General features: G+C 45.6%; 3 protein-coding genes across 6 annotated transcripts in view; 2 read left to right on the top strand and 1 right to left on the bottom strand.

The window, feature by feature from the left end:
• The first annotated feature begins 2517 nt into the window (after window positions 1-2517).
• Window positions 2518-29142, top strand: CSNK2A2 (casein kinase 2 alpha 2). Of its 2 annotated transcripts, XM_035117317.2 has the most exons (12): window positions 2731-2946; window positions 11532-11643; window positions 16213-16314; window positions 16664-16714; window positions 18132-18191; window positions 19782-19865; window positions 21444-21554; window positions 22738-22839; window positions 25018-25118; window positions 25437-25585; window positions 25905-25999; window positions 28718-29142. In XM_035117317.2, exons 1-11 carry the CDS (start codon window positions 2843-2845, stop codon window positions 25979-25981), a joined length of 1053 nt encoding a protein of 350 aa, XP_034973208.1. In that variant the 5' UTR covers window positions 2731-2842; the 3' UTR covers window positions 25982-25999; window positions 28718-29142. The 2 variants fall into 2 exon arrangements, with proteins under 2 accessions (XP_034973209.1, XP_034973208.1); XM_035117318.2 differs by lacking the exon at window positions 11532-11643 and having other exon boundaries at window positions 2518-2946.
• Window positions 29143-33652: 4510 nt separating this feature from the next.
• On the top strand, window positions 33653-38512 carry CFAP20 (cilia and flagella associated protein 20). Its single transcript, XM_035120878.2, has 6 exons — window positions 33653-33827; window positions 34839-34918; window positions 35791-35902; window positions 36268-36456; window positions 36950-37060; window positions 38083-38512. Exons 1-6 carry the CDS (start codon window positions 33744-33746, stop codon window positions 38086-38088), a joined length of 582 nt encoding a protein of 193 aa, XP_034976769.1. The 5' UTR covers window positions 33653-33743; the 3' UTR covers window positions 38089-38512.
• An 11682-nt stretch (window positions 38513-50194) lies between these two features.
• Window positions 50195-63056, bottom strand: part of MMP15 (matrix metallopeptidase 15) — a 20720-nt gene continuing 7858 nt past the window's right edge. For all 3 annotated transcript variants that reach the window (XM_060275912.1, XM_060275911.1, XM_035119184.2), the window contains exons 2-10: window positions 61027-61175; window positions 60476-60598; window positions 59055-59362; window positions 58635-58796; window positions 57850-58055; window positions 57183-57321; window positions 56334-56484; window positions 55809-55924; window positions 50195-53867 (exon numbers count right to left, since the gene is read on the bottom strand). In XM_060275912.1, the coding sequence (XP_060131895.1) occupies window positions 53347-53867; window positions 55809-55924; window positions 56334-56484; window positions 57183-57321; window positions 57850-58055; window positions 58635-58796; window positions 59055-59362; window positions 60476-60598; window positions 61027-61130 (1830 nt within the window). In that variant the 5' untranslated portion in view covers window positions 61131-61175 and the 3' untranslated portion in view covers window positions 50195-53346. The remainder of the gene's footprint in view (window positions 53868-55808; window positions 55925-56333; window positions 56485-57182; window positions 57322-57849; window positions 58056-58634; window positions 58797-59054; window positions 59363-60475; window positions 60599-61026; window positions 61176-63056) is intronic.

The raw sequence follows: 63056 nt of genomic DNA, 5'->3' as shown, positions 1-63056 counted from the left end.
CAAGACGGTCGGGAAAAGATTCCGACTCCCCCGACTCGCCTGCTCTGAGAATCATGGCAGTGGGCAACACTGGAAGGCTAGTCTGTGGCAAGCACACGTGTTTATTAAAAAAAACACACACATTAGCATGTTCTTTATATACTGCCTTTCATCAAAATATGTTCCAAGGCGATTTACAACGCTGGAACAGGGGAAAAAGCGAAAAAAGAAAAACAGTACACAGTATGCCTTCCCAACTTACTGCTCCTCCAGATGTTTTGGACCGCAACTTGCATCACGGCCGGACGCTAGCCTACGATTGAGAGCTGTAGTTCAAAACATCTGGAAGGGCGCCTGTTCGAGCAAGCCATAAGACCTCCTTCAGCATCAATATCAGCATTATGAATAGTAATAATAATACAATTTATATCTCACCGTTCCTCCCCGAGCAGCACAGGGCAGCAAAGATAACCAGGCTGATTAAACATTCTTTGGCCTTTTAAATGCGTTGTGGGGGCGTTGTTATCGGTTTGCTTTTATTTTATTATGTATTTTGTGTTCTCATTTTGTAGTTTTATGTTGTGAACCGCCCTGTGATCTTTGGATGAAGGGCACTATACAAATTTCATAAATAAGAAAATAAGAAAAGAGATATTGAAAATTAAAAACAAAAACATTCTAAAAGAAATTACGGTTAAAAGCATACTACTGTTATGAAAAATGTACCCCAAAATGCGTTGCCTTTTAAGAAGGACAGACGCGGGTCGGAAGCTCCAAAATTTGCACTAAGTTCAGCTCCGCCGGGAAAATGACAGAGACCACACGATGCTGTCAGGAAAAACAAACTGATCCTTTTATTACAGAAAAGAAAGAACTACAGCTGTAGGGTCCCTGCCTCTGGAAAGAAGGAAGGACCCCGGAAAATGGTGAAGTCCCTTTTTATACCCCCCTGTCCCTGCATGAAAATCCCTGGACTGGGAGGGAGGGGAAGGAGAAGGAGGATGGGTGGCAGTGAGTATTCTTTTCACATGGCGAGATGTCAATCGCTCTCCTCCTGTTGTTGATGGTGTTTTCCTTTGTTTGGCCGGAGGGGCAATCAGGCGAGATGGGTGCAGAGGTGGGGCCGCCCGGCAGGTGTTTTCCTCCAGGCCATGGAAGGGTGGACTACGTTGAAGATGGCATTCTTATTTTAATAAAGTTGTTCCAGCTAATCCCTCTATTGTCCGTGTGTCCTTGAGTGGGTATGGGGTGGCAGTAGGGGAAGGTTCAGGTAGGCTGGGGTCATACAGGGTTCATACAGAAAATATACCTGGAAAACATACCTAATACAGGGATTTCTAATTAAAAGGTAGCAGTCCTGACATATACAGTTCTAAGATATAAAACAGCAATTCTAATACAGAGAGATACTAGCAATTCTAATACAGAGGCAGCGGATAGAGATTTCATGGTAAGAGAACATATTATTAACTTGAGTAGAAAAGTGTCGCTTTGGATTTGGGCGGTTCCCCCCCCCCTTCTTCTGGAAACATTGTTTTGTTCTGGGCGGAGGGGAGGTGGAGAGGGGAAATGTGTGAGTTTATGGTAACTGTTGTGCATATGCAGATCCTTAAGCCTTCCTTCAGGCAGGGTCGTGTCCTAGCAGGAGGGGTGAGGAGACAGGGAAGATGGCATTGAACAGGATTCTGGGTATTGCAGCTGTCAAATTCTGTCACCCCTCTCTGTTCATTAATAATGGTGTCCTGCAAACCCCCTCCCCCAATATGATTTTATAACACTACCATCCAATGCGTTTGCCAGGAGGAATGGGTGAACAGCGCCATTTTCAAAGTTCTCGCTAACTTTCAGGAGAAGTCGAAACAAAATAAAAGATTCCTTCCAGTATCTGAAGAAGGTATCTGAAGAAGTGTGCATGCACCGAAAGCTCATACCAATGACAAACTTAGTTAGTCTCTAAGGTGCTACTGGAAGGAATCTTTTATTTTGTTTCGACTACACCAGACCAACACGGCTACCTACCTGTTTCAGGAGATCACCTCGCTAATCCCAATCAGCTCTCCCAAAAAGGGTTAGTAACAACTTCGTCTTAGAGCATTTTGTATTAAGTTACTTGGCTACCGGTATTTCAAAATGAGGGGGATGAAAGAAAAATCTTCACAGTATTAAAGGGGGAAAAGCCTCTGTTTTCAAAAGAGTACTCGCGCTCCTTTCCTGCCACAACTTCTTTAAAAACAAAAAGCCACGTGCTCCGCTCCTCTTTTCTACGAGCAGCTGCTCTTCTCAACGGAAACCAATTGTCAAAGGAACCCGGAAGTCTTGCGCAATGGTTTGTCTACTCGCGTAAATCTGCGGACCAGAGGAACGCACGTGCTCGCGGCGCCTTACGTCACAGCCCGTACCTCTCACAGCGAGCAGGAGGCGGAGTCACAGCCGACGCGCCGGCGTCTCCGCTTCCCTTTGGCAGCGTCACCTCCTCCTCCTCCTCGCCGCAGGGGGCCGCTGTTGCGCCGGACGCGAGCCGGCCCGTGCGAAGGACTCTCTCCGCGCGCGGAGCCGGGCTGGTGGGCGCGTCGCCGGCGCCGCCGAGGAGGCCAAGGCCGCCGCCGCCGCCGCCGCCCTTTCCGGGTCCGCTGCGGCGGCGCTCCGAAGGAAGCCAGGGAGTGCCGCCCGCGTACCGGCCGGCCTGGCGCCGCTTTTCCCCGTGACTGCCCCGCTGCTGCTGCTGCTGCTGGGCCGCCGCCAGCACCGTCGGTGTTGGGGCTACCGCTACTACTCCGCCCCGCCACAGCCGCCGCCTTGCCTCGTCTCCCGGCCCCTCCTCGCCGCCGCCGCCGCCCGCTGCCGGTCGACGCCCGCCCCCGCCATGCCCGGCCCGGCCGCCGGGAGCCGGTCCCGCGTCTACGCCGAAGTCAACAGCTTGAGGAGTCGCGAGTACTGGGACTACGAGGCGCACGTCCCCACCTGGGGGTAAGGACGGAGGCGGGAAAGAGACCGGCGGGCGGGCGGGCTCGGGGTCTCTCGCTCGCTATGGAGCTATTCGGCGCCGAGGCCTCTTCCTCCCGGCTTCCTGCCTGCTTGAGGCGCAGCTAGGCAGTCTGTGGCCCTGCGCAAGGGCCGCCCTTTTCCCACATGGTCTTCGGGGCGCCTCGACGTCCGCCTGGTGGGCAGAGCGGGAGGGGCCCGTCTCGAAGGCGAGTCTGTGTGCCCAGGGCGCCTTGGGAGGAAGAGGAAAGCGCAGCTGAAAGTGGGCTCGGCCGCCTGGCGTCCCTTTAAAGGCCCCGCTTTGCTTCTTCCCGGGCCTGCTTTCCGCGTATTGCGCTCTGTCGCTCCCCATGTGCAGGGTTTAGCGCACCCGCCCGACAGCCCATCATTTACAGCCTTGCTTTGCGTGCTGTCCCTCGTGCCGAAGAAGGGGTTGGGAAAGATGGGATCAGAAAGTGGCTGGGATCTAGACGGTGTTGATTAAGAGGGATTAAAGAATGATAAAATAGGAAATCAGGAATGGAGATCCTGCAGTGTAGAGTCCAGGTTGTTCTTGGACTCCAGATCTCAGCAGCCTGCATGAACAGTAGTCAGTAATGACAGACGGGAATTGGGGCCACAGGTTTCCCGCCCCTGGGTTCAAGTAGCCTTCTGCAACCTACTGTCCTCCAGATATTTTGGATTACAGCTCCCACCAGCCCTAGTTAGTAGTACTGTATGACTAGTAGCGATTCTAGAAGTTGCTGGTTGGGTCTAGGACTAGGTTGTTGCTGTTGGGATTCACTCTTAATACTGCAAACTTGGATTGTGCAATGAAAGTGGGCTAGTGCTCATGTGCTCTTCTCCCCCCCCTCCCTACAGAAGCCCCACATTTTGTGGTAACGTAGGGGAAGTGATGGGAAATGCCCTGGAAAGTGTAAGATAACAGTTGCTTACTGTGGCATCATATATAAGTGTCCCACAAACAGATCAGAATGAGTGCTCAATAAATAACAGACATCATATAACCACCCCACAGACTTTTTGCAAGGAATCAGGATGCGAAAGCTCAGTAAGCAGGTTGCCTTGAAGTGACTATTCCAAAATGTCTAGAAAACTACATATTGGTAGTTGGGAAAGACTAGTCTGGGCGCTCACAGGTTTGAGATCCACACACAAGTTCCAAGTCAGTTACTCTGAACACCATTCTGTACTAGGAGTAAGGTGATCGTTTCCCATCTTCATTGCATTTTTATGGGTGAAAATGACTAACAAGTGTAATCATGATTCAGAAGTAGGTCTTAGGAGTTGCTAGTTATTCCTGATTAACAGGCACAAAGCTGTGCTCTTACGTAGTGGTGTTAGGCGTGTGTGCATGTGCACATGTGTTGTGCTGGTTCCTCTGTCCTTTAAAAAATGAAAAAGCAAAAGTTTCCAGTAGGGTTGGGCATTTGGTTAATCAGTTACTTTGTAAAGTTTTATGAGCATAATATAATTAACAGCTTTGATACTTAATACTAATCACAAAAACCAATTTGGATTACATTTACTGTATTGTGAAACAATAATAAATTTTAAATGAATTATTTATTTTATTACATATTAATTCCACTTTTCATCCTAATGAGATCAGGAACAGCATACATGGTTTTCCCCTGCCCCTGAACCTCTCAACAATTGTAAGAATATAGGAAGAGCTCAAAGACCCATCTAGTCAAGCATTCTCTTCTCACAGTGGTCAATCTGATGCTTGTGGAAACCCTAGCGCAACAGCACTTTACCCACTTGATATTTCCAGCAAGTGGTATTCAGATGCATTGAAAGCCTTATCCTCCATGAATTTGTCTAATACCCTTTTAAAGCCATCCAAGTTGGCAGCCATTGCTATATCTTTGGGAGCAAATTTATTAGTTCTATGTGTTGTATGAAGAAGTACGGTACTGTACCACCTTTTGGCTATCTTGAGTCTACCAATATTTAGCTTCATTGCATGACCTCTTTTTTTTAGTATGATGAGAGAAGGGAAAAAGCCTTCACTCTATCCACTTTCTCTAGACCATGTATGATTTATTACACCTCTTTTTGCCTTTTTTCTAAGACACCTCATAGGGGAGTAATACTTGCTTGATTTCCTTTTTCTGAAGTTTTTCTAGTTCTACAATATCCTTTTTTTGGGTGAGGTGTCCAGAACTGTAATGTTCTAAAGATGGTGGCACCAAAGATTTGTATAATGACATTATGATATTATTGGCTGTTCTGCTTTAAATCACATTCATAATTATCTCTCACATGAAGTTCACTTTTTTCACAGCTTCTGTGGGCTAGGAACACACTGAGGTATCCAGTGCTATACCATGATCTCACTCCTGGTCATCCAGTACCAGTTCAGACCCCATTAGTATTTGTTATGGGATCAGGTTTTTGTTTTTTACTATGTTATTTATTTTTGTGTTTTTTATATTGTAAACCATCCTTTGATCCTCAGATGAAGGGTAGTACAGTGGTACCTCTGGTTGCGAATGGGATCCGTTCTGGAGGCCCGTTTGCAACATGAAAAGACGGCATCCTGAAGCGCCACGTCTGCACACTCACATGACGCAATTCGGCGCTTATGCGCAAAGTGTGATTTAGCATTTCTGCACATGCATGGGTGCCGAACCAGGAAGTAACCCGTTCCGGGACTTCCAGGTTCGGTGTGTCCGTAACCTGAAAAGACGTAACCCGCAGCAGATGTAACATTAGGTATGACTTTATAGACATGATGATTATAATTATAATGATAATAATGATGATAATAATAATAATGATAATGATAAAGATGTAAACTTTCCAGAATTTTGAATCCATAGAAAAAACAAGGTTGGGATATGGGGAAAAATTTGGGGTGAAATATGCGATACATTTTGAAAGCATCCTTTACAGTTCAAAAGTCATTTTGTTACTTTAGTAACATAAACTATATTATATATAACTTTGCTTACTATAAAATTACCATGTTTTTGTATATTAAAATGCAGTTTATTCAGACAATAATTATAGGTTCACTTTACAGTGGTACCTCTACTTACAAATAACTCTACTTACGAATTTTTCTACTTACAAATGGAGCTCCGTCCGCCATCTTGGATGCGGTTTAGATAGGATTTTTTCTACTTACGAATTTTTAGATAGGGTTGCTTCGACTTACGAATTTTTTCTCCCAATGCATTCCTATGGGATTCGACTTACAATTTTTTTCAACTTACAAATGTGTGTTTGGAACGCATTAAATTCGTAAGTAGAGGTACCACTGTACTTTTTAAAATCTTAGTTACAAATGGAGCTACAAGGTGCTGAACTGTAAGGAATTTTTTGGCATCTCTTTGGCTTTACCAGTTTATGAGGAGCCAGCAAAAAATAATAAAAACAGAAGAAACAGCCAACATTATAGTAAAGCAAAAAAGAAATTAGGTATTCTGAAAATTATTGTGTCTCTTCTAGTCCTCCACAGTATGAAATTGTCCAAAAAGCACTCATTTTCATAAGAAGAGCAGAGAAAATGAGAGACCCAAAAGTCTGTGAACTGTTGCCATCCTTCTGTCTAGAGAGACAATGGAGTGCACCTCCAGGAGTGAAGTCAAACCCCAGTGTTAGCAGCACTGAAGTGACCTCCCCAGGACACAAGCCTGGGCAATGTGTATGGGGGTCCCGGGCTGCCCAGATGACAAGACACATGTCCCTGCCCCTTGGCCTCACTGAAGTGGTCCAAAGGAAAGCTGAGCAATACATTTGGCACCAGTTTGACTGCAGAAGTTCCCAGAAGGAAGCTTGGAAGGTGCCATCCAGCTGTCTTAGGGACTCCACTCCTGATTTGTGTATGAGGGTTTACTAAAAAATTTTCTCCCGAAGATATCAGGCAAGGCAGCAGAGGTTTAGGATCAGCGTTTTCCTTCTCCTAGAAGAGCTACCTTCTCAGGTTGATAAGCCTCATCTGCCGTTTACTTCCCTCTACAGCATGTGCAGGAATTAGGGTTGCCAGACTCAATAGAGGACAGGACTTCTGTGCCTTTAATTGCCCTGCTCTCTTTTGAGTCTGGAAACCTTAAAGAGAAACCAGCAGACCCTTTGTTTAATTTCCAAGCAAGGGGTCTGCTGGTTTCTCTTTACCATTGGTCTCATTTGTTCAATCAACTGGAGCCTGTCTTTACAGACAGGGAAGTCCTTAACTCACCAAGGGTTTGTGATCCATCGGCTACCCTCACCTGGTTTAGCTGGCCAGTCAATGTGAATTATACATGATATTTAATCAGTCTTTATTTCTGAGCTATCACTACCAAGTTCTGAGTCTTCATATTTGTTACTTTCTTTCGCCAAACTTTTGTTAGGCATTATAGACATATTTGTTAACATTTTTCATGGACTGCTCAAGTTTTGCCCAGATTGAAACAAGCTGACCTACCCTTTGATATATCAGTTTATTTCTTGATTTGGTGTGAGTATTTCCAAACATAGATCACTTTCTTTCATACACTGTAGAGGTTGAAGGAATCTGAAGTAGGTAAGAAGCATGAGGGGTCAGAGGTTTGCCACCATGTTGCAAGAGGGATTAGTTTGGCAGAATCACAGACTGCATTTGAGGACTGAACACCTGGATATGTTCTGTATTCTGCAACATTTGAAGGTGCATTTCCAACATCAAGCCCCAAGTTTGTTGCTTGTTTGTAATCCATTCAAATGCAGAAGCAGTGCTATCATCACTTACATTTCTGACTTTAAATCATGAATCCAACAGATTTCCATTAGAATTAATTGGGTGGCAACAAAATTCCCAAAAGCTTTACAAAAGAGGAACAAGGGCTCTGACAGTGTCCTAGAGCCCTTCCGCCTTAACTGGGCTTTGGGAAGGACACAGGAGGACTCTGGGACCCTATCAGAGCCCTCCCGCCCCCTTCCCAAAGCTGGGCATGTGCTTACTAGGCTTTGGAGAAGGAGAAGGGCGGGCTCTAAGACCCTGCCAGAACTCTTGCACCTCCTTCCCAAAGCTGGGCAAACACTCACTGGGCTTTGGGAAGGGAGCACTCTGAGATGCTGCCAGAGCCCTCACACACCCTTCCCAAAGCTGGGTGGCTCCCGGCTTTAAATGATGCATGGATAGACTATCTCTCACATGTGAGTTACCTGTACATACAAATTACAATAATCTGATACTGTACATGGTATTACGTAAAGGTCTTCCTGTTACAAAGTTTTTCGAAACCATTTTGAGGGAGTAGATATATGAAGATTTTGTCTTAAACATTTTATTCAGCATTGTAAAGGAAAATATTTCATAATCCTTTTTTATTTTTTTATTTTTGGGGGAGCGGGGGGAAAGAAAAAGAAAAAGGTGTTGGAAAACCCTGTGCTTTTTCTGAATTTTCTCGTTCCCTCCACCAGGCCTTCACATCTCTACTGTTCAGCAAACATGGCTGCTGCACAGTTCACCCCTAGCTCCACGTCATTTATAAACAGGTTAAAAAGTTTGGCCTAGGTCCTAGTACCAATCCTTGGAGGACTCTACTTTCTACCTCTCCATTGCGAGAACTATCCCTTTACTCCTTCTCTTGGCTTGCTGTCCCTTAACCAGTTACCTGTTCTTTTATCGCATAACTTGGTGAGGAACACAGTTTTGACTGGCTCACTCATATCTATATGGCAGTTGACACTTTCGAATAACTCTAAAATGTTTATGAGATAGGATCAAACCTTGCAGAAACCATGCTGATTCAACTTTAGCAATACAGTACTTAATTCTTCTAGATGCTTGGCAATGCTTCTCCAGTTTTCCTGGAACAGACACCAAGCAAGTCAGCCTATAATTTCCCTGATGTCACCTGGATCCTTTTCTTTTTCTTTTTCTTAAAAAAGTGGTGTTACATTGGCTACTTTCCAGTCCTCTGGTATGAAGGCTGATGTTAGAGACAAGTTAAATATTTTTGTTGGAAGGTCCGTGCTTTTGCGCCACCTTGGGCAGCTGTTATCTGGAATGATTGATTTGTCCATTTTTTGTTAATATTTATTCATATAACATGTACAGTGCATATTAAAAGGACATTAAGACAAAAGAAAACACCCTGAAAAAGAACTATACAAAAAATAGAACAGAAAAAGCTACTTTAAATATATCAACAACTAATACTAGTGGGACAGCAAAAAAGAAAAAAGTTTAAAGGGCACCAGGAAGAGACAAAAAAGCCAAGAAAGTTCAGTGATTATTCTAAATAAAATCATATTTGGCTGAACAAGGTGACCTACCTAAAACATATCAACAAAGCCAAGAGCTCTTGTCATCACTATTTGTCTCAGTTTCTCAAACTCCTTAAGTAAGTTTCTCCAGGCACAGGATTTGCCCCATGTATTCCACTGCAGAGACAGATGCAAAGAACCCATACAGCTTGTCTGCCATCTCCTTTTCCTCCTTTACCAGACCTTTGCATCCCTTGTTATCCAAAGGTCCAAATGCCTCTAGCCAGTTTTCTGTTTGTAATATATTTAAATATTTCTGTAGTTATTGGGTGTTTGTTTTATGTTGTATCCTCAAATTCTTTCTTCGTATCTCTTAACATTGTTGGCATTTCTTCTGCTAAGGGTTGAGTTCTTTCCCCCCCTTTTGTTTGGACAAGACTTCCATTTATTGAAAGAAGTCTTCCCTAGAAAACTTTCTTGACCCAACTCATTAATCATGCTGACATCCTCTTGGCTGTGGTGGTACCTTCACTGCTTAGCTTCTGTTATTGTGGTTGCAGGGTGGGCGTTTTCCCTACAGTTTGACCCTCCTGACTTTCTCTTTAAACTTCCTTTTTTATTAGAGGTTTCCTCTTCTGAAGTCAAATGGACTATGTTGGACTTCCTTGGTAATGGCCAATTTATATTGAATTTGATATCTCTGTGGCCACTGTTCCCAGTTGGTTCAAGAACACTTAGGTATATCTCCCTCCAGGTCCTCCTGGGCAGCACTTAAGATTAAGTTCAACATTGCTGCCCCTCTATCAGTTCCTGTGAGGTAGATTAGGCTGAGTGACTGTTTTAACATGATCTAATGAACCTAGGACTTGAATCTTGGTCTTCCTGGTCTTCATCCAGTACTCTGCTTGCTAGGTAGTACCATAGTGTTTGCCACTGATGGCTACTTTTGTTTCTGTTCAGAGAAACCTGTAGCTGCAGCATGGGGCCTGTGAGAAAAGCTTTTCCCACCCTGCAGCAAGGTTTGCCTCTCACTTTCATGGGGCTAGTGGTCACTCCTTGCTAACAAATATCACCATCATGAAATAAGTGGCATTCATTCTTGGAATAATTGACCACAGTCAAAGGGGTAGCCAATAGATGAATGTGTGCTCTAGTCTTGATTGGCAGACCTGACCAATTAATACGTTACAGATTTTAGTTTGCCCTTGGAAAGCCTTCCCTCCCACCCTTCCAACCCAAGGCTATAATTTTAAGTGTGGATGAGTATAAGGACAGATCTAATTGGTTTGGTAATAAGTTTGGGTTCTTTGGATTAAGGTGATAAATATGAAATGAATTAACTTTCAAAAGTGTTATGTAGTGGGTTGGCATGCCAGGCTAACTGGAGTGGGAGAGAAGGAATTAGATGACAACTGGGTTGTGTCATCCAGAAACCAGCAGGGTGGGTTTGGGCTGCCTTTCAATAACCTTTCAGTAATGTGTGTTAACTTCATAATCTGGTAAATATCTAGAAAGAATGCTAAGAATTTTGGATTTCCCCTTTTAATGCATGCTTATGTGCGAAGTGGCAATGCTAATATACATTCAAGGTCACTTTGTTAGAATTGGAAAGAGGGGGTGAGGCGTTCATTCCTAGCTAATTAGAGTAAAATTGTCAACATGATATTGGGTATGTGGGAGTTCGTAAATATGCGACTGATCTGGCACACGTAGCTTAATGTGTCCTCAGGATAACTCAGCACACTAGTCAACTCATTTAAGCATTCTCTGGTATACAGGCAAGATGATGACACAACACTAAAAGGCCCAAGCTGGAAAATCTTGGGTGTATGCTCTCTTGGGATGTCTAAAAACTAATAGTATAATGTCTGCCTGTGTGAGGGTTTCTTCCCCCACTGCTGATACTAGCCTCATTGTTAGGATGTTCAGGGAAGTTGTCTGTCATAGAGGATTGTGGGAACTGTCTTTCTCACTCTGGACTTGGAAGTTGTTAGTTCTGAACAGTTCCATCAATTCTGTAACAAAAATTAGGATTATCATTCCAGAGAAAGAGGTCTCTTGCTGTGGGTGGCATATCTTGTTCTGCTGATGGCAGGTGAATAATGAGTGTTGAGGACTTTTAGAGGTTGCAGGCACGATTCCTCCTTCCCTTGGATCTGTGGAATTCTGAAATGCTGACGTTTAAGCATCCTCATAACCATTAGCAATCCATGGAGAGCAAGCGTGTGCAAGAAGTGGGATAGTTCCTATTCCGTAGTTTGAAAGGTCTGCACGTTAATAGGTGCCCTGCTCCTCATTCTTCAGTTTCAGGGTATTCGGAGCAGAGGGGCCAGGAGAGCATTTCAGCCTAGTCACTTTTCAGTTGTTTTCCTCTTCACTGTCTGCAGTAATCAAGACGATTATCAACTGGTTCGGAAACTCGGCCGGGGGAAATATAGTGAAGTCTTTGAGGCTATAAACATCACCAACAACGAACGAGTGGTTGTGAAAATTCTTAAGGTGAGTTTTTGTTGGATGAATATGAATGGTTTTCTGAGGTGGGAGCAATGCTGCGGCAACAAATCTTCCCTAACACTGTAATGGGCTGTTCTTGATCTAAGCCCCTTGCATCCTTCATATCATATTGCATATTCATATCTGGAATGGATGTTGAGGTGCTGGATTCTTAACTTTGTGTCTGGTAGTGGTATTCGGTTATCACTCTCCTCATTGTTTTTAAAAGGTAGCATTGCCATTGGGACCATTTTGTAAAGGAACAGCATATTTCCATGTGTTGCAATAGCACTGGACACGGTGAACACAGTAATTAACATCTGACAAGTTTTACTTGGCATGACAGTTGTTAAGACCTGTTCACTGTAATGCAAAGGCTACTGGAGCATCCTTTGATTAACGTCTCAATGATGAGCATTTGACCTTGCTGGAACTGTGGTGGAGGTGATCAGGCAGGTGGATTTTGGAAAGACTCACTTGATGTTGCGGTTAGTAGCAATACACCAAAGCACGCTTGGCCTTGCTTAAAATAAGGATGTGGGATTTTCATGTTTAGCATTGCTCATCATTTGCCTTCTGCTGTAAAAGCATTTTATCAAAGGTGACCCAGTAAATATATTGCCAAGGTTGACATTACCTTTTTTTTGGGGGGGGGGGCAACTGAATTCTCATGACTGACATGTTTAAAACTCATGTCCACATTATCAAGGCTTAGCTAGTTAGGGGTGTGTATGGCATGGGGTGGGGTTTTCCTATGAAGAGGACAGCTTAGACTTTTCTTTATTTAGATTTCCTCTGATTTATATAGACTTGTGGTCATAACTGGCATCTGTTGACCCAGCATACTCTCTAAACTTCTCCCAGTTGTCCTTTCAACAGTTGAAATGGTGAGCTTCAGTGTAAGGCTTTCCAGGAGTATTCATCCGTGGTGGCTTATTGTGCCTTCGATGGTTTGCATTAGGTGAATCTGGGTTGGCATTGGCACAGTGCTACCATGCTGAAAATTGTGTCAGTTTAAAGAGATGAGTGGAGAGAAGTCCCAAGATGTGATTTTTTTCAACATGGTCTTAGCAGATTGCTCCTTTGAGTGGTCAATTTTTCTCTCTGTGCGTTCCAATATTGTTTGTTCTAGTGCAGCATTTGTGAGAATTGTTTAAAGGATAGATGTGGTGGGTGGACACATATTAAGTTTCTGCTCCTGCACCTCAAGACTGCCTTCGCTAACCTGGTGTCCTTCATATCTTTTGGACTACAATTCCCATTTGCCCCAGCCAGCATAGCTGACAGTATGTGTACCACTTGATGGACTGTGACGTACTACTGGTTGAAAAGCATTGCTTTAGTAATGGAAACAGGCAGTGCAAGGAACTGCTTGCTAAGTAGGTAATTCCTGTGAAACCCATGACAAACTTCCTGTGGGCACATCACCTCTTTCTTGTTGTCCTGTTCACCAGAGCCCAGAATGTCCCCTAGAGACTGAAAGTGGGAGGGACTGTCAAAGTGTGCCCTGAAAGAATCCTCCAAACTAAGATTGCCCTGTGTGAATCTGGAACCATCTAGTCTTGACGTCATCCCTTTCTCTTCTGCATGATCCTGTGTCCTGCATCAAAAGCTTGTTGCTTCTCTCCCACTTGATTTGACCTGATAATGGTAGGGAAATGTTGGCTTCCCTAGAAATGGCAAGATTGGAATGGATTGGCACTACTGTCCAGCTTTAAGGCTGGGTAAGGCTTCATTTTAGTTATTGTGGAAGACTTTGCAGTTATCAGGTGAGTGGCCATATGTTTAACAAGTGAGGTACAGCTTATGCTAAATAGTACATTAGGAGAATGAACTGAGCAAGGAAGTTCCTGGTTGCAAATGTTACCTTGCTCTCAGCCCCTCTCTCTGTTTTGTAAGTAGTCCAGTGTTACTCTGATCTTAGGTAATTGCAAGGATTTTGGGTACCGACATGAAGCATTTTGAGCAATTAAGAAAAATACAATGTAAAGGCAACTCGAGGATCTTAACATTTCCTAACTTTTTAAAGTTTTGAGATGCTGTTAATTGTTACACGAGGCAGTACTGTAGTATTGAAGAGGTGGTCTCAGCAGAAGACTGCTTCAAAAGAGACCCTAGATGCAAATATACTTGCTTATCTTCAGGTTGTGCCTCCACCCTTCACTTGAAAATTGGTGGTTGATGGTGATAGAATACCAATGAGTGTCTTTACCTGTTTTTGTCTTTTTTGTATGAAACCTCCGGATTTGAATTTGAAGGAGAGGGAAACACAGCATGATAGCCCTGGTGCTATCACCTTCTAGAGCCCTAAATTCCTGTTTGCAGGGCATACTTGTTAATCCTGAGCCTCCGCATTGCCTTTCTTCTTGGGCACAGCAAATGCATACTGTTGTGCACCTAACTGGCCTCTATTTTCATTCTTCTCAGGAGGCTTATAGGGTTTCCTGGATCCCCAGGATTTGCTGGTATGCTTCCTTCAGGGAAGAGTTGCATGCTTTGATTACATGATGATGATAAGGTTTATTAGTTAACTTTACAGGCATTGATCATAAGTGTACAATGTAACTGATGTCTACAAACAGGAATGGTATTTCAAGTTCCCTCAGCCCTTTTAAGCCACTCCTGCCACCAGCTCAAAACTGCTTCCACCTGCTTGACCCCAGCTTTCTTGCAGAAACCTCCTCTATCTGACATGATTGCTAAATGTTCAGAGGCAATATGCCTGTGAATAGCCACTGCTGTCAGCAGACGGGTGGTTCCCTACAGTGTCGGATGCAAGGCAGGAAAACTGATATTAAAAAAGAACATGTACGTAGCACACTGTTGCTTTTAAGCACTGGGCTTGTAAGCCATAGGCTGCATGGAATTGAGTCCAGGCAAGTGAGCAGGCTTCTGGAGGAGGAAGACCCCTTCTCCAGTCCTAGGAAAGGTTTGCAGATCTTTCTGTCCCTTCTCTGCCAGCCCCCAGCAGGCAAGAAAATTGGTTGGTTTATTTACCAGGCTGATAATAGTAAGCATATCAAAAAGTGGTGACTTCAAGAATTTCAGTTACTTGCAGAATAAGAAATCATACTAAATGTATACACTTCAATAAAGGTAAAGGTAAAGGGACCCCTGACCGTTAGGTCTAGTCACGGACGACTGGGGTTGTGGCACTCATCTCGCTTTATTGACCGAGGGAGCCGATGTACAGCTTCTGGGTCATGTGGGCAGCATGACTAAGCCACTTCTGGTGAACCAGAGCAGCGTAGGGAAATGCCGTTTATCTTCCCGCCGGAGTGGTATTTATCTACTTTCACTTTGACGTGCTTTCGAACTGCTAGGTTGGCAGGAGCAGGGACCGAGCAACGGGGCTCACCCCGTTGTGGGGATTCGAACCAATGATCTTCGGATCGGCAAGCCCTAGGCTCTGGTTTAGACCACAGCGCCACCCGCATCCCTTATATATTTGCTTAATTTTCCAGGTTCATAATATTCACCTTTTATTTGCTGAGAATTTTGATTTTACATAATTAATATTATAAGTACAGAATATATAGCTTTGACTGTCAGCAGACTCCAAAGGAGCTGATATTCAACCCTCTTTTCTCTTACCTGCAGCACAAAAAGTTCTCTAGACATAAGCAGGAAGTAATTTCACACTGATATGGGAATATTGACCAGATAGGTCAGGTTTTGGGGGTGGGTGCTTTCTAATCTAAACTGGCCACTTAGTGTTCCTCCCTGCTGCAACTGCTGCCTCACTTTTTTAACCTTTGAGGAGGGGTGTTTACCCCACCCTATGTCCTGTGGTGCGGCTGTCTGCCAGTACACATTAGGAAGGATAAAGCTGTGTTAGCAGTTGAGGTTCTGAAGAGCTTCCCACCATTTTAATTTAAATTCTTTTCCCCAGGGTGACAGTTGACAGCAAGGTGAGTAATAAGACAGCACACTTTGAGGTTCCTGGGCCAATGAGGACAGAGGAGCAATGACCTACTTCGGTGCTTTAACTGGTCTAGCAACCCACCCAAGTGGTGTCTCATTGGCTCACTGCGCTGCCATTCTTGTCCTATGAGAAATCCACTAAATCAAATGGTAGGCAGCTCATAGGAGCCTCAACTGCTACTGCAGCACTGTATTCCTAGCATGCACTGCTGCTCACCACCACTTGCTCCTGCCTTACCACTTGGGGCCATTTTGGGCTATACTTTGAGCTCTGGGCTTTTCCCAATCTGAAGCTGATATTTCTGTACTGACCACTTCCCCATGAGGTGTGTTCAGCATGGGCTGAAACTGTGCCCCATCCACCTCATCTTCCCCACATTCGGCAGGGAAGACTTTTGCTCATACGGTCAAAGACTCCCCAGCCACATGGAGGGTTCTGCTTTCATTTAAGCAGACATGAACAAAAGCCCCCTTCAGACCTTCTATACTCGGGGTGGAGGTGTAGCAGTTTTGGTGATATGCACCAGGGCATGAGGGGAGGTGCTTGCAGGCACACCCCTGCCTCCCATCCAAGGATGTACATTTGTGTTTTCAGGTAAAAGGTTAACGCTGAAAGAAATCTCACTTCTAATCTCTCTTTATGTATTTAAGCCAGTGAAGAAAAAGAAGATAAAACGAGAAGTTAAGATTCTGGAGAATCTGCGAGGTGGAACAAACATCATTAAACTGATTGACACTGTCAAGGATCCAGTGGTAGGTCCTAGTATGTGTCAGGGGCACTGGAATAATTGGGGTTATCTTCAGAAGTGTGTCATACAGGAAGCTTAGCTCCTCACACAGGTTTTACAGTTCAAGTGTGTGTTTACTGCAGGTGGAACAGGTCTCATGTTGGGATTTTTATTGTTTAGGCATTTGCATAGTTTAGTTTCTGTTTTTAACATTAAGCTCTTTAAATGACCCTTTGAGCTCTTTGGGTAGATAAGGGAGGGTTTGTTTCTGTGTCTTGGGGTCAGAGAGAGCATTATCCAGAAGAATCTTGGAATAATCAAGAAAGCAGGTTACAGAAAAGGTGTGGTTATATCATACATATTCTCTCTTGCAGTCAAAGACTCCAGCTCTAGTGTTTGAATACATCAATAATACAGATTTCAAGGTGAGTCTTTCTTCCTTTCTATACATAATAGATTTTCCAGAAAGCCTTGGGAGAGGAAATGTTGAGTCTATTGAAACACACAAAATTTATTCTTGTGGAAGAATGAATTGTGCAGTCTTATGGGCACTTTGTAAGAAACTAACTGCAAGCAGCAAGCAGCCTCTCTCTGTGTGGTTTTTGTGGTCCATGTTCAAAGGGAGTGGTGAAATAGAAGTTTACTGCATTTCCCTGATACACTGTCTCAATATAGCAACTGTTGCCCTGCAGCATGTAATTCCATGCTAATCTCCCTGCCATGATACTCTGTTTACTGTAGTCTTGTTGATGAGGAAAGTGGCGCCTGATTTTTACAGTGGAAAAAAGCTGGATATGAGAGTAGAGTTGGGAGGAAATGTCCAGATTTGTTGAGCATCAGGGGGAAATTTGAGACTAGGTTCTACAAAAGTGACAGTCTCTAATTGAATCACAGTGGAACCAGGTTACTGGCATTTTAAATCACAAAGATTATGCAATTCTAAAGCTATGTTTTTTGGTCTTGGTTTTTTTGTTTTAAGGAAAGCAGTCAGTAAATTGGAAGCATTTGGTTTGCCTCATGTATGGGTGATAGCCTAAATATCTATGTCTCAAAATGTGATGATAGAATTTGACAGCAAACTTGTAGAAACATGGCAGGAGTTTAAAAGGACCAAAGAATCAAAGGAAAAGTTACACACAAACACCAATTAAACAGAAATTCACTATCAACAATAAATCATCACTAAAATATAATAAAAATAACAGCAAGTTACACTATGCATAAAATATAACACAAAAAAACAATGTAAAAGTGTCAAATTGAGCAACAAAGCCACGTAACTTACACAAAAAATAAAATTTAACCTCACCACCAAACCCCCACCACCACCTCTTCTCCCTTCCCAGCCATGGCCTGGGAGAGGCTGTTGCTCGGTTGGACTTGATTGAAGGTGGGCGAGGCAAGGCTCTTTTGCCCTTCTTCATACTTTCTCCGCAAAGAAGCTGGTAGCATGCTGAGTTGATCCATGGGGTGGGGCATTTGCCTGCAGACTGAACCCTGCCCATCAGCTGGCATCACCCAGTGACATCAGCTTGTTGGGACAAGTGGGTGTGGTTTGGGGAAAATGGAGAGGTGGGACGAAGTAGGCCCAGGGGGGCAGAGATTCCCTTTCCTTGCTCTAATGCTTGCCAAGATCCTTTAATGTTTCTCTGAGGTTTGTCTGTCTTCCGCTTCAGAGATCTTGAAGCTCTGTCTATTGACTTGCCCTTGAGTATAAAAGAGGTTCTACAGAGTGTGGAACACAGTGAAGGGGGCACTGCAAGGTGGGGGCGGGAGGTGTGAGAATGACAGGAAAAGCACAACACTAATTTTTGCAATTTTCTTTTTTCAAATTGATTTCAGCAACTGTACCAGATCCTGACAGACTTTGATATTCGGTTTTATATGTATGAATTGCTCAAGGTGAGTATTCATGGGAAATTTGAAAGGTCACCCTTGGTTTGAATTTTGTCAAGTGGTGTTGTGTACAATGAATACCTGCAGGATTTTTTCATTATTTGGGAAGGGGAAGAACAGCACTGCTCCCAGACTTGAACACTTTTTTGTGGGCAACATTATGTCTTGGTCACAGCTCCAGAATACCTCCAAAGCCCCCTGGGACTTCTTGGGCCCTGATTACCTCTTGGAATAGTTTAAAGGTGTGATGTGTCTCTGTGGATATGCAGAAAATACATTCCCACCCCTAAGCCCCCTTCTTTCTCTGTAGAGAAGGAAAGGCAAGTCAGAGGAAGTTAAGAAATCAGTCAGTCACACAGCAAGAGACAACCTTGCAAAACAGAGCATACATTTGGCTCTTACTTATTCTTCAGAGGTCCTCAGGAGTGGATTTTGCTTTCTGACTTTTTGGTCCCTGTGCACTGAAAATGACTCCCAAGTTCATCTCTGTTAGTTTCTGTTGCCGCCTTTACCTTCTACCATCGTATCATTTCTTTTATGGCTCTCAAATATTAAGCAGTGTCTAAATAAATTTTGCTGTTTCAAAGTGTTAGAACAACTTGTAGCTTGGTTGAATTAGATTGAACTCGCCACTTATAATTTGAGTTCAAAGGTTTTATTCATGCAGGAGCAGATTTATCTTTGTAGGATTTATTTACAGAAGAGATTAAAGAGAGAAAATAGAAGATATTGTATCAATAAGTTGGGAGAGAAAGAAACAAAATGGTAGAGTTGAATTGGCAGAAAGGCAACAAGCAAGTGCTGGCTAGATTGCTAGACAAACAGTGCCCTCATGTGGTTTAAAATAACAGATGCATCAACTAGAAGCTCAGAAGAAGGAAATGTCTTTGCTTGTTTCCAACATGAAGGACAGACAAATTTTTCTTGTAAAGCCACAGGTGCTGGTGACATGCTGGAAACAGGCACCACCTTTGCCCTGGCCTTGACATATTTTTGAACCCAACTGGGATGAGCAGCAGAGGGCAAAGCAGCTGCCACCAAAAGTGCAGTAGCCTGGAGAGAAAGAGTGAGTCCTGGGCCATCTTGTTCTTGCTGTGCAACTAGGCAGTACTGCAGCTTTTAACCTCGAAAGGGGTTTTCAACTAGAGACCCACATCATGGCCCCATGTAAAAACATGAATATCCTTTTTTCAAAGCCTTGGCAGACTTGGCTATCTCGTTGTTAAGATTCCAGGAGGAAAGGTTGCTTCCCCTATTTGATGGGCTTGGTTCTTTCCAAGATCTGTGCTTTTGGGAGGACTAACAAAACTCTTGGATAACTTCTACACAGCAGTGTGGCATCCTTGCCGGGGAGAGAAATTGGCACATAGCACAGATATATTCAGCTGCTACAATTTGATCAGTGGAAAGGTTTAATTTTCCTTGTGTGTCTTTTTTTTAATGTTTTAATTTAGATTTTGCATAAGTAACAGTACATTCGGTATCTCTATTTTCAAATTGTAAAGTCTTTCATACAGGTCAATTACAATCAATTTGAGACATTTTTGTTGTTAATTTTCCTTGTATTGGGTGTTAACATCTACATGTCTCTGGCAGGCCTTGGATTACTGTCACAGCATGGGAATCATGCATAGAGATGTCAAACCTCATAACGTCATGATAGACCACCAACAGAAAAAGGTAAAGGCACAGAAAGGCATCAGAAGAAGGACCCTTGTGCTTTGCTATGGCTGAGTTCTTGATGCTGAGTTGGGTCTCTGCCCTGTTCCCCAGTCTGGTGTCTTGCAGGGAGGCCTCCATCACCAGATGCTTCAAAGATCTATCAGAATTCATGGTTTAAGCTGCTGCTGGGGGTTACCCAAATTCTTTACTGATTACCTCCCCAGTTTTGCCTGTGTCTTGATTCTTATCCATCCCCTCTTTTGAAAATGTGGGTGTAAATAATATATTTTACTATATATTCTAAAGGAATATTATCACTGGCTTTGGCTTCTGTTTAGCTTTTTTTGTTCATTTCCTGTTTTTCTTAGTCAAAGCGGCTTACATAATAAAAGGTTGCTTACAAAATCACAAAAAAGTAATTACAGCAACAGTATAACAGCTGTTTTTATTTAAGAGCAACAAACAAAAGCAAATTTGTAAAAGCAGTACATCCGATGTGAAAAGATAGCTGGAATGTAAAAATTCATGAGCCATTTAAAAATAGACAGCAGGAGCATGGCACTTCTCCAATGGGAGGCTGTTACATAATGTAGGTGCAACTACAGGGGAAACCCTGTCTCTTGTACCCACCTGCCTAGCTACACAGAGCTGTGTAGGGATGGAACACAGAGAAGGGTTTCTGATGCGATTCTTAAAGGCCAGGTGAATGCATATGAAAGTAGGTGGTTTCTGAGATAATCTCCTAAGCCTTTTGGGAGCTCAGTTTGACTAGGTGGCTGAAGGGGAATAGGGAGAAGCCCTTCTGTATGTAAGATGGCAGCTACAGCTAGAGTGCTGTTAGTAATGCACCACATCAGAAGGCTATAAAAATGATTGTTCCAAGATAGCAAAGCAGCCCCTTTTTCTCTTCAGCCTCCATAACCAACCCCTGATTTTCACATACACTCAGTGAACAGCCAGGCTTTCTTTGGGCCCCTGCATTTCCTCTCCAGGCCTTCCTGACTATTTCCTCCTGCACTCTCATGGTCATCTCTGATGCTGCATGAAAACTAGGCAGCCTTGGATTCCTCCAACCCTCCTGCTGCACAAATATCTAACAGAGTTGACTTTTGCACTCCTCATTTTGCTCTCTGAGTGTGGGGAATGGATGGAGAAAACACCTTTGTTTGGCACTTTCTGTGCATCAGATAATCTTGACAGCAATGCCCCTGCACCTTTGCAGGGTTCATGAGCATGAGGCAGGAACCGCGGCTTGTGATTGGGAGCACCAATTGTATCCTCTGCAAGAGATTCTTGCCTTTGCAAGAATGTTGACTGGGGCCTCCTTCCGGCTTAGCTGTGCTCTCCCACAGGTGCATGCAGCTGGTCCCTGTTTTCTGGCAGTCAGTTCACTTTCCTTTTAGGAGTCTGGTGACTTATGATTAGTAAATGAGTCATCCAGCAATACACAATCTGACCAGTACAGCAGAGCTAATTTTACAGAGTCCATCAGATGATAGGAGCTGAGCACCATCCTGGCTAGCAGCTGTGCAAGCACCATTTGACCAAAGTGTTGAGCAGGCTCCCTGGCTGACTGACTGCCTTGTATGTTCATAGTTGCGGCTCATAGACTGGGGCTTGGCAGAATTCTACCATCCAGCTCAGGAATACAACGTCCGTGTGGCCTCGAGGTACTTCAAAGGGCCAGAGCTCCTCGTGGACTACCAAGTAAGATTTTGTTCCCTAGTCTGAAGTGCTGGTGACTGCCAGTGCTACTACCCTCACCTCCCCAAGGAGGGGTCAACAAAGATCAGCGTCTTCCAACAAACCAGTTAAGGGTGACTTCTGGTAAGAAATGAAGGGCAACGTGGAGAGGAATTCTCAGTGGTTGCATCCATGCTAGAACTCAATGGGCTCTTCGAATTTGAGCCTGGGAATGTGAAAAAGACCCATTGTCCCTTCCTCTTTCTTGTTAATATGCCTCAGCATAAACAATAAGATGGGATTCAGGCTTGGAGGCCTAATTCCTGCTTTTGACTTCACCCATTACTTCCTGATATGATTTCTTGTTCTCAGTTAGTTTTCACCTAGTTCATTGCTAAGTGACACAGGAGGCCAGCGTGCTTGAAAGGAGGTGACAGAATCATGGCAGAGGCTCTCCCCTTCTCACAACTAGGCATTGGGGATGAATGACTGCCAAAGGTGCCTGCAGGGCTGATGCTGTAGGACTCTGTGGGCAGGAAGCAAAAAGAGTCATTGCAATCAGGCTTAATAGTCAGTGGGAGAAAATGTTATAGGGCAGAGAGATTCATTTCAGCAGATTCTTACTTAGAACAGAAGTGCTTTGTGTCTCTTCAGCCTCATTAATGGGCAGCCCATGCACATGGAGGGAGGATTGCTCTGCAGATAGGGCTTCCTTCCTGAACTTCAAAACAGGAGGACAGAATTAATTACAGGATAGAAGTAAGAAAGAGAAAACCACAAGGTTAAACAATTATAGTTGGAGGTATGTGGCACTGGAACAGAACCAGTAATAGGAAATGACCAGACTGGGCCTTTCTTGAGTGCTGACAATATACTTTTGATCAAGTGAATCTGAACATTTCTTGGCAACAGATGGTGTTAACTACTTTAGACAGGACCAGTTCTCTGCAGTATGGAAATAAAAGTAAGGGTACTCAGCATTTTGGCTTGCACTAAATATTAAAGCAGTTCCCTTTCAAATATTGGAACCATACTCTTGTATAATGTTCAAGGCTAATATATAGCTTTTAAGTAAATCTGTTTTCAAAATCCAGGTTGCAGTTGCACTTCTAGAGGTAGACATGTCTGCAGAAACCTGAATACCCTGCCCCTCTTTCATTTCTTTTTCTGCTTTTTTCCTCCTTTTCTCCTCCTTCCCCCACCCCAGATGTACGACTATAGCTTAGACATGTGGAGCTTAGGCTGTATGCTGGCCAGCATGATCTTCCGAAAAGAACCTTTCTTCCATGGTCAAGACAACTATGACCAGGTGAGAAATTATGGCATAGAACAACTTGCAAAAGGAAGCTAGTTGTTGAACATGCCCCTCTCTCTTTCTACAGCTATCATGGCATGGATCAGGATATCTAGTCTTTGGTGGCAAAAGGATGTCCCTGTTTGTAAGATGTTCTTAAGGTTTCTCAAATTAGAAGTGCTTATTTTGAAAGCTTTTGCTAAACCTTGCATTTCTACCTTGAGGCTGGCTGCACCATTGGGAGGCCAAAGCACTAAGTTTTTAGGGTGGCTGGGGGGCGGGTGCTTCTTCACTTGTGGATGCCTGGTTGCAGTGTTTACCTTTTCCCACTGCACAGGTGGCCAGGGAGACACCTGCAGCCAGTCTTCACTGCCATGTAGGACCAGACTATTGGCAGCTGTCCCAGAGTGGATGCAACAAAATGTGTGCAGAAGCCCTATGTTAGGGTCACTCTTGTTTGGGCAATTAAAAGAATCCCAAGAGTTGCATCTTCAAGCTTCATGGCTGTAAACTACCCTTGTGGTTATTCAAATAGGAAAGGGTCAGAGGAGACCTTTCTTGCTTGTTTCTTCTTCATTTGGTAAAACTCCATCGTGGTCCCTTTTTTGCTGGCACTAAAGTATGATAAGACTAGGAGGAAAGTCATTAGCATTGGGATATGATTCTGTAGCTAACCTGCGCCCATGTGGAGGATTCTTATTAGCACAGCCAGAGCTGTGCTAGTTTTGCTTCCACTCCAGTACAAGGGACAGGCACAATTCTGAAGCAGAGGGCAAGGGGTTCCCTTGAGCTGACATTGGGCCTCTGCTAGCTTCCTGTGCTGTAGGTTTGGAGTTTGCACCCAGCCCTGTTCTCTAGTGTTTCAGTGTGTGTTACCAATTGTAAATTCACTAATATTTTGAGAATGCCAATAACCATGACAGAATAAACTTTAAAATATAAAAATAGTTTACATCAACAAGGCTGAGTTCAAGAGGAGAAAAACGCAAATACAATGGGGAAATACATGAGTGCAATAACTAGAAATACGAAACATCTTAACCAGAACTACTCTACGTTGATCAGCATTCAGCAAATAAGAATTCAAATTTACCCTTTGAGCTGTCAAAAATAAAATACCTCTATCCAGCCACATATGTATGGCACAAACTCATATAATTTTATTCAAATCATTCAAGTAAAAGGTGTTCATGGCCCATTGAGTGTATTTTAACCTGGGGAATCTGACTCTTGCCTGAATTATTCTTATAGGGCCTATATGTTATCATGGTTTGGCCTTTTAACATGCAAAATTTATGGAAATAAACTTCACAGATTTTGCGTATAAAATGTAAACCCACAGTAATTGCTCAAAATAAGCTGGAACTTGTTTGAGAACCATCTCACTGCAATCTTCAGTACCCTCAAGTAACTTGTCTGAAAGGTTTTATAAAGTTCCAGCTTTTACATCTAATTTCCTCTTGTGCTTAAACAACATTGTGCCCTTGATGTTGCAGGACTCAAGTGGACATAGACTTGGTCCTCCTCCTCGCATAGCTCAAACACCCCTTCCATCCACAGCTGTTAAAGCAGTCTTGTTGCTAGCCAAGGCTGAAAGGAGTTGTAGCCCAAAATGTCTGGAGGGCACCAGGTTACCAGAAGTATTGTCATACAAGTGGGTGGCTTTGAAAGGACGGCAGCTGACATGGGACATAGAAAGCTGCCTTTTCTTGGTCTGTCTAGCCCAAGTTTTGTCTACTCTGACTAGCATTAGCTCTCCAGGACAATTCTATGAGTCTTAAGTCTTTGCCTGGCCTGTTGCCTGAGATCCTTTTCAGTGCTCATGGCAGGGATAGAAGCTGGGGCCTTGTCCATTCCAAGCATGTGCTGAGCTGCAGACCGTTCACATTCCCCCTTTGGGTGGAAATAGCTTATTTTAACTAGCAAGACGACTTTGGTGATATGCCTGAGACAGAGAGAGAAGATACAAAATGGAGACACTCCTCCTGCATGCCAAAGTCATTTACCGTCTCAAGCCTGCTTGCACAGCTGGTTCATTTAGCCACGAGGTGCTCCTTGCCTCTACCCGGCTCCTGCCCATCACCCTTGCATTGGCAGCTCTTGAGCTAGCTTTGTCCCAGTGGAGCTGCAGAGCGGGTTTAGTTTTGTTTGCTCTCCTCTTTCCGGTTCAACATATCCATTCTTTCATTTCAGTTGGTTCGCATTGCAAAGGTTCTGGGTACAGATGAATTATATGGTTATCTGAAGAAGTACCACATAGAACTGGACCCCCACTTCAATGATATCTTGGGACAGTAAGTTTACTGTGGCGTGTTTGTCTCCTGGTGGTGCTCAGGGTGGGGACACTAAGCATGACATATAAGCCCTGGGTTTTTTTGTATTTTGGTAGCTTGCTTAAAAAGAAAAAAGGGGGGAACCCTCACAAAACAGATTTTAAACGCACCCTGCAGATACATTTACTTGATTGGGTTGCTGATAATGGGAAGTGAAAGCCACCGAGGAGCCAAAATGCCCCTGTGTCAAATATATGAAATGCAATGCAGCTTCTTTCTGAGTTCCTCCATTGGATCTCTTTATTTGGAAATCTTCAGGCTTCTCTACTTTGCTTACAGGCATTCACGGAAACGTTGGGAGAACTTTATCCATAGTGAAAACAGACACCTGGTCAGTCCTGAAGTCTTGGATCTTCTGGACAAACTCCTACGATATGACCATCAACAGAGGTTGACAGCCAAAGAAGCTATGGAGCACCCCTATTTCTGTGAGTATTTTGGTGGAGCAGGAGAACTGTTCAGTTAGACACTTGTTTATATAAAAGCTGTTTGTCACTGGAAAAATGTTTGATTACATGAGCAAGTGGGAATAATTCTAGAAAACCTTGCATATATATAATACTCTGCAGAAGTAGGAGAATTTTCTTGGAATTTAAGAAAGTAACCTCAATTTTGGTAAATAGAGAATATTTTAAAAGGACTCAGTGTAACAACATTCTGAAATGTTTGCATCTCTCAAAATGAAAAAAGTTCTGGGATTTCAAGTCAGGCTGGGCCCCTGTAACTGCTCCCCTTTTTCTCCTGCAGATCCAGTTGTGAAGGAGCAGGCCCAGCCCAGCTCCGACAGCCCCGTGCTCTCCAGTGGCCTCACAGCAGCACGATGAAGTTTGGGGGAATGACGGGTAATTCCAGAGGTTTACAAATACAAACACACCCTTCAGTCACCTAGGGAAGGGATGAACCAAACCCCTGTATGCTCTGCAGCAAGCCTCGTCTTGAAGGGGGTTAGGGCTTAACCTCCAGTCCTCTCCAGCACTTACGGCTACCCAAACTTTCTCTCTGTGTTACTGATCCAAACAGTTGTGCGAGATTTACTTGGATAAGCGGCTGTACCCCCATGGTCTGCACGACTGGCTCTGGGTTGATTCTGCAGTTTCGTACTCTACCTTTCCCAGCCTACCATTTTCTCTGTTCTTCCGTTGGGCAATTTCTCCCCTCCCACACACACTGGAATGTAGCATATGCATCCCACAGAGGCAAGCTCCTGTGGGGTCAGATTCTACTTAAGTCATAAGCAAATTAAAGCCTGTAAGTGGTGGGTTTCACCTCTGCTCTCTCCAGGTCTCACCCTGACCCTCATTTTCCTGTTTTTAAACCAGCAAGTCTTGGGTTTGGTTTTGAGTCGGTCAAAAGAACATTCAAAGCAGGTAGCCATTGGGGAGAATCCTACTTCCTCCCCCTTCCATTCCCTCTGGGGAAGTGCTTGCCTTAGTTGGAGGAAAGGTCATTCTTTGAGACAGAAGGAGAGCTTCCTCTGGCGAGGCATGTTATTATCGCTAGAAAAGCCAACATGGTCATTCCCATCACTGTGCAAAATTCAGAATTGTGTTGATTACAGCTGCTTTGACTATGTGAAAGAGGCAAAGAGGAAGTGTTTGGGCAAGGAGGCCAGTGTGGAATTTTGGAAGCCAGACATGGAGGGGCTGTTCAGAATTGGTGTGCAACAATCTGCCAAGGGTTCAGATCCCTATAAGCATTTTTACATGCCCAGCCCAGTGTTGGAATTGTTGGGGTAGAATCCTCTGCTTTGGGGGAATGGTGTGTAAGATGCTCCTTTTGTTTTTCCATTGGGTCTCGTCATGAGCCCTATAGTTCAACCCCACCTTGTGGGGGGATTATATTGTGTGATTCTGGTGACTTCATATACCTAAATCCACCCCCAAAAAATTGTCACCATGCCAAAATGCAGATTTTTTCCCCTTTCTGTTACATTGTCAAATATTTAATTTTAAGTAAGAAGGTTAGATTGTTTCTATTTGAAGCATCTGTTTACATTCCACATCCCCATAACGACATGTTAGCATTGATATCAGGTCAGATCCATTTGTACAATTCACTGGAACCAATAAATCTCTCTGTGTACAAACTTGTGTTGTCCTCCGTCTAGTCTCTGGGAATTCCTTGGAAGGAAGGATCTGATTTGGGGGCTGAAGTACAATTTTGGGGGCATAGGAGGAAAGCCCTCTTGTTAATCTCTATCCTTAAAACTCAGTAGCTTGAGTAGAGCCTTGGCTGTGGAAGACCTGTGTTCATGTCCCAACTCACTGGCTGGCTTTGAGTGCAGGGTTTGCTCTCTGCTTTGCATCCCAGTTTTGATGTCCCTCTTGGACCTTTTATTTCTGATCACTTTGTTGACCACCTTCAGACGACGTTTATGCCTAGCAGAATCTTAAGATGATGGACTCTTCCTTGTGACCTCTAATCACTCTTCCCCTAACCATTGCTCACTTCTATTTCACCCATACATATTTTCTCACCTCGCTGTCCTTTCAGGAAAAAATAAAGTTTTGTTGCAATTCTGCAGTTAGTTGTTGTTGTTTTTTAGAACATTGATTAGTGAGCTCAGGCTAAATATCAAGAAGTAAGTGCATGGATTAATTTTTTAAAAAATATATTCAGAACAGAGCACTCTTTACTTCGATGCAAAATATTTAAGAAAGCAGCTCAGCATCTCCGCCTTCTATTATCTTAATTTGAATTTGTCTACTTGGTTTTCATGGCCCCCAATTTACTCTTGTTTTACTTTTAAGAAAAGCCATTGTTCAAAATGCACACAAGATGTAATACATTCTTGCATAATTAAATGTTAGATTGAATGTAGAATTTGGGGGTGGGGAGGCATACTGCCGGTCCTTGCAGCTATGTGTAGCTGAGTTCTGTCAAAGTACCATCAAAACTTACTGAAAGAATCATTTTTATTGAAGTACCTGATGCATCTTCTCAGTTCTTTGATCCAAAGGCTTCCAACATGAATACAAAATTTCCTCTGCCTTTGACAAATGGGGTAAGGATCCACCCCACTGCTCCTTGGAGACTGTGATGGAGTCTTTTTGCACAATGTGGTACTACAGTATAGCTAATCTGAACATTTATTTTCCTCTGACATTTTCCTTTCTTTTGCTTGCTGTTCCTCAAGGGCATGGGGTGGGGTTGTTAGTGGTTTATTTTGTTCTTGTTTTATTATGTGTTTTGTATGTTTATCTTGTATTTTCATGCTGTGAACTGCCCAGAGATCTACAGATGAAGGGTGGTATACAAATTTAATAAGTAATAATAAAAGTCATCTCATATCCAGGCTCATGACTATACCATGTCAATGCCTTGGCACAGTTCTTGGAGAGGCATAGTTGCTTCTCAGATTGGGAGCTCATGTCAAGATGGGTTGGCTCCACTGTGTTGAAGCCTACCATTGGAATGTAGCGGTGTTTGACCCAACAGGCCTTTGGCCATAAATGTAAACAGTTGCCTCGGCTTTTGTTCCTTGTGCTAACCATTCTGGCTACACAGTGCCTCCAAGCTCCAGCTTTGCGTTTGATGCTTGCTTCCCGTCTCTTCCCTAGGTCTGTCTGGTGCTGTTCTCCCAATTTTCCATAAGCAGAACAAGAACCAAATCAAACGTTTTAATCTGCTTGTGTACAGAGATGGTGGTGTGCAGCTTCCAGATGTCGTCATCCGAGTGGCAGGTTACGGGAGCAAGGACTCTGGCAGTGGCAACAGCTGATGGGATTGAACAGCATATAAAAACACAAACCTTAACTTCTGTCTTTGACTTCCTGTTGACCTCTTCCTGACCAAGAAAGCATGGGAAATGTGAAGGGTATGCGAAACCGCTGTTGGCTCAGGTGACTTCCCTGAACCCAGCCCAGTGTATGGTGTTCTGACCACCTGGCTCCTGTTTTGTGGGCTGGGGGAGGAGGGTGGGCCTGTGGCATGATGGACAGTTCTATATTAAGATAATTATATATTATTGAATAAAAGTTTTAAAAGTAAATGTATGGAGAGTCGTACAGATGGAAGAAGGCATGCAGTGAGGCCTCTGTTTTGGAACAGGACAAATATCATGGGGTGGTGGGGAAATGTCTCCTTGTATAGGTCCACAGGACCTGCCGCTAGACAGACACAATTTTTATTAAGTAAAAGTTGAGAAAGAGCAATGGAAGTTTCCTATGAGTTCCTCCCATGCAATAATCATTTAGAGTCAAGGCCCCCTCTTCCTAGAATTCCTCCCTGGTCTCTTCCCCAACCCCTAATGCATGGGTAGGCAAACTAAGGCCCAGGGGCCGGATTTGACCCAATCACCTTCTCAATCCGGCCCGCCGACGGTCCGGGAATCAGCATGTTTTTACATGAGTAGAATGTGTGCTTTTATTTAAAATGCATCTCTGGGTTATTTGTGGGGCATAGGAATTCGATCATTTCATAGATAGATAGATAGATAGATAGATAGATAGATAGATAGATAGATAGATAGATAGATAGATAGATAGATAGATAGTCCAGCCCCCCACAAGGTCTGAGGGACAGTGGAACGGCCCCCTGCTGAAAAAGTTTTCTGACGCCTGCAATAAACCAATCAATATGTAAAATGATTCAGATACTCTCATGGTTGATCTCCAAAGCAGGAGGTCAAAAAATAAGTGAAAGAAGAAAGAGGGAGGGATGTCTTGCTGCTCATAGTCACTATCCCTGAAAATCAGAAACGGCTTCACAATTTGCTCATGAGTGTCTTGGCATCAATCACACATTTTTTTTCTTCATTTTTTTTAAAAAATGTATCTTCTTTCCTTTGATTCCCTTGACATCGTATGGCTGAGCTAGGCATGATGCCTGGCAATCCATGGCTGACCTGTTTGAGGAGTTTGTGCAGATTAAAGTGGAGAGGACCCCCAAAGAGCTGTAAATTGCATGCAGCGGTGCTGCTGCTGCTGCTGTGCAAGAGGCTGCTTTCCTTCCATGGGTGGGTTGGTTGGAAGAATATAGGGCACCTGGAAAGCAGGGAAGCAGTCCTTGAGCACAAAAAGGGAAGAGCAGAACGCTCCCTCTGCCAGTGCCACATGCTGGACACTTTCACTATTTCCATTTCTATGTTTCCCCACAAGCACACAAACACACACACCAGAAGATCAGCCATACTCCCCAAGTATGTAATCTGCCTCTCACAAATTCATGTCTAAGCATTCGGGAAGCCATTGGCTATCTCTAGCAACAAAGAATGCCAAGCAGGCAGTCTAGAGGGTAAAGCAGTGCCTGGACCATAGGAGAGAGAGAACAGTTTAGGAGGGCTGCTTCCCCTCTTGTGAATGGTTGGAATAGCCTTATTGTGAAGGAGCTCTTCTTGCTCAGTACTATAACTCAACCTGCTACTGGAATACTAAGTTGCTTCTGAGGTCTGGAACACATGCTGCAATGCCTTGTTTTTAACTTGAAGGCAATTATTTAAATCAGGGGGCGGGGATCCAACTGGATACTGTTTCCCCCCCAATAAAGAGTGCATTACTGCCTCCTTTAGCATTTCACCCTCTCTGTTGTCCAGACACTCCTGTTAACGGATCTGCTTGTGTGTCTATCCACACAAATTAAATCTTGTACTTGTGTTCACTGAGATACAACTTTTGTGATTCTTATTGTGGTGACCCTGTGGTTTTTGCTGTATGTCACTACAAATTTTAAATTTGTAGCAAAAGCTACAAATGTCACTATAACTAAAATCAGGTAGGTAACCATGTTGGTCTGACACAGTCGAAATATATATATGTAAAAATTGTCCAGTAGCACCTTAGAGACAAACTTAGTTTGATCTTAGTATAAGCTTTCGTGTGCATGCACACTTCTTCAGATACACTGAACTAAAATGTTTGTTTACACATAATGGTGGATGGTAAGTAAAATAGCTTTATGGCTTGAAATGTCAGTACAGAAACATAAAACAACAACAATAATAATAAGGTGTTTTTTTTTAATTAATTTTTTATACTGCCCTTCATCTGAAGATGACAGCAGTTTACACTGATTTGTGTGGGAAGTTCCTTAAAGATAGAGTGAGCCTACAAGCTTCTTTTGACTGGTGCAGGTGAGAACATGGAAGCTGATAAGGTGCCCTCAGCCAAAATCCAATTGCCACCCTGGGTTCTAACATTTCTAAAAACAGACAGCTTTCCTTTTGGGATAACTGCAGCAAGTGTTGACTAATTGAGTGCTGACTAATTGAAAGGAAAGGAAACAACAAACATGTCTGAGAGGCAGGGAAACTGGTGGGGTGAGGAAGGGGCAAGCATAAGGAATCTATGGTTGAAGAAATCTTGCTATTGCCAGCATCCAGAGAGCAGAGTGGACTTGAAACAGCAGCTGGGCACAGCTTGCCAGGCAAAAGAAAACTGGGGAAAGTCTCCAGAAGCAAAAGACTGCACAGTTTGGATATCTTTGCCTAGCAGTCCTAATCAAGGTTTAAGCACACACATCTGAGAACCTTGCCACTTGCTTGCTGATGCTGCCCTCTTTTGCATTGGTCATGGCTGTTTTCTCTGCAATCAGGAAACAAGTGGATGTACAACAAAATATGGGGCAGCATGAACTATTACAGTTTGGGATTCCTGATAGTCCATTCTACCATTCCCCACCCCAATTTATGTTCCTCCTCCACATTCTACAATAACTCTTTTCATTCAATCCTCATTGGGTGGTTTTGAGGTGTCTCCACCCTCCCAGCTTTCTTTTTTATGTATTAAAAAACACTCCATGCTCTAAATTCCATACTAAATTATTGCAATGCACTCTATGTGGGGCTGCCCTTGAAGACTACTCAGAAACCTCAACTGGTCCAAACTGCGATCATATTATTGGTTGGGGTTGCTTTTAGAACTCAACCCTTATTCTAAGACAGCTACATTAGCTGCCAATTTGTTTCCTGTCTTAATTCAAAGTTCTCATGTTAGCATTTAAAGCCCTAAATGACTCAGGCCCAAATAGTGAAAAGGCCAGCTTGTTCTCTAGAGACCATTGTGGGTGCTAAGGTGGGCAGAGGGGCCCCTCTTCATAGTTCCACTCCTGAGGAAGTTCAGAGGTGGCAGCAGCCCAAGAGAAGACAATTCTCTGTGGTGTTCCTTAAGTTGTGGAATTCCATCCACACAGATTTGCATCTGACACCTTCACTATACAGCTTTTAGGGAATGCTGAAAACACACATCTTTAACCTGGCCTATGACACAATGTTGATGTGCATTTTCAGAACCCACCCTATTCTGGTGACTGTAATCTGTTTCAAATCCTGAATTTCAAATTGCTTTACCCCGCCCTGGGACCTGTTGGTGAAAGGCAGGTAACAAATTAGTGATAATCATAATACTGTAATAGAAGCTCTCTCAAAGTGTTTTCTCCAGAAACTGGTACTTAGAAGCTGTGATCCTGTAGGTCAGTGGTCTTCAACCCCCGGGCCACGGACCGGTAGTGGTCCGTGGATCAATTGGTACCGGGCCGCCCAAGGAACATTAAATACAATTAAATTAAAAATATTAAATCAAAACAATCTAAATAAAATATAAAAAATCAACGTCCCCCCCTCAGCGGGCCGCAAAACAATCAATTTTCCCCCCTCAGTGGGCCACAGTAAAATGATCAAATGTTGACTGGTCCGCGGCGATAAAAAGGTTGGGGAGCACTGCTGTAGGTGATAATATAGCTATTGTGAATAGTGGTCACATGATCTGCTTCTGCATGCATTTTTCTAATTTCCTTTTAAGCTATCCAAGCGAGTGATCACAATTTAAAGGCAAATTTATAGAGGAGGCTGTTGGCCCATGATGGCTTCCTATGACCTCCAGGTTACAGAGGTGGTAGCATCCTGCTGGGTATCAACAGCTGAGGGTCATGAATGGGAACAAATAGGGAGGGCAGCTTTGAACTGCTTAAAAGATTAAAATAAGCAAATCATATTTTACAGGAAGAGTGCAGCTCTGTATGCCTACACAGTACAGTATACCCCACTGAGTTTAACGAGGGGATGATTGAAGGTAGCGGGGTTGCTGCACAAGCTGGGTTATGCAACGAATTTCTCTGAAGTGGTTTTGGGGGTCAGCTCTCAAGGGAAGTGAGTTGGAAGTTGGAGGAAGGCAAACAAGCAAGAGACAAGGGAGTTTCAGAGCTCCACTAGAAACTACTGAATGGTCGTCTCTGCACTTTTCCGATCTACGGAGTAAGCGGACGCGGTGAGGTAGTTCCCTCGTCCCGCCCCGTTGCCCAGGCAACGCGCACGAGCTGCGCGACAACACACGGCGCCTAGAGAGCGAGAAAGAGGCCGGCAACTAGTCCCGTCCGGAAAGTAGTCCGTCCCTTAACGACGGGGGGCGTGGCTTCGGCGTGATGTCCGGTTGGCCCTTTGAGCCTCGCTTTAGCTGGCTGGCGGAGCGCTCTTCCAGTCGCGCGGGGACGAAGTGCACAGTGAGAGGGAGCATGTGTCCTTCCGCATAGGACTCACTGAGAAGAGCGAGAGACGCGCGCGGCGGCGGCGGCGGCTGAGGAGGCAGCCCAACGCCCTCTCACCCGCCCGGCGGAGCGAGCCCTCCCTACCCGCGACGCGGCGGCGGCGGCGGGATGTTCAAGAACACGTTCCAGAGCGGCTTCCTGTCCGTGCTCTACAGCATCGGGAGCAAACCGCTGCAGATCTGGGACAAGAAGGTGGCGGAGGGAGCTAGTCCTGGCCTACCTGGCCTGGGGGGCGTTTCTACGAGAGGGTTTCTAGTCCTCATGGCTGCTAGAGGGTTGGCCTTCAAGGGTTGGCCTACAAGGGCTCTCTTCAGGGCTTGTGGCGCCGCCAGGGAGAACCCCGGAGCCAGCCAGCCTCGCTTCCTCGCTCAGGCTTCGCATGCTCGAAGGAAGCCCGAGCCAGTTCTGGGGAACATCCGGGCTCTTTTGGACTACAACTCCCGTCGGCCCCAGCGTCGTATTACTGTGTTTGGTTGGGGCTGATGGGAGAACAATCTGGAGGGCACCTGTTTGGGGAGAGATCCTCTTGGGTTCCCTCCTCGTTTGTAGCCCCATTTCTTTGGAAGCCCCTCCACTGTCCCTTGGGCCCCTGACATCTTAGGGTGGTCTAGCAGTGCTTCATGCCTGGTGGTCCCATTTCCAATTGACTGGAAGCAGAAAGCCTCATTTTCCCTTCCTACTACAGCTGAAAAGAGCCCTGTTGGATCAGACCAAATAGCTTTGCAGCCTATTTCCCTCAGTGGCTAAGCAGATTACTCTCTAGGTCATAACTTCCCCAACTAGGTGCCCTCCATATGTTTTGGATGCCAGTTTCCATCAGGCCTATTCAATGTGGCCAGTGGTAATGGATGGTGGGAGTTGTACCACATAATGTAATGATGGTCCCTGACTTGGGCAGCTTTAAAAAAGGATTAAGCTGAATTCATGGCGAATTAGTATAGCAATGACTACTAGCTGCAGTGGTTGTATACTGCCTCCACTATAGTACCAGTTGCTAGGAACTGCAAGTAGACAGAGTTCTGTTGTTTTTATGTCCTGCTTGTGGGCTTTCCATGGGAATATGTTTGGCCATTGTGAGAACAGGATGAAGCCTGCACTTCTAATTCAGAAGTGTGTCTTCCTGGTAGGGATTTCAGATGCTATTTGAAGCAAGAAAGTTATCTGCTTAATTGAGTAATGTCCTATTTCATTCTCACCTTCTAGGTGCGGAATGGCCACATCAAAAGAATTACAGATAATGATATTCAGTCATTGGTGTTGGAGATTGAAGGGACCAATGTCAGGTAAAGAGGAACCACGTCTATGCTTTCCTAATGTCCCATTGAGAATTAGACATTGAAAAGCATCATGGGATTGATTCCCAGCTCCAGTTTCCTCACAGAGATTAGGAGCTTTCTCAGCTGAGAAGCCATCAAAACCACGCAAGTGTATAGTGACTATGGAAACAGCTCCTTGCTCCCATCCTTGGTAATGATGAGTCTGGGATTGGAGGAGCCCATTGTGGCAATTTATCTGTTGTTATGCTTTGAATGGGCTGGATGCATGTGGCCCTCAGGCCAGAAAGTCTCCCATGTGGCAGGAGCTTTCCCTACAGCTGCTGGGATGGAGAACCTTTCTCAGCCTGAGAGCTGCGTTCCATGGTGCGTAAACTTCCAGGGGCTACTAGAGGTAAACCTGGGCATACCAACAGAGGTGACTTAGTAGAGCCGGATACCTTCCAGCCATGCAAAAGTTAAGAGTTTCAACACAAGCTTTTCTCAATTTTCAATCCAGGCAGGGAAGAGGTATTGTCGCATATCATATAATGCATAGGATGCTTTCCTGACAGGGAAAGGTGCTTGAGGAGGGTGCGGAGCAGGGTCAGTGAGGGTTTGTGGCCTGGAGAGAGTTCCAAGGGTTGGATGAGAAGGTTGGAGGACCACATTTGGTCCCTGGGGCTGTTTCCCCAATCCTGCTCCGTAGGGAAGCAGAAATATTAGTATATAAGCTTTTAGAGAATCCTGAAATGCTTGTAGAAATATTTCAAACAAATGGATTCTGCTGATGTGGATCCTGCACCTGAATTTTGAAGCCTTGAGAGATGAGATGCTCTCAGTAGGCCCTGCTTCTCCTGCAAGTCATGCAGTCTTGCTCATTCTGTTTCTCTCTCCCACAGTACCACATACATCACATGTCCTGCTGACCCAAAGAAGACGCTGGGGATCAAATTACCCTTTTTGGTGATGATAATCAAGAACCTGAAGAAATACTTCACCTTTGAAGTACAGGTTAGTTCATGGAGCTAACACAGCAGGTCCAGAACATGACAGCATTAGTGGGCAAAGTCATTGGTCTTCCCATCTAAAATCATGAGATGGTTGTTCCTATTGTATAAAAGGTGACTTGCTCAGAGGTACTCAGTCTCTGAGATCCATCTGTTACTCCAACCCTCAGTTCAGCCTTTCTGGGAGAGTTCCTCTCCAGCACTTCAGTCAGGTCCTTGCCTAGCCTGACACTGCTTATTCTGCGGGCCCCTCCCTCCAGGGGAGCTGAAGGCAGACTGCCTAGTATTCTTGTCAGTAAGGTTAGGGGACTGCAGGCTTGACATCTGCAGCCCCCCGTTTTCCAACAGTGGTGTGTTTTTCTGTGTTAGGTGTTAGATGATAAAAATGTGCGCCGACGGTTCCGTGCCAGCAATTACCAGAGCACCACCCGCGTCAAGCCTTTCATCTGCACCATGCCTATGCGCCTGGACGATGGCTGGAACCAGATCCAGTTCAACCTCTCTGACTTCACTCGACGAGCGTACGGTACCAACTACATTGAAACCCTGCGAGTCCAGGTAAGGAGCTGTGTGTTCTGACAGCTGTGACACTTGCATTTCAGTTGCTGATTTGCGTGGTTGGCCTTGTGAAGAAAGAGCCATTGTGGGTCCCTGCTTAAGTCCCTCCATAGTTAGCAGTGGCAACTGCTGGGGTCTTCAGTTAACATGGGGGAGATCAGCATTCAGAGTTAACACTGGAAATTCAAGGCCCACAAGTGTCAATTAGCAGATTTGACTGTTTTCTTTTATCCCTGGGCCTGATCTCTCTTCGGAGGTTGTTCTGAAACACATGCATTGTATATATGTATGTTAGTATTTATATATAAAATTTCTTACCTGTCATAAAACCCAAATCTGAGACTGTACCAAAATGACTTCCTAGCTGATTAGGTTTATAGCAAAATGGGATAGCATTCATTTGGTTTGGGGGGGGGGGTGGGCTGGTAGCTGTCAGGATGCTTTGAAATGACTGCTGCTGAAACACCCTTCTTGGACATGCTTCACTTTTCAGATCCACGCAAACTGTCGCATCCGCAGAATTTATTTCTCTGACAGACTCTACTCTGAGGATGAGCTTCCTGCTGAGTTCAAGCTTTATATCCCAGTCCAGAACAAGGCCAAGGTGAGCAGCTGCTGGAGGATGGGGGGGGGCAGGAGTTTGCACTCTCAGAAAGTGCTTGTTAAGCTAGTTTGGGAGCAGAGACGGTTGGAGTGGAGCACTGGATTTGGAGGGCAAGAATGCATCTTTATCTTCCACCCTCCCCAAGCCAAGTCTGACAGGTTGGCTGTTGACTCATCGAATGACCCACTTTTGCCCACACAATTTGAAATCAAATAGGATGAGCAAAGGCACAACCTGTAAAGTGCCAACTTTCAGCTGACCTTGTGAAGTCAATGTGCATAGAAAGCCCCAACAACCAGCTGATCGCCTGAGTTGTGAAGCCATGGGAGGCACAGTGTTTTGCATGCAGCTTTGCAGCTGCTGCCAATTAATCTGATTGGTGCTACATCTCTACCTGCCCCTTCCCTGGAGTCCTATCTCGGTAGGAAACATGGACATGGCTTGGTCAAAATGGCCTCATGGACCAAACAGGGGTGTCTGGGGGCCTAACTAGGCCCACAGGCTGGAGGTTCCCCATGGCTGCTGGAAGTGAGGGCAACTGATGCCAAGAGAGAGTAAGAGAGCCTTATGGGTGGACTGCATGGAAACTTAGAGATGGCTGCTTGCAGCATAATCTCCTTAGCTGTCAGGTTCACAGAGCAACTGATATACATTCAAACAACATATGCTGCAATATAGCATCAGAACAAAGTGGAGCAGATAAATGTCCCAATGTTAAAACCTATAAACTAGTTGATCTTAAAAGGTCTGCACCTGGTGCCTAAAGGTGAGTCTCTCTAAGGAGTGAGTTCTAAAGAAGGAATGCTATGAAAGTTGAGCCTTGGGAAATTGGATTTCAGGTGTCAGTTCAGCTGTGTTCTAGCAGGGGGCCTTGGACAAATCTCTTGTCTCATGCACATGCACACACAGGCAGAGAGCCTGCTGGTGAGGGATATTGCTGCAATAAGAGAGATCCGAATGCCCTTTGAATGAATGTGAACTTTTGAATAACTTTGTCTTTCTCTGCATCTTTCCCCCTGCAGCAATGATGTCACATTGGTAAACACGCTGAGAGAGACACTGTGAAGAGAGATGGAAGAGGTTTTTTTTTAATTAAAAACAAAATTTAATGTTGATTTACATAGGGTAACTTTATTTAATAAAAGTTGGTATCTAAAATGCTGGGACACAGGACAACTAACCATGTCATTGTTTTGTGTGAGCGAGATGATGCACGATCAAGCTTGCACTTTAAAATCAACTCCAGAGCAAACTTGAGTTATGGGGCTTGATCCTGACTGCATGCAGACAACTCTGTTGGAGCAGTTCTGAGATCCTTGTGCCCCCCACCCCCCTCGGATGCCAGTGGTTTTTCTTCTTTGCTGTTCATATCTTTTTTTCATGTATGCTCCAAATATGTGTGGGCTCCTCCCCTTCTGGAAGCTGCTATTAAATATTTGATTTTCTTTGTAAGGCTGTTCTTGGTTACTGCATGCTGAGGGAGGCCTTATGCATCACAGGCTCCCCTGAAGGTGAATTGATTCCCTGTGGTATTGTACCTGGCCTGCCTTGTCCCCTTCATTGTCAAGTGTCAGTGTGTGTCTCCTGCTTGAGTGCCAAGGAGATAAGGAGGGATGGTAGCCAAAGTTCTGAACTGTCAGATCTGATTTCTTGGGCATAAACCTCAGTAGAATCCCCTTTCTCTTTCCTGGTCATGTGGTGTGAAAATTCACAGTGCAGTGCACACAGCTGATGAAGGGAACCGGGAGCATGTTTTGCCCCCTTGAAAAACAAAATTCTGCCTTGGTGCTTTTAATGACTTCTGTAAAGTGGGCAGGGGAATGGCTGCATCTGAAGCTTCTCTAGGAAAGGCGAAAGCGGAAAGCTAGGGAGATTTGACAAGGGACTAGGTTGGCTGCCTTCCCTTGCTGGTGGCATCAGTCCAAGGAAGGGGCTGGGAAATCAGGGCAAAGTGGCCTCCTGGGGGGGGGGGGCGCTTTCCAGCAGCCTCAGCCTTACAAATATTGTTACTAAACTTACTCCCCTTGCTTCACCAGGTCCAAGGGTTGGTTACAGCAATTGACAATTCAGTATTAAAGCAATTAATGCAAATTACAGTCACAATAATAGGGTGGGTCCTCCAAACACACATCTCTGGTATCAAAAGAGGTGTTTCTTCATAATTCCCTGAGACTATAGTGAAGGTGGCAGGCTCATCTCTGTGGGGAGGGGACTCCATAATTTGTTGAACTCCCATCAGCCTCAGTAGGCATGGCCAATAAGGGAGGATGGGTGTTGCAGCTGTGGAACATCTGGAGGACGGCAGGATATCTACCCCTTCTCTAAGGGGGGTGGGGAGAGATTCACGGTGCAACATACCCTTTGCCCTTTCTGAGTTTCAAGCAGTGGAGGTGCTCCCATGACTCCCCATCTGTCAAAATGCAAGTGTGGGTAGAGTTGCCACTCAGCTTGTCATGTGATGCCCTTTATCTTCCACTTAGAACCATAGAGTTGGAAGAGACCACAAGGGCCATCCAGTCCAACCCACTTCCTCCACTTAGCTTAAAATGGGTGACCTAAAATAACCAGAATTCTGAGCTGAAGGATTATTGACAGTCTGTACTCAGCACAGGTAGTCTTGCTGGCTGGTCTTTCAGACCAAAAGCCAAGAGTGGGCAGGAGGCTAATACATTTGTTAAAGGTAAAGGGGCCCCTGACCATCAGGTCCAGTCGTGTCCGACTCTGGGGTTGCGGCGCTCATCTCGCTCTAGAGGCCGAGGGAGCCGGCGTTTGTCCACAGACAGCTTCCGGGTCATGTGGCCAGCATGACAAAGCTGCTTCTGGCGAACCAGAGCAGCGCACGGAAACGCCGTTTACCTTCCCGCCGGAGCGGTCCCTATTTATCTACTTGCACTTTGATGTGCTTTCGAACTGCTAGGTGGGCAGGAGCTGGGACCGAGCAACAGGAGCTCACCCCGTTGCAGGGATTCGAACTGCCGACCTTCTGATCAGCAAGCCCTAGACTCTGTGGTTTAACCCACAGCGCCACCTGGGTCCCTAATACATTTGTTAGGATCAACCAAAACATCACAAATTGCTTTAGAGATGGCCAGAATGTTTCCACTCTCACACACACACGTGAGGAAGTTGTGCAGCCGTTACTGTAAATGCTGTAACACTAAATTGTGTACCTGGCTGATGTTGTGGCTGGACCAGAATAGATTAGCTCGAAGAACAGCAACAGAAGCCCCCTCCCTTAGTTTCATCCTAAGGAGAGCACCATGACTGCAGCAGTGCCTGCTGACAGGCCTCCAGCATGCATGTGGTGGTGTTCCTTTTACTTCCAGCAGGTGTTGCTGTTGTGTTTCTAAACTCTGTAAGGTACACTGGTTAATGGAGGGGCAGCCCTGAAAGGTCAGAATCACGGGCAGTTCTAGGGCCTTGCGTTGTAAGGCTTGCCTTCTGTCAGACCTTGGGGTGTTGAAGGTACATGGACGAAGAGGTTTCTGCATTGACTGCTTGACTAGTGGTGACCTATGGAGCTCTTGTAGCTCACATGGATTTCCTCTTTAAGGAACCCTAGCAAAAACACACTCAATCCAGTAAAAAAAGGAAAAGCTCACAGCTCCTGCAGTTAGTAAAAAAAATAGCCCTTTTATGTCTCCAAGTCATAGCTGCCAAGTTCTCCCTTTTTTTAAGGGAAATTCCCTTATGCTGAATAGGCTTCCTCGCGAGAAAAGGGAAAACTTGGCAGCTATGCTCCAAGTGACTCACAGCACTAGGGTGGGGAGACTGGTAAGTACACAAACCTTGGTTAGCTGTGAGTTTTAATGGTGTAGAAGTGGGGGGGGCATTGTGAGGGTCTTGCCCCCAGGTGAAGCAGCCGTGGATTTCCCTAGGTGGAGAGATTTGAGAAGTGACTGTCTTTGCTTTTATTCTGTGTCAAGTCCTAGATTGGTCTCTAAAAGACTCAGGAGGGTAAGTCCTTTCAGGGCAGTGGAGGTTTTAATAACTAAAAGCTTCCACATGCTGATAATTTTAGGTGCCGTCCCTCCTGTTGCAATGCCAGACCCACCTTCAGTTGTCGCCAATCCCTGGAACAGAATGGCAGTTTTCCTCTGCATTGCAGCATTGAGAACTTGGTGGTTCTATCTCCTGCCAATGTTCTGGATAATCCACTCAAGATAACTCCTTGCTGGAGCTGCTGCCTCGTCACCATATTTGGAGAGGGAGCAATTTTCTCCCAGCCTGCAGACACAAAGCACCTGCTCCTTTCTGCCACAGTTCTTGCTCGGTTCTCTTCTTGGGGCCTGCTGGTTGTTGGGGTATACTTGCAGACTGCATGGGTCAATCTGGGCAAGTGGAAGAATCTCACTGTCCCAACATTAAATCTGTCTACAAGGCAAGAGCCCCGTTAGCCAGAACAAGTGGAGCAGATATGCCTGTGGATGCACACAAGGCACTAATTGTCCTATCTGGTGCTGCGACTCTCACAGGGCAGCTCCATCTCAGCAGCTTCTCACTTCCTGGCCCCTCCCCACCCCCTTCACCCACTGGACAGCAGCCAGCCACAGATGGCCAGCCAAGCTGGGATGCCCCTGCTCTCCTTTTGTCAGATTGCCCATGTCTTAAGAGGCAGACAGTGCCTGCTGGGTAGGGGCTCTTTCATGTGCAGGAGAGAGAATAAAGGGGTTTTTTATTGCTCAGCAGCAATGCATGAGCACAAGGGTCTTCCCTTTTAAAGGCGCTCTCTGATGTGGGAAATGACAAGTGGAAAAAGGGAGCTGTGGGCAAGGAGCAGGATTCAGCAACAGCCAGCAGGTGTTGGGTTTCAAATTTCCCCAAAGCCAGAGATCTCTCTTCAAATAAAACTACTATCTTGGAAGGACTTTGCTCCTAAGAAGGCAGCACAGCCCTATGAAGGTGTCTGACTGTACTGGCCCCAGGAGCTGCACACCAGGCACTGGTTATCTGCCTGCAAAGCTATAGGCTTAGGGGCCCAGGATTCTGCCTGTGCTGCAGACCATCCTGACTCTGTTTGGTGAAGCCTTTGGCATTCAGGCACCTTAAGCCCTAAGTTGGCAGAGTCCTTTGCATGCAGACTAATGGTGACCCCCTTGACATTGCTCCAGAATCAAAATCTTACTGTCTCGCCTGCCATTTGCTGACTTGCACTAGTGATGAGTCAGAGGGAACAGACAGGCTGTTCCTTTGGGCAAAATCTTCCTAGGGGATGGGAGACAGGTGGTTGCTGAAGCCATGCAGAATCGGCAAATCCAGCTGAAGCAGTTTCTGCTTACCTCATCCAAGTGGAGTTCAAAGGCAAAGAGATGGTGCCTCTGCAAAGGGCGTAGAAGTTGCACCAAGCAGCTGGGATCATTGGGATGGGGAATCACCAATCTTTAGGGCTGCTTGTCCCAACTGTGCATACCCTGATTTCATCCACGTGACATTTCTTTAACTGTTTCTCTCTTGAATGATAGTCATATTGTAAAATCTAATCAGGCCAGTGCACAAAAATAAACACTGGTGCCTTTATACTATTTGCTATTAAAATAGATTGGCAAAGTCAATGGCCCATTGCCATTGCTTCATTTAGTGTTCTAGCACTTAGTCTCCAAATAGTAACTTTAAAAAATGCTATGTTGCCTGCAGTTGGTTGTGCCTCAGGAGGATTGTTAGTGGCAAAAGATCTCTGTGCATTATGCTACACAGCCTGCTGCCCTCAATATGCTTTGGACTACAATTCCCATCAGCCCCAGCATAAGATGACCATGCTGCTAGACCATCTTGTTGATGGTGGTGGGGGAAATAGGCTGTTCAGCTGCAGGTCAAACACCCCTGCTCTGTCCCTTTGTCTGCTAGTTGATTTGAAAGTGCTGCCTCCATAAGAATGGTGGGAGTTGTAGTCCAAAACCTTTGGAGGACACATGGCTAGATAGGTCTAGTTGCTATAAGTATGCTAGTCAGTGGTTTACAACCATGCCGCAAAGGACCAGTGATTGTGCACAAACGCATTCCATGAAGAACCATAGCTGCCAAGTTATCCCTTATTTTAAGGGATTTTCCCTTATGCTGAATAGGCTTCCTCGCGAGAAAAGGGAAAACTTGGCAGCTATGTGAAGAACAGGAATCAATTCTGGGACAGAATCACAACTGCCCAGCTCAAATACACATCATAACCAGTGCCGAGTACTTCCCTGCAGAAGAAGCAAAACCTCAAGCATCCACACTGCATTTGGCGAATTGGGTAGCAATTAAGTGCCTAATTTTGTGCTATAAATTGATTGACTGGAAATCAATGCACCCTTTTGCTGTGGCTGCAATCTTCTAAGCAAGCCAGTGGTCCTTGGAGAAGTGTTCTTGGAATGATCCTGTTGAGGCTTTCCTGTAAATTATATTCTGTTGGAATCAGGTGAACCATTTTTCCAGAACACATCGAAGCTGGCTGATGTGGACTTTTTTGCTTCTGCAGTATAAAGAAAAGTATTTGGGTTGCAGTGTGGAGAGGATCATTTGACAGGCAGGCACAGCAACAGAACATTTTCTACAAGGCCAGTTCCACTCAGCCCATCTGATGGGAAGTGTTGGGGCAGGACATGCAATTCGCGGATATAGTCAAAGCCCCTGGGCATGCTCTTAATGAGCTTTGTTCCAAAGAGCTACTGTTCCCACAGCAGCAACAGGAGGAAGGGAAGGAGGTGCTGTTATCAAATAGCCCATGATCTCACATCCTCTTCTTCAGATGGTCAGAGTTCACAGCACAACAGAAGCAGCATTTCAGGAGGCAGAATCAATAATGAACGTATCTTATCAGCTTCCTAATGGGGTCAGGCTCATGGCTCAGTGCCATCCTGGATGGAAAGAAAAATCTAATTTGCTTGGCAGTTTCAGGAAGGCAGAAGCAGCAGCTGTGATGCAGAGCAACAAGCAGGCTTTAATTCTGATGTCTCCAAAGCAAAGCTTGATGGGCAGAGAAGCCGTAACTGAAGGTGGAGGGGGCAGGGTAGGGTGCCAAAGCTCAGCCGCTGCTCAGCCCAGCTGTGTAATCTGGACTGTTCCAAGTTTCTGTGCACTGTGCTGAGACGTCCTCTTTCTGAGCACAGCCAGAAGAATGTGGTCAGCAGATCTTGCAGTTCTCAAGTCACTTCTGTAAGTGCTACATGTATTGACAGTGTGTAGCAGCAGTAGTAGCAGACCCCCCAAGTGTCCCAATTTTCCAGGGACGTCCCTGATTTAGAGAAGCCGTCTCAGTTTCTTATTTGATCCCAGAATGTCCCATATTTCCTTAGGGTGTCCCTATTTTCACTGGAGAAATGTTGGAGGGTATGAAGTTATCTGACCCTCGAGCCCCCTGAGGGCAGTTCTCTATAGTGAAGTTTTAAAAAATGTTTTATTATGTTTTTATATATGTTGGAAGCTGCCCCAGAGTGGCTGGGGCAGCCCAGTAAGATGTGTGGGATATAAATAGTAAAATTATCATTATGGAATGGGACGTCCCTATTTTCATTGGAGAAATGTTGGATGATATGTTCTACAAGAACAACAACAACAACAACAACAACAACAACAACAACAACAACTGAAATAAATAACGTGCCTATAATAAAAGTGAGCCCTATCTGTCCTTTAGGTGATCTTACTCTGTTTTATTATAATTTTTGCTTAATGTTTATGTGCACACTGGGACGCAGGTAGCGCTGTGGTCGAAACCACAGAGGCTAGGGCTTGCCGATCAGAAGGTCGGCGGTGCGAATCCACACGACGGGGTGAGCTCTGTTGCTCGGTCCCTGCTCCTGCCAACCTAGCAGTTCAAAAGCAGAAGTGCAAGTAGATAAATAGGTACCGCTTTGGCGGGAAGGTAAACAGCATTTCCATGCGCTGTTCTGGTTCACCATGAGCAGCTTAGTCATGCTAGCTACATGACCTGGAAGCTGTCTGTGGACAAATGCCGGCTCCCTCGGCCAGTAAAGTGAGATTAGTGCCACAACCCTAGAGTCGTCTGTGACTGAACTTAACAGTTAGGGGTCCCTTTACCTTTACTTATGTTCGCAGCTCTAGTTGTTCTGAAAGGAGCAGCATCCCATGAAGTTCCTCATTCCAAGTATGTTTTCTGCAACCTTGCAATCCAATTATTCACATTTTTTCAAGCTTTTCATCAGAGTCTTGTTAAGCACTCAACCCTTTCCTGATGGCTGAAAAGTTCCAGAGGCAACACTTCAGGACTTCCTTTCCTTTACATGCAAAGCCCTGGTTGTATCTTTGATATTTGCTTTATTTATAGCCATGCAAACAGAGCCTGCTGGAAGCAAATCAACACCAGGTTAGCCAATCCACTTGCCCTGCGTCAGAGATCTGCACCAAAAGCTTGACCTTCAGGCTTCAGCCAGCTCCCAGCTCCAAACGCTTTCTTGGTCTCACTCTCCCCTAACTGGCTCCAAAGCAGAGTTTCTCTGCCCCGTTCCTGGGCAGGCCACAGCCCAGTGCTGGAGATGAATTTCCAACTATCCTTTGCCTTGGTTATACCTCTGACCAAGATGGACAAACTCACAAGACTGCTTTGAGGGTATTTACAACATTGCCTTTATTTATTTATTTATTTATTTATTTATTTGCCTCTTCATTTTCAAGTTCCTTTCATCCTTACAATTGGCTAAAACATTCTCTCCCTCTCCAACTACAAAGTATACCAGAACCTAATGAACAAAGACAGACAGCCAAGGTTAAATCCTCATTGCAATCAGGCTGTAAATGATGATGATGATGATGATGATGATGTAGTAGCAGTAGCAGCAGCAGCAGCAGCAGCAGTAGTAGTAGTAGTAGTAATAATAATAATAATAATAATAATAATAATAATAATACGGCTTCTTTTAGTCAAATGTTCTAAAAGGCTTTGGGCATTGGCTTTTTGTTTGCCAATATATTTTAAAATATTATATACGGCACAAAAAAGGGTCCTTTTTTCTTTAACCCTTGGTTATGTGAATCTTTTGCAACAGCTTTTTCGGCCAGTGCTATTTCCGAAATTTTGTTGTGCCATTTTGGAATATCCAGGCCCTTTAAAATCTTCCCCAAACCAGCAGATCCCTAACCCTAGCATTGAGAAAGAAACCCTCAGCCTCTCCAACATGGTATTGTCCTTAGATGTATTAATGCATGGGATTCTCAGAGCAAGATACCGTACAGTATTTGCAAGCTTTTCAATGTCATTTCTCTGTACTTTGAGGTTGATTTATGAGGGAAGCTGTGCCCTTCTGCAGTGTCTGTTGATCTGGGGGTCATACCTGCCTCTCTCCACCTTTAGCCACCACTTTTCTGTCAGCACATTTGGGGAGTTTTCAGCTCAGAGCAACTGAAAGCCATTAAACAATCAGCATTCATGTTGAGGTCTGCTGTTGATGCTAAGTCAGGAGTGACAGTGAAGGACACCTGATTTCACATTGATGTTGTGGGTGGAATGCAAAGATTTGTACCATCTGTGTACATTTGCTCTGCAACAAGTTTACTCTGAAACCTTCTTTAGTAGGTGATATGTGTCAGACTGCCAACGTTTTCAGCTTATAAAGTTTCGCATGGGTTTTAATTTTTGTATTATATTGCAAATCAATATATTTATTTTCTGAAAAAAGTGACTAATAAATGCAGTAAACAACAACAACAATTATTATTTAGGTTGTCCTTTTATTAAAATCACTATTGATTGTTTTCATGGGCTTCTCACATCTTGAGTCCCATCTGCTCATTAAACGTTATATACACACCCGGTTTTGAAACCATGTAAGTTGAAGTGTTTGTTTAGGACAGAGATGTGGCCCTCCAGATTTTGTTGGGCGTATGTGTTATGAGTTATGACTGTGTCTTACGAATTGACACATTAAAAGAAGGATTTGCAGACCAATTTTAGAGCCAACAAACTATCATTGAAAAATAAAAAAGCATTGGATTTGCTCTAGTTACACTGTATTTTCCAATGTTTGGAAGGAAGTTTTAGTTGATGACATCATGATGGGCTTTGAACCCCACCATAGCTGCCAAGTTTTCCCTTTTCTCGCGAGGAAGCCTATTCAGCATAAGGGAAAATCCCTTAAAATAAGGGATAACTTGGCAGCTATGAACCCCACAAGAGCTACCCAAGGGGCTTTTCAAAACCACCTGCTGTTGGCTAGTGTGTCAAGCAAAGTGCTGGACTCGATGGGCCTTTGATCTGATCCATCTGCAGGGCTCTTCTTACAGTCTTAAATAGAAAGTAGGGACCAAAAGTGGGGGAACACATTACAAACATGATAGAGCACAGAATCATGTGGGTTTGTTTTGGCTAAGCTTCCAACATTCTTCCATTGTCATGGGAAAGTAAGGGAAACTCATGGCTTTTCAATGGAGATTTCCACTTGCATCTTAAATTAATTGTTCTGCCAATTCAGAAAGAGCCATTTGGCTTTCGGGCAATGCATTTGTTAATGATTTCACTGCCTTTTTCATTAGCAGCTGGAGGCATTTGTCCTTACAGCTTCCAGAATTATTTTCTCAACAGTAAGAAAGAGGATGTGGATTATAGGAGAACCTTTTGTTAGAATCACAATCCCCAAAGTTGCAGGCAATAAGCTTAAGACAGCAGCGCTAGGTAGAAGCACCTTGTTTAGCAGAACATGTTTCACCCATAAGCCGTCTTCCTCACAGGCAAAAGCTTTCCTTGTGACTTACGCGGGTATACCCAGTTAAAACAGCTTATTCAAGTTTCCAGAGATTCTGTCTTCATGTGGTAAATTGCACTTGCAAGCACAAGATTGCGGCCTGACTCTTTGGCTTCCTGTCTCCCGCACGCTCAGTATGACATTGAGGGTCATGATATTGTCTCATGTCTCTTTGAAATCAGAGGCAGGGCTTTTAAGAAGAATTTCAAGCAGCACAGCAGTAGAGTGATTGCAGTGTTTGTGCCTCACACATGCCACAACAACACACCTGTGCATTTTGCATGTGTGTGCACAACATACTCTTTGTTTCTCATAGCCACTGTTTATGACATACAGAAGACATCACTGAACAGCAGAACTGGGATTTGACAGCACTAATGCAGAAGAGTCACGTGTTCAAGCTGTGCACAGCAGGTGTCATGAACTCTAAGGAAACTTCATTTGGAGTCAAGGCTATAAGAAGAATGAAGAGCAAGAGAATGGACAATCCAGATGAACGCATTCACACACACACACACACTCACACCTCAGCACACCTCTTTATATATTTTCTGGCATCACCAACCTCACTGTATCATGGACAACTTCACACAACTTATCAGGAAAGCAGCAGTCCCTGTGCAGAATTATTTCATGCATCTTGGAAACATTGGTGAACACACTGTGCAAAGTCCATTGCTGGATTAAACCCTTTGGAGGCCCCTAGCCAGTCGAAATCTCCCTTGCAAATTATCTCCTGAGAAAGCTTGATTGTAATTTTCTTTCAAGATCAAATCAATATTATTTTGATTTGGTGTTGCAGGGCCCCTCGGCCGGTGTCCACTCTGCTTATTTGGTAATCTGTAACTGGAAAAGTAGCAGTGTAGTCTGTGGAGAATGTCTTTGGCATGGGGAGGAAAAGGACTGCTTGATCAGGGTTTAGGGTTCCAGGGAATACTGGATGACACTCTTCTCACATCATCCTCCATCACTTCCTTTTTTTCGTCAGCTAACATTATATGTGTTTTGTAGAGCTCATCTTTTGAACTGCACAAATGTTTCCCTTTCTAACTGTGCATTCGTCCTGCCCCTGGATCTGCCTGCTTTGGGTCTGGCTGGTGAACATAGCATCCTCTGAGTCATTCCTCCTAAACCCATCCTAAACATAACCTGTCCCCCTGCTCCTCCTAAGCTACCCTGCTTCCCACCAGTTCTGTGTTAAAGCAAAATTGAACCGCCATCCCAGTGCCAGTCAGCTTTTGCACATAGAATTGTTTTGGGGGTGGGTGGGTGGGTAGGTAGGTGGGCTCTTGCCTTTGCAGTACATCTCCATAGCCATTTGCTCCCCTCCAAGCTAACACTTCTCAGTGGGTGCTGAACTCCTTGCAACTTCCCAACTGATACTGTCAACAGTTCAGCTTCACACCCACCCGCCCAATTTGGCTCTCCTCCAGATGAAGCTTGGGGTGATGATGATGATGATGATGCCATAGCAGAGGCACCAGGAGCGCCCCAGTCTTCCTAGCTGCTTCCTGCAGCCACGTCTCAAGTGGGCACAGCTGCACCGCTGCTAGGCCAGGAAGCCAGGGCAGGAGCCAAGCGTCTGCGACTGAAGCTCATTTCTTCTGACCTCTGGGTTAATGAATGCACGCAGAGGCAACAGAGGGAACCCTGTTCTCGAGGTGGACAAAGGGAAGCGGCCACTGGCAGCTGCTGGGGTAGTGTTTATTGTGCAGCAACTGAACACAAGTGGGAGAGGTGGCACGTATAAAACTTGTCGGCAGAAGATGGGAGCCAACCAAGGTGTGGTGTGTGTGCACAGCACAGGGGAGCAAGGTGCAACCTGGCACTTGTTGCCTTAGTGGCTTTTGTGTGTGTGTCGAGCAAAGGCCACCAGTGAGAGCCACCAGGGATCACTACCTAAGAGGCCCCAAAACCAAGGCCTTCTCTACAGCAGGAAGATGCAGACCAAAGTGCCCCTGGTCTATGTTTGTGGAAGAACCTGCTGCCTTTTCAACAAGGAAGTGCATGCAGGGCAAGCATACTTTATTATTTTTATGATTAGATTTATTGCTACCCCTTCACCAGCAGGTCGCAGGGCAGATGATTTAAAATTAAAACCAGCTAAAACAGATTACTATCCCAGGAATAGTGTGGTTCCCCAAAAGACTGATCTCAGGCATCAAAGCCCAGACACCCATCCCATTCTTAGCCATCAGCATCACTGGTGGCTTTGCAGGAGACAAACAAGGTGGGTGAGGAAGTGAGTATTCCCTTTGGCATTATCATCCCCACAAAATGATTAACACACGACAGATACCTAACTAAAACGGCAAGTCCAGGGACAAAATGGGAAAACCCAGAGCCACAGGCAGACATTATCCTATTGAAAACACAACTTTTGAAAACAAAGAGATGCCACAGCAAATTGCTGAAAGCGCACTTGGAGGCAAAATGAGTTCCACGCTTCAAAACCTAAAGGTCAGCACAAATGTTGTGGTTTATTGGCAAGCTGTGGATGTCTTATTTTTTTGGTAGTTCTGAGCATTGAAAATTAATTGGTTTTTCAGTCTTTGCACTTAGGAGATGCACCAATATATCCGGCCCATCGAAGGCACACTCCAAGAACAGCAGGCTGGCCCTCCTCCCCAGGGCAAAGCCAGGGTTTCGTTTTCTCTTGCCGTTTTAAGGTTTTGAGGTTCAACCTTGTCTGAAGCTGTACTTGTGACCTGGTGACCCCCCCTCTTCTTCTTCTTCTTCTTCTTCTTCTTTTTTCACATGACTCTGCTTTGCTCCCATCAATGTAAAAGCGGGAGACAGCTTGTTGTGGTTTTAGAATGGAGGGGGGAAGAGAAAGTCCGTTTGGATGAAGGGCAGGGCTGGGGGAGACTGCTTGGGTTCAGGCCCCACTACCACAGAGATGTCAACACTCACAGCAGCAAGTTTCACACCAGTGTATGCACAAAGTTAGGCTCATTTTGCCAAGTCAGTCAACCTAGATATTTGATGACTTTTACAACAACAATAGAGGAACAGGGAAGAGTTGGGGCCAGGACCCCAAGTGAGGACCAGGAGGAAAGAAGCAGATGCTGCCAGGTGTGGCCTGAACACGAGAACCTGGATGCTCTTAAGAAAGGCAAAATGGTGCGTCTTTAAACAACAACTATTTGAGGTGTTCTGGAGCTCATATTTCTGGAAATAACATATTCAGGACAAACTGAGCTAGGCTTGAGCAAGGGGCTGAAGAGGGTCTCTCCAAGCAGGGATGGTTTTGCTTTCTTCCATGCAGACAGCCAGGTTTACACATGGACTCCCCCCACCCGCAAAAATAATCCCGAAAATTATGTGCAATTGCTTATATTGCATCATTAATTCTGCTCCCAAAGCTCCAGGTTTTCAAAAATATATGTAATTATGATTAAAGAGAGAAATAGTGTAGAGATAAGAGGCTAAAAAGCCTACAGGAGGGCAGTGGGCAGGAACAGGATCTGTGGGGCAACTCCTTGGCATGGAGGGGGGGGTTCCCTTTTCAGAATCAAGGAGATTGTGTTCCTGTCATTGTAGAGAAGACTGAAGAGGGCAATCGTGTTTTAAATACAAATGAGAAAGGGTGGGGGCATGAGAGAGGATTCTCAGTCTGCTCAGCTTCAGGGATTCAGGTTTTTGCAACAGGAAGACAAGCCACAATAGGGTGCTAATTTCAAGCATAAAAATATTAATAACTGTAAAGCTGAGAGGAAAACACCCAGAGAAGCCTCAGAAGGGGAGAAGGGCCATTAAATTAGATCTCCAGTGATTAGGGAAGGAGTAGGGGGTTCTTTGCTCTTTGGTCCTCATTACCATTCACAGAAGCAGAATAAATGATCGTACAAGCAGGCACTCTTAATTTGTATAACATGTACAGGTTACAGAATCCTTCCTATTTACAGTCCAAAGAAATACACCCCAAAATGCTACGTGAAGGCACTTGGAAGTCACAGAAATCTATGTAAATCAATGCAACTTTGCTTCTTTTGCCTGTTGCGATGCAAGGCGGTTGGTAGTCGGAGGCAGAAACTCTGAGGCAAGGGAGTGGCCAAAGAGGAAGGGGGGACAGGCTCCCCCTCAAACATTGGGGCTGCTTGGAAGTGCATCTTGAGAGACCAAGGGAACTACAGCTGTGTTGCAAGGAGTGGTTGCAGAGTTTCTTTGGAGATAACAAAACCTGTTAGGACAGCAGCCCTAGTGCCCAACTGATCTCCAACATAAATGTCTCATGGCCTCGAGCTGAGTTCTGCAACCCTGCATAGGTTTAGTAAGGCCATCCTCCTTGCATCTCCCACTTTCGGGAAAAATGCACACTTGCACAATTTCTGTGGCCAACTTTTCAGGTGAACTGCCTGTGTGTATGTCTCATGCACTCAGTTCATGCAAGCTCTTCCTTGGGAGAGAGGATATATTCCATGGACAAATTGGTCCTCAGCCTTCCAAAGCCCAGGAATTATCCACACACCAGCTCAGGTTCCTCCTTTGAGGAGCTGAATCATTGCCTACTCCAAAGTGATACAGGGGGGCCTCAGAAATCAAGCCACGTGGTCACTCCTCATTCACAGTTACAACACAACACCCCCAACGGCCTTCAAGGCAGCCCAGGAACCCAAACCCCAGGGCTATGTCTGCATCAAGGCTATTCCGCCCAGCAGAGTCTGCTTCCAAGATTTGCAGCAAAGACCAGGGCAATGGGAACAAAGAGAAGTAGGAAATGTGGGGGAAGAGGTAGGTAAGGAGCAGTAGTCACATAGTGGGAAGGAGACAGTCACACAGACATGCACACACACAGGGCACCCAAACAGTCCCTTCTCCAAATATTCCTGCACAACCTCCTCACAGCAGTAGTAGCTCTGGCAATTACAGTAGAAAAGTTTCCCACGTTTTGCTCTGCAAATGAAGAGGCAGGGTGGGAGGGGAAGCACCTTTGAAAATAAAAGTCAAGGTTTTCAGGATGTCGGTTACTGCAGCCATCCAAGGGCACACCAACCTGTCCAGGGCAGCCCATTGGCTGGAGATGGGGGAGGACTCAGCAACTTGCCCTGGCAGGCGATGAAATGTCTCTCCCGCCCCCAAGCTGGCACAAGTAGCACAAGGGGGGGCATTAGGTCATAGTTTCTGGAGTACATGCACAGCAGGGGTGGCACAGACACAAATTGGGGAAGCAGGGCCCCCTCCTTCAGACCTCGCAAACAGGCCTGGATTGCCATGCGTGTATTAGGTAGACGAGGGGGACAAGACCCACAGGTTAAGAGAAGGCCACATGCCGCATCCTTTCCAATGGGCTGTCCATCACTTGGGCAGAGGCCAATCAAACAGGGGAGGTCAGTCACACACTCTCCACCTGCCCTTGCCTGGGGGGAGGCGGGATCTCCAAGGCTGAGGCACAAAGGTAGGGATGGGGGACCTTCCTGTGAAAAGACTCTGCTGGGAGCCATGGTCCAGACGAGCCCAGAGACTTCAAGACCTTCTCCTCCAGAGTTGCCCGGGGGAAGACAAGGCAGTTTCCCCCACCCGTCCTGTGCTCCAAAGCTCTCGATGGAGCTTGGAGATGGTGCGGAAGCAGCAGCAGCAGCAGCAGCAGCAGCAGCCAGGTCAGCTGTGGCTTCAGACCCAGTCCTGCAGGGAGCGCTTGCAATAGAGCAGCATGCGGGGGGTGCCCTTCCGCTGCAGCTGCACGATGACGTAGACGAGGCCCAGGATGCAGAGCAGGAGCAAGAGCAGCAGCGTCACCATGATGATGCTCATGGTCAGGGGGTAATCGTTAATGTGCACCACGATGTCCACATCGCTGCCATGGCCAGGACCCTGCTCCCGGCCGCCTCCCACGCCATCACTATAATCATCCTCCGCCTCGGCTTCCTTGTCCTCCTCTGCAGGGTGAGCGTCCACAACATTGTCTTCCTCATCCACCACCACCTCCTCTTCCTTGTCCTGCCCCGGGCCATCGGGGCGGGAGGGGGGCTTGCCCACATCGGGCCACCTGCGGCCGGGGTCGGGGTTTGTGGCCACCTCGTCGTGGCATCCCATGAAGTCCCGCAGGATTGACTTGGGGTACCCGGGTTCTGTTTTCAGCCGCTCATTGTCAAACTTCCAGTACATCCTGCCTTTGTAGAAGTAAGTGTAGGCTGGAAAACAGGAGGCGGTAGGCACTGTTAGTTGGGGTCCCTTTCCACAGCTCACAGCTTTTTCACGGTCTCTTTTTGCCCAGGCTTTCTGCGACTCTTAAGATTTAAGATTTGCTTTATGTGTTTACTTTTTCTGAATTTCTGCTTTATCCACTTTTATGTTGACCTTATATGCATTTATATTACTCTGTTTTCATGATATATTATTTTTAGACTATAAAACCACCTAGAAATTTTTGAAATATTAAGTTGTATATAAAATGATTTTAAATGATGAATGAAAAAATGATATTCGGGTGTATTCTTAACCGCTTGTTTCATTAAGCCATGGCTTCCGCTGGTCTGAATTATTTGAGGCCCTTTGCAAACTAAATTACTGTACCATTCTCCTGACTCTGGATTATCAATAAATATATTTAATCCCATTGGTCATAAAACAGATTCTTGCAGGACTCCACTGTTCAGTTAGCTCCATGGTGAAAAAACTATTTATTCATTCCTCTGCAGAGCATTGCTGCTGTGATCATGCTTTACAGTCCATGTGGAGGACATAAATCAAGCAGATGGCCCAGTACCGGTAGCTTTCAAGAACTCCTTGGATCATTTTTTAAGCAGCTGACTTTACATCGACTCAGTTCACACCTCACAGTAAACCACAGTTAAATCATGGAGGGCAGGGGGTGGCTAATTCCCAGTTAGGGGGGGCTGATCTGTGCCCTCTCCCCAAGCAAATTCTTCTAGCCCCCCAATCTCCCAGTTTGGGCAATGGCAGCAAAAAGAAATAAAAAAATTATTTGGCTCACCAAGGATACACCTGAGAGGACCTGTTCTTTTCCTCCTCTCAGGTTACGCAAAGAGGAAAGAAGCCGCCACCCCTGGCTTCAAACAAGGACCATAAGTTTTGTTTCACGCCCAACAAACCACAATCTGAAACCAAGTTTTCTTCTTGGCTAACTGACCGTGGTTTCTTGGGAGCAGAACAAACCACAATCCCTAATTGAAACATGATGTGAAGCTGGCGATGGTGACTCATTCCTAGCTGTGCGTGAGAGTAAGGAGAAGTGAAAGGTTCCTTCAGAGGCACGGCTTACTCAGTGACCTGCAAATAGGGCTATCAACTATCCTCCCTTGGAGTAAGGAAGCAGACTTCAACAAGCTGCATATTGTTGCTACAAGACTGGCATTTCCACATTTGAATGCCAACTTGCTAGTTTTTAGTTTAGCAGGTAGCTCTAAAATGTTCTTTTATTTTAACAACGTTTATATACTGCTTGATTGTAAGAAAACTTGAAAGTGGTTTACAAAAAAAGTTATTTTGCAGATCTCTCTCTTCTCCTCCCTTTCTCACAAAGGGTTTAGATGTGGGTCTCTTTCCAGCATCATCTTCAGTGCAGATGGAAGAACAAGCTTTTCTCTTCCCTGTAACATCTAATGCAAGGATAGCAAATCTGTAAAGGGCACCACAATTCCCATCATCCCTAAACATGCTCACTGGAGCTGATGGGAATTGTAGTCCCCGATGTCCTGTGGCCTAATGCCCGTCTTTCTCCTCTCTGGTTTCCTGCTTCCAACAGTGCTAACGAAATATTCATTACAGTGGTACCTCTGGTTACGAACTTAATTCATTCTAGAGGGCCGTTCTTAACCTGAAACCGTTCTTAACCTGAGGTACCACTTTAGCTAATGGGGCCTCCTGCTGCCGCCGCACCATTGCTGCGAGATATCTGTTCTCATCCTGAAGCAAAGTTCTTAACCCGAGGTACTATTTCTGGGTTAGTGGAGTCTGTAACCTGAAGTGTTTGTAACCCAAGGTGTTTGTAACCTGAGGTACCACTGTATTAGCATTCATAACTTTAGCAACCTGCTCCTCAAGCTGCTACTTTGCTCACTATACTGAGGGTCCACACCTGTCTTGCCAGGTCAGGGTCCTTTTCTACTTACTAGCGTCAGAACTTAAGAAGGCTCCCTTGGGGGCAGGAGGGATTCCGGCCCATACGCTGATCTTCCTCGGGTATCCTGGATCCACAGAACGGCTCTCCTCATCAAAGCGCCAGTACCTAGAGTCATAGAAGCATAGAGTTGGACCTCTGAGGATCATCTAGTCCACCTCCCACCATGCAGGAAGGTGAATCACTGGCCCTTCTTTCACTATTCACCCTCTGAGTGCTAGTCTTAAAGGGCAGGGGGGAAACGTTGTCCCTGAATTGGGGACCTCTTTACAGACCCTGCCCACACCTTTGGTAAATGCCTCAGCCCCTGGGAAGGTTAGGAGGCAAAAATCTCGGGGTTCTCCAGCCATCTGAAGATCCTGCCACCAAGTGCTATTAGAAAAACTCACCAAGAATGCGTCCCTTGTTCTCTTATAATGACAACAGTGCTGAGCTGAGAGGTGCCGGAACTGAGTTCTGGTGAGTTCTGGCTGGGAAAAAAACCCCTGCTGCCACCTTTCACATGCCAGCTACCCACCTGTCCCCTCTGAAGAAGAAGGTGTGCCCTGTAGGCTCCCACCAGATGGCTGCATCCATCTTGTCGTAAGGAATGCCCTGTCCGTAGCTGGTCAGGGGTTGCGGGTAACCCGCTTCCAAATTTGCCTCACGGAAAAGCCAGTACTGATCCCCTGGAGGAAGGGCAGACAGAGAAAAGCAGGCAGAGGCCGGGCCGTCAAGCACACAAGAAGCCTGTCTTTCTTGTGAACCACCCCCCACCTCCATGCCCAATTCTATGGCATCTATCAAGTCCTGCCTATTCCACCTCAATAATCTATATGGGGTGGGATGGGGGGGGTGAGGTTGCTGGTTTCAGCGCTGAGTGCAGGCACCTGTCTGTTTACGCTACTTTTTAACCCTGGTTTTTCACGCTTGGGGTACATATTGTTAGGACCAACCTAATTTCTGTGACTGTCAGTTGTTTCGAACTGTTTTTTAATAATGTGCTTTAATTCTGGCAACCTGCCCTGGGACTTTAGGCTGAATTATATGAATGATGATAACAGTAATACAGGGGGGGGGGCAGAACACAACACTCAGCTTCCCCACCCACCCTTTAGAGCACAGGAGGGAGTTTTAAGAACAGCTCTTTGGGCTGAACTCCAGGCCCTGAGGTAAAACACAACACATGGACTTTCTGAGGGGTGCCCCTGAAACGCCCACCATCCTTCTGTTGGCCCCACAGCAAGGAGAAGAGAAAGGAGTCTGTCAGGAAAACCCACAGGGGCATTTTGGAGTGGGAAGGAGAGGGAGGGGAAGAACATTTCTCCTATCTCGACAGAAGACTCAGGAGATCCTCTCCGGGGCCTTTGCTTTCAACTACTCTCACCTCTAAAGAAGGCGAACCGCCCGTCTTGCCTCTCATACGCAGCATCGATGTTCCCAGGGAGACCCCTCCAGAAGTGCCCAATGGGCATGGGGTAGTTGTCCAGCACCCGATTATGACGAACACGCCAAAACCAGAGACCCTGGATAAAAAACACAGGGAGCAGCTTAATACCAAGTCAGGCCCAGTGGCCCATCTAGCTCAGTACTGTCTACACTGGCTGGCAGTGGCCATTCCCAAGGTTTCAGGCACATGGAAATGAGGAGCACTGAACCTGGGACCTCTGGCATGCAAATCAAGTACTTTCTACAGCCTCCCCCCTGCCCTGGGGAAAGGAAGCTCAGGCCTGCTGATTCTGGTCCTGGGGCATGACACCTACACCCTTCTCCTATTCACAGGTTCGCCCACAGGTAGATGCCATTCATCATCATGGCAAATGAGGCTCATATCCCACTGCCTGCTGCCCACTTCAAGAGCTCCAGGCCTAGGACAAGAGGAGGGAAAGGGGTCTAGGACACTTGAACAAGTCACAGAATCTGGAATTTGGGCCACAATTATTCCTGAGCTCCCCTCAACACCCCATTGCATAAGCCAGACTCTCATTGTGAAACATTGCTATGGTAACTGCGGAGAGAAACAATGGAGGCAGGACAGAGGAAGCTACAGGTACCTTGAACACAAACATCTCCCCACGGAGCATCGTCACTGTATCAAAGTCCCCATCGCAGATGTTTGGGCCGTACTGGTCTGGGTTGCCTGGTCTAGGGGGCTGGTCTGGGTTGCCAGGAGGGGGTGGCCTAGGAGGCTTGGGACCTGGCTTTCTGGGTACCACAGTAGGGAGGGGTTTGGTGGGCTGAGGCTGTCCCCCTGGAGGACCTGAGTTGGTGGGGCAGGAGGAAGAAAAGAGAGAGGATTTTGTTTATTGCAACTTATATCCAGCCCTTCATCTGGTATAGGAGCTGAGCATGACTTACAAAAAGCACTAAAATATATAAAAACACAATCAGAACTGTTAAAATATAACAAAATACACAATTCACAGGTAATCTATGACTTGACATGAAGTGAACCCCCAACAGAAGTCACATCAGACAATCAACTAGCTCAGTGTCAGGTCAATTCTACCCCCTCAAAGCCCTGCGGGAATAAACATATTTTTAATTGATGTTAAAAGCTAGCCAAAGATGGCACCAATCACTTCTCATCAGAGCCAAGGCACCACCGCAGAAAAGGCCCAGTCTCAGATCACTGCCTGGCCCTGCAGAGCTTAATATATATCGGCTGGCTGATGAATGAAGAAGCTGCCAAACAAATGGCAAGATAACATGGCATCTGTCTAAGGCTCAAGCCAATTCTGCATTCTTGTTTACATGCATATGACAGCTGATGGCCAGTCCTGAAATATACAAACACATACAAATACACACACACACCCCTTGTTTGCCTGGCACTCACCATAGAGCTGCTGGATGCCACGAAGGTCATCATCTGGCAGCTGGAAGTTTTCTGTGTCCATCCACTGATAGAAAGGAGCCATGATGGCGCTGGGGTTGTTGGAATGCTCCAGGCCCAAGGAATGCCCCAGCTCATGGACAGCCACCAGGAAGAGGTTGTTCCCTGTTGACAACAGGGAAGGATCGTTCCCCAGCTCCACTCACTTCAGCACTGGACTAGAAACATTTCCCCTCGATTCCACTGCTTATTAGGCTGATGTGGAAGAGGAACCCCAGCCAACCCCACCCATGGCCAACCATTAGGCAGGGCCCAACTGAGGTTCCTGGTTTTCCAGGCCGATGTCAATGTCAGATCCCTTTGCCCATGGCAAGAAGAGCACTCTTTCCTTACATCCTTCTCAGGCCCGAGGTGCTTCCTTACCAGACACGTCGGCATTCTCAAGGGTCCAGGGCTCATCCAAGTCAAAGTGTGCGTCTCCTCCCATACTGGGACCCGGGAAGTATGCATGCGCCAGAAAGCCCCCAGCGCCATCAAAGGGGGAGCTGTCCCCATGGAATCCGGAGGCAAAGAGCACCATGATGTCTGCTTCCTTCCTCCTCTTGTGCCGGATTTCATCATATGGGATCTCCTGGAAGGTGAGAGGCGTCACTCGTTCCCACACCTGGAAGGCTCGCCGGACGGCATCGTAAGAGTAGTAGAGCCCCAACTTCTCTGTGTAGTTCTGGATGCTGGGAACACAGGAGGACAGGCATTACTGGAAGCGGGTGGGGGAACCGTGCAAGGCAAGCATGAACCAGCAAGCCTTCCCCACAGCTGCAACGCCATGTGCCTTTTACCCCCAAGGAGCCCTTCAGCAGCAAAGATGCACACCAGCAAAAAGTTACTGAAAAGCAGATGTAGCGGAAAGGCAAAGACTGGCAGATGAATTCCACAGAGGCTTACAGCAAGAATGAATGGAGAGTGGGCTGCCCTGCTCACAGAAGCAACTGGCTTCTGTTTCATATTGTGATTGCTGAGGCTTTGGTGCTCCAGAAAACACAAGCAGGCAGAGAAGGAGAGGGTGTGTTGAGTGCACATCTGGGCAGCTCACCCTTTTGCTAAGAAGAGGCAATTTTGCATTTGATCTTGAGGTCTCACCTGGGGTTTTTTTCCTCCACTGTACCTCAAACCACATGTGGGTTTATATATCGCTGCTGCCACCACCACCTTCGTGCCCAGCGTATGTGGCACAGCTGACGAGGCAGGCAGTTTCCTACAGAGGCTCAGGTCACAAAAAACTGGTCAGCCTTTAATGTCCTAGAGAATCTATAGGGAGAATGCTTCCCTCCCCCTTCTGCAGGATCCAGACCCAGCTATTCTAGGCATCTCTGGAAAAGCAGCAGGGACCAAATGAGGGGAATCTCTGTCCACTCGCAGCATAATCCATATGAATACCATGCAGTACCCAGTGCAAAATGCAAGGCAAAACCTCCTAGGCTAACTTCAGCTTCCTATTCTTCAAAGATGTTGCTAGTCCTTATGGCGGCACAGAAAAGTCAGCAAGGGGTGGGGCCTCTGAATTATGCTCCCTCCTCATCTTCTACTTCCCCCCTCCTAATGCTGCTGCCTGTCTCTCCTTTGTTTCTCAAAGCATTTTGAATTCTGTAATTCCAGACACTGCAATCTAAAGATGATTCTCAAGTGTATTTCTGCAAAATTGCATCATGCACATTTTAAAGCACAAAGACGTTCGGAAAGTCTTCATGCTTCTGTCAACTCTACAGCCAGTTCCCGCCCCGCCCCCAAAAAAGATTCCCTCCCCAAACAGTCCTGCTTCATGCCTCAGCAGCTGTGGAACGTACCTAAAGCTCAGGTGAGCCTGAGCCCACCTCCTCCCAGTCAGTGCGTAGCGCTTCCGTCGCATGTTGGCCTTGACTTGAGCCCCAATCTTGTCGGCGACGCCGCAGCGGGGCCGCTTCATCCACCTGCAAGCGACAGTCAAGCCTAAGCCCTCATGCACATACGCAGGACACCAAGAGCCGGCGCCCATGCCCACTTGCTCAAAAGTGATTCTCTTGCATATTTGAATTTGGGAATTCCCACATTAAAAGCTGAAGGAAGTCGCCCCCATCTCCACTTGCCTTGCTCTTGCAAAGTGCTAAGGTGAGCAACTGGGTGCTTGGAAGGATGGGGAGAGAGAGAGAGGAAACTCCCATCTAACAGAAAGATCAGTGGCAAAGGGATGGAGGAAGAGAGGGCTGAGCTGGCATCAGGAAGGAGTGTCCTTCACAACACCCATTGTATCCTCCTGGAGGTTCCCTTGCCTTGCCTCTGTTCTCCAACAAGGAGAAATGCCTCTTCCCATCACAGGTAACCTGCAGGAGGAAGACCTTCTGAACAGGGAAAAACTTACGCTTTTGTCTCTTCGTCCAGGATGCCTGTCACAGGGATGCCATAGAAGCTCTGCATCTCAGAGAGGGCTGAGGAGAGGGTCTCAGCTGAGCGCAGGGTGGACATCTGGCGGTTGGACTGTGGGAGGTAGCCATAGAACTGTAACCAGCCCTGCAAGTGAAGAGGAGGCCTGTCATCAGTGTGCAAAAAGCCACACCGCCTGCAATCACACAGCTGGGATATTTCCTTTCTGCTTAAAAACGCCTAAGCCTTTCTTAGGTGGGCTATTGTCAAGCACTCCAAAAGTAAAGGAATTTTCAATGTATTTTGTGTCAAACAATTCCTTAAAATGAAAGAAGAGCTCTTCCTGTGTGCCCATGCAAGAGATAAAACCCAGGACCTCCAGTTTAAGCCCTACTATCACACTGGCAACCTTTCTACAAAATAATATGTTATTAGGTGGTGGCCCCTGTTTTCAGACTAGAAATTGAAGGGGGAAGGCCCAGCTGCATGAACACATTTATCAGGCTGGCAACCAAGACTGTTCATGAAACAGGAATGGCCTGTAGCCTGCAGGCCAATCTTGCCCCACGAGGCCATTTCCCCCATTAGTGGTGTCAGCTGATGGGCAGGAGGACAGGGTATAATCCCGCCTCATCTAAGAACAGGATTTTGCAGCCTAGGTATCAGGATTTAATCCCCATTCATCATCTGAGGAGCTAGGATTAAAGCCCTTTGTCCTTCTACTTGAAAAGTATTGCTGGCGGTACCTGTGGAGTTGTGTGGAACCCCCCCCCCTACCCTGTTGACACCCACCCACTGCTGCAAATGACACCTTTGCTAAGGGAAAGCCCCATTTCAAACAGCCCCCCTCCCCCCTCTAACTACCAGAGCTGCTTCACATAGCCCTTTTGCAAAAGGCAAGGCTATTAAGCACCATAATGGCATTGTGTGATTGGCAGGGTGTGGCCCTCCCCACCTGTCCAATTTGGCCCAAGAAGCAGATCCCCACCCCTGGACAGATCAGCTCAGTCTGAGGTGCCCTTATTCCATGTGGGACACTCCAGCTAACAACAAAACTTGTGAGTGGGTCGGCTTCTCAGCCAACTCCTGAATAGGACAATTGTCTAGTGAATAAGCAGCTGATAGTCTTGTTGACCTGTACACTCTGAAGCACAAAATCATAAGCTGGAGACAGACAACAGATTTTCATCAGGTTGGAAGTGGTGCAGCAGACGCCTTGTTAAATGTGGAGGACCCCCATTCCTTGACTTGGTCCCCCGTCATCCCTAGCTAAACTGGGTTTTTAAAATATGCTTTACTGTCAATAATGCAGAATAAATATTAATAACAACCACACAAAGAAAACAACCAAACAATAACAGAGTCCATTTATTATTGTAGTCATACATGAGAAGCACAAGAAAAAAACATGAATAGGGCACTTTTTAAGTTTAATCATTACTAATTTTGTAAAGACAAGGCTACGATCTGCCAATAACAAATGCATGCATAAATAAAATATTAAACAAGAGCCAGTGTTTAGCCTGACTATCTTCACAAGTTCTACAAATCTACAGTGTACAGCACAGAGTTTCCAAGATCCTGGTCACTGATCTTAAATGCCATGCCTTTTAGCTATCACAGCCTCCATAAATTTGCATGTTTCTGCTGGTATATTTGTTTCCTCTGTTCTGTAATTTATATATTTAGTAAAGTCAAACAAGACTGGTAGAATATCTTTTTATTGACAGCCCTTTGCGCAGATGAACTTTACATACCAAATTTACACCATTGGTTTATTGGTGTACTTTCCAAAGTGTGTGATGGTCAGTTGCTGCCATTAGAAAGTAGCACATTATTTTTATAATCCAAATTTTGGCCCTCCCAGATGGGAATTGCTAGTGTTTTTTTGGTGAGTTATACATTGGACTTCTTCAACACGTGACTCCTGAAAATTGCCACTTTAGGGCAATTCCACCATTTATTTAATTACATTTATATACCACCTTCTTCTCCAAGGAGCTCAAGCTGGCGTACATGGTTCTTCCC

This window comes from Zootoca vivipara, chromosome 6 (genome assembly GCF_963506605.1).
Source record: "Zootoca vivipara chromosome 6, rZooViv1.1, whole genome shotgun sequence".
Lineage (NCBI taxonomy): Eukaryota > Metazoa > Chordata > Lepidosauria > Squamata > Lacertidae > Zootoca > Zootoca vivipara.
This window is presented reverse-complemented; position numbering and strand designations above follow the sequence as displayed.

Bases quoted from the DNA above. Each gene is read 5' to 3' on its own strand.
- CSNK2A2 (XM_035117317.2), top strand. From the start codon at position 2,843: ATGCCCGGCCCGGCCGCCGGGAGCCGGTCCCGCGTCTACGCCGAAGTC. The intron at 11,644-16,212 runs GTGAGTTTTTGT...TATGTATTTAAG, and splicing joins TGGTTGTGAAAATTCTTAAG to CCAGTGAAGAAAAAGAAGAT. The intron at 21,555-22,737 runs GTAAGATTTTGT...CCCCCACCCCAG, and splicing joins AGCTCCTCGTGGACTACCAA to ATGTACGACTATAGCTTAGA.
- CFAP20 (XM_035120878.2), top strand. From the start codon at position 33,744: ATGTTCAAGAACACGTTCCAGAGCGGCTTCCTGTCCGTGCTCTACAGC. The intron at 34,919-35,790 runs GTAAAGAGGAAC...TCTCTCCCACAG, and splicing joins ATTGAAGGGACCAATGTCAG to TACCACATACATCACATGTC. The intron at 35,903-36,267 runs GTTAGTTCATGG...TTTCTGTGTTAG, and splicing joins ACTTCACCTTTGAAGTACAG to GTGTTAGATGATAAAAATGT.